Source organism: Clarias gariepinus, chromosome 2 (genome assembly GCF_024256425.1).
Source record: "Clarias gariepinus isolate MV-2021 ecotype Netherlands chromosome 2, CGAR_prim_01v2, whole genome shotgun sequence".
NCBI lineage: Eukaryota > Metazoa > Chordata > Actinopteri > Siluriformes > Clariidae > Clarias > Clarias gariepinus.
The window spans coordinates 51,949,939-52,022,027 of record NC_071101.1 but is presented as its reverse complement, the minus strand read 5'-3'; the positions used below and the strand labels follow the sequence as shown (position 1 = coordinate 52,022,027).

General features: G+C 40.6%; 1 protein-coding gene across 1 annotated transcript; it reads right to left on the bottom strand.

The window, feature by feature from the left end:
* Positions 1-48,036: 48,036 nt before the first annotated feature.
* On the bottom strand, positions 48,037-71,277 carry LOC128513053 (putative C-type lectin domain family 20 member A). Its single transcript, XM_053486669.1, has 6 exons — positions 71,220-71,277; positions 67,266-67,322; positions 60,132-60,506; positions 51,603-51,935; positions 51,427-51,518; positions 48,037-48,735 (listed from the first exon to the last, which is right to left on the bottom strand). The coding sequence occupies exons 2-6, from the start codon at positions 67,300-67,302 to the stop codon at positions 48,634-48,636; spliced, it is 939 nt and encodes a 312-aa protein (XP_053342644.1). The 5' UTR covers positions 67,303-67,322; positions 71,220-71,277; the 3' UTR covers positions 48,037-48,633.
* Between the last annotated feature and the right edge of the window lie 812 nt (positions 71,278-72,089).

Here is a 72,089-nt window from a genome sequence, read left to right as displayed (position 1 = left end):
CATGTGAGTGTGTGTGACCTGGAATGGATTGGCATCCTGGATAATTTGCATGCAGGGTGTACCCTGCCTCGGTTTACAGACATCAGCTGGATCACACTCACTGAATATCCCAGAGGAGGCAGAAGTAGTACACAGCACAATCAGTTTGCTGGCAGTCATGTGACCAATGACAAACAAGACCTCGAATTTGCCTGAATCATGTGTCTAAACAATTTTTTGCATTTCACCATGAACCTTACATTTAATTCTTATGTAATATATGCAAAAGGAAAACGCACACAAAACAGCTGTGTGAGTTGAGCTGCAGGACTGATTGTGTCTGATGTTTAGGGAAAATTTATCAGTCTATGGAAGCACAACACTAAACCAAGGTAAAGAAGATGATGATCAAGAGGATGAGGACAGATGACAGTTAACAGATCTAGCAGATCTAGCAGCATGGAGGTTCTCAGTGACTGACAGAAAGGCAGTCTCTGTGGAATGTGCCACTTTGAATCCAGATTGGTTGGGATCCTTAATGTTGTTCTGTGAGAGATAAAGAGAGATTTGGTTGTAAACAGTCCTTTCAAGAAATTTGAAAATAAAAGAGAAAAGTGATACCGGGCCATAGTTGCTAACTTCTGTTGGGTCCAGGCAGGATTTCTTGAGGATGGGAATAACCCTTGCCTTCTTAAAAGCAGCAGGAACATGACCACATTATATGGAATGGTTGATGATGGTTGTGGTAAAGGGAAGGAGGTCTTGTGACATGGCCTGGAGCATTGTGAAAGGGATTCTCTGTAGAAGGCAGTTTTGGCAGGTCAGGTCACATTTTGGAGAGAAGAGTCCAGTAAGAGACAAGATCTGCATCAAGCTGCAATTTCTTCCATCTTCTTTCTGTAGTTTTTAATTCTTTCCTGTTGTTGAACAATACATCAGATAGCCAAGGAGCAGGACAAGAAGTCTTCCTTGGTTTGGAGGACAGAGGCCATAGAAGATTTGTGGTGAGGAAAGAGTGGAGCGAAAGGTTTCAGTCTCTAGTGGTAGAGAGGAGAAGGAGTCTGGATCTGGGAGGGATTATAGGGTGCGTGAAGACAATGAGGAAGGAAAGAGTGAAGGTTTCTGCGGGTGAAAGAGAAATTTTGGTGGTTAGCTTTAGACACAATAGGAAGGGTGATGGTGAAGGATACCAGGTAATGATTAGATTCATGAAGAGGAATAGTAGTGATATCTGTGACTGGGGAAGGGCAGCAAAAAACGAGGTCAAGAGAATTCCCTCCCTTGTGTGTGGGAGGGCAACTGTTTAGGGTTAAAGAGAAGGAGTTAAGGAGAGGAAGAAGGAAGGAGGATTGGAGTTTGTCAGAGGGGAGGTTGAAATCTCCTAGAACAGTAAGAGAGGTGTTATCAGAAGGAAAAAGACTAAGAAACATGTCCATTTTATCCAGAAAGTTTCCTAGAGAGCCAGGAGGATGGTACAAAAAGCCTTAGTAGTGGAAAAGAAGAACAAGAAATAGAAAACGTTAAAGCACACTAAAGTTTGAGCTAGATCCGCCTATCTCTCTAGATCTCATTCGGAATTAGGCAAAGCTGGAGGCATCGCCGCAAATGATCCTGGACTTCTCCAGGGTCTGTTGGGTTGGGAGACTGGACTTTGCTAAGCGTTGTAAGTGTGATGCATGCTACAACGCAGAAGAGCTGCATGCAGGTGGGGCAATGGAACGCGCCCCAGGGACTTTAAAGAGGCGAGTATGCCTTTGATTGCTACGACAAGGACAGGCGTGATGGAGCCGGATTATGGTGACTCTGCCACGGAAGAGAAAAAGGCCGCAAGGAGGTTCACGTCATGGCCCCTGTTCCCAGCCGGGGAAAGCCGCTGGACGTCAGAAAGGACTCCCATCTGAGGCCGCGTCCACAGAGAGAGCTGGGAGGGACGGATCTGGCCATCTGCCGAGAGCAGAGTCAGCGCAAGGGGACGGAGCTGCTGTCCACATGGGCCCATGCTGCCACTCTGCCTGCTGTCCACCGCTTAACAGCCCTTTCCTTCCCAATTCTACCTAAATAAATTACCCTTTTACCTGTAAGACCTTGCCTTGTGTCCGTGCTTTATGGTGCCACCCGTGCAAAAAAGGGTCGAACCCGTGACAAAATATAGCTAAGCCCTGCCCACAATTCACACCTTAAGGAAGCCTGAAACTACTCATGATTAATTACCCGAGAACAAATTACTTTAGACCTACTTCAATCACACTGCAATCAACACTATGAAACAGCAAAAACTAGTTATACAGTAAGAACCAATCACATTTCAAAAACAATACAAAAGTTAAAAACCTACCTTACTATTGAAGAAGAATCCAATATGAAAACTTTAAAGCACATTGAAAACTTTAAAGCACAAAGAAATACGCAGTAAACAAAGTCCAAAATGTAGGAAAAAACTAACTTTTTTTTTTACTTTGATGTCTATAGTGCAGAGAGAGAAGAGGAAAGGCAAGAGTTTAGGAGTGATAGTGGGGACTTTGAATGTTGGGACCATGACAGGGAAGGGAAGAGAGTTAGTTGATATGATGCAGAGAAGAAAGGTGGATATACTGTGTGTACAGGAGACCAGGTGGAAAGGTAGCAAGGCTAGAAGCTTAGGATCAGGGTTCAAACTGTTTTACCATGGTGTGGATAGGAAAAGAAATGGAGTAGGAGTTATACTAAAAGAGGAGTTTGTAAGGAATGTCCTAGAGGTGAAGAGAGTATCAGATAGGGTGATGAGTCTGAAGCTGGAAATTGAAGGGATAATGTTCAATGTTGTTAGTGGTTATGCCCCACAGGTAGGATGTGAGTTAAAAGAGAAGGAGAAATTCTGGAGTGAGTTTGATGAAGTGATGCAGAGCATCCCCAGAGGGGAGAGAGTGGTGATTGGTGCAGACTTCAATGGACATGTTGGGGAAGGGAACAGAGATGATGAAAATGTGATGGGCAGGTTTGGTTTTCAGGACAGGAATGTAGAAGGACAGATGGTGGTGGACTTTGCAAAGAGGATGGAAATGGCAGTGGTAAATACTTTCTTCCAGAAGAGGCAGGAACATAGGGTGACATAGAAGAGTGGAGGCAGAAGCACTCAGGTCGACTACATCTTGTGTCGACGTTGTAACCTGAAAGAGATCAGTGACTGCAAAGTGTTGGTAGGGGAGAGTGTAGCCAGACAACACAGAATGGTGGTGTGCAAAATAACCCTGGTGGTGAGGAAGGCGAAGAGGACAAAGGCAGAGCAGAGGACAACGTGGTGGAAGCTGAGAAAGGAAGAATTTTGTGAAGTCTTTAGGGAGGAGTTGAGACAGGCTATGGGTGGTCAGAAGGTGCTTTCAGTTGACTGGACAACTACAGCCAATGTGATCAGGGAGACAGGTAGGAGGGTACTTGGTGTATCATCAGGTAAGGGGAAAGTGGACAAGGAGACTTGGTGGTGGAATGAGGAAGTCCAGGAGTGTATACAGGGAAAGAGGCTAGCTAAGAAGAAGTGGGACACTGAGAGGACTGAAGAGAGTAGACAGGAGTACAGGGAGATGCAGAGTAAGGTGAAGGTAGAGGTGGCAAAGGCCAAACAAAGAGCATATGAGGACTTGTATGCTAGGCTAGACAGTAAGGAGGGAGAGGGGGATCTGTACAGGTTGGCAACCCAGAGAGATAGAGATGGGAAGGATGTGCAGCAGGTTAGAGTGATTAAAGATAGAGATGGAAATGTACAGATGGAGCCACGCCAAATAGCCGCGGGCGTGTGAATTGCGTACGAGTGGCGTACGGCTGCCCTATGCACGCCGTAATCCCCCCACCTTTTTCTTCGAGAAAGGCGTGTCAAGATTTCACAGTAAACACGCCCATTCAAGCCCTATTTATGCATTTACCTGGTTCCACCACTACATGGCGCTTCGTTCTCAAGGACACGTTAACACAAGCCAGCAATTTAGCTGCGCTGAGTTGCAATCACGTGATTTTAACAACCCGCTCCCACCCCCGCCGAACTGACGCTACCAAACTGCACTAGAGATGAAGATGGCGGCTTAATGGACTATTCGCGGTAAGTGGTGTTTTAATTTATAAAAATTTGTTTGGGATTAGTTTACAGTTTATTTCCCAGTTTAGTTTTTTATCGGCCATTTTGAAAATCACTGGCAGCACCAGCAGCGGTCAGATGTAACTTTAGATAAATTAATGATCTGTTTACCAAGTCTGGAGTTAATATTACAGCTTACTGTCAGTGTCACAAACTCACAATGTCACTCCTCTTCAACTAAAAAGACACTAAAGCTTCGAAAATACTATTAATGTCCCTATTACAAAAGCTGCACTACCGGATGAAGAGTGTTTGTGCTCTATAAAAATGCCTTTAGAATCTGACTGCGTGCTGTCTGGATAAATTCAGCATTTATTTATTCTTTGGGTAAGAGTTAATCTGCAGGTTATATCTGTGAATATAATGTGATGCAGTTCATGAAGGACACAAGCTGAGGATAGATGTACAGGAGCTCGCGAGCTAAACGCCCATAACCGGGTTTATATTTTTCTCAGTTTGGCCGTGACTTTGGGCGGTAGCGCGAGCGCTTAGTTACCGAGATGGATAAAAACTCTGAAGTGTTTATCAGTTAAGGAGTGTGAGGAGGGGGAGGTGTGTGTGTGGGGAGGTGTGTGAGGAGGTGTGGGGGGCTTCAGTACTGGGTAAGTTATAGTTTGGCTTCAGAGATGAACTAATATATACGAGTGTTATATCGCCTAACTTATTTGTATGAAAAGCGCATTTTATTCCCCAAAACAGTATTTCACCCACTCTGTGGTGTAGGTTTACTAATATCTTTTATATTTATTACAACTAGATATTCTGTAACGTTTATTTATCTTTGTCTTTACTAAATTCTCCTGTTGTCTTTAAGCAGAGCTCCGCCGTGGAGGACTGGGGGGTCAGACGGATGACGGTTGGCCTTTTGGAGCTACTGGAGGAGCCTGAACAAGCTGTTGAGGGAGCTGTAGGAGGGATGACGTCACAGTGCAACAGCTTTAGAATGATGTTTGGTCAGGTCTACTGTATGTTCTGAACATAGAATTGCAAAGAGTCTGATACTTTAGGGGGAAAAAAAAGAATTAAACAGTTCCATCTTTAATATATATATATATATATATATATATATATATATATATATATATTTTTTTTTTTTTTTTTTTTTTTAATGATATTTTAATATAAAAGAACCAGATAGAGACTGATAAGCAGCTGGTGTTATCCGGGTATTTTAATGACCTTTAAGCAAAAATTTAACATGTTTTTACCTGTTTTATACAAATTATTGTTTTACCTTTGACTAGTTTTGGAAGAATAAATTTTATTTTTAAAGTCATGTGTGCGTGTTTTAATTGTTGGGGGATTGTTTGTGTATTTAAAAATACATTTACTTAAACCAACAACTTCAATGTGCAAAAATGGGACCCGACGTTGTTTTAAATAGTCAAAGAGTTAGGCTAATAATAATAATAATAATAATAATTATTATTATTATTATTACTGGTTATAGAAACAAATTAAAACAACAGTTAAACACTTGATCATATGTATCTGTGCTAGTTTGTGACTATGTGACCCATAATAATTTTTTCTCAGTATAAAAGTTTTTTTTTTTTTTAAGAACTCCATTAAAAGAGCAAAGACAAACTTAGAAGGAGTGGAAGGTAAGAAACCTCAGTGGAGAATACTGACTGTGACATGGTGCTAATTGCTCTCTCTGTGTGTGTGTGTGTGTTTGGCGGGGGGAGGGGTACTTCAGACTTACTTGTCTCTGCCCAAATGTTTGTGTTAAAGGAATGGAGAAATGCCGGAGCGCGCGCACACACACACACACACCTCTCATCCACAAACACTTTAACTGTTGTCTTGTAAATCGTTGATTAAACCTATGAACACAGCTGTTCAGCATCAGTCCTAAACACAAGCGCAGGGTATGTTTTTGTCCTTAATTAAAAGACACCAATATGTTAATAATTTACACAATGATAACATGTTGTTTATGTTTAATGTTTATTTTGCGGGAAAAGGTAATAAGCAATATTTAAAATAAAACAAACCAGGAAGTAAGTGTTTCATACATTAAGGTGCTGTGTATAACCAAGTGCCCCAACAGACACAGCAACAGTGTAGAGAGTGTGTGCGCTGTGGGGGATTGGAAGGTGAACGAAGATAATCATTTACAAGACAAAAGACGTTCAGAGGTGTGTTATGCCCTAAAACGCCCCCCCGTCACGGATTGCCCCCCATTACGCAATCGCTATCTTCAAAGAAAAGCCGCCGCCCCTGTTCATTCAAACGCGTTAGCGAGTGTTTTTTCCTTCCCTCCGCTCGGTTTTGTGAACACAGTTGCGTTCAGTAACACGATGGAACCAATTACCTAAACAGCAGCAACAACAACCATTATGATCACACTTTGTTGAAATTATATTGCTTAAATATTTCGCAGCTCTGTCCTCTTTGCATTGCTACGTGTTTATTTACTTCCTTTTCGCATCGCACGTATAATGCACTCTAAAATCGACACTATCAAACTTGGAAATGATATAATATCAAATCAAACATCACGTTATTAAAAGTAACGAATTTGTCACTACTCTTCTCTTATGCAGCACGGCTAAAAAGATAATAAAAATCACACCAAAGTGCTGCAGGTTTGGTGTCCGTGAGCTTTTCCTAATCAGAGTTACACGGGGGGCATTTTGTGGCTGCTCCAGTTACACTCTACTTAGATATTGCACAGAGGGGAGTTCATTTTTGTTAATTTCATCTCATGAAATAATAGTAAGTTTTGGAGTTTTGGTATGAGTTCATCTCCCCAGCCAGTGTTGGGACAGGGTAGCATTGTGGCAGGATTGGTGTAACTTTTCTTATCTTTTTAGCGGTGCTGCGTAAGAGAAGAGTAGTGACAAATTCATTACTTTCGTTACTAGACATGGTCTATTTTGTCTGCAAGTGAAATACATCGATACGTTAATAATTTACACCACGATAACATTACTGCAGAAGGATCTAGAGACGTGACTTTGAGACGTTCACAGTATATTCGAACCGTAGACAGTGTTTATTTTGCAGAACATTACAAAACAGCCATGTCCAATAAAACAGTGCATCTTTAATAAGCCGCATTGGTTTCCAGTCAGTAGTAAAATTAACGAAAGACTGAGAAGCCCCGTAAACTTGACCCTGACAATAATAGTCGATCTTATATTTATGTTTATATATATATATATATATATATATATATATATATTTTTTTTTTTTTTTTTTTAAATGTTCGAATTAACGTTTCAGGGTAGCCTATATAATTTGTCTTGTCATCTGTTTACAGCGTTGGCTGATTTTGTGATTGAGACCCATGGGTTACATTGAAATATTTTTTATTAGTAGTAGTAAGCCAGGCTTTAGTAACCCTGGATAAATCACAATATAAGCCCTCTCTCACGCACGCTCTCTCTCTCACACACACACACGTACACACACGAACAAGTAAAACATGAAATCGCGTAAAACCAAATGAAACTATGGCAAAAATATATAAGCAGTAAAAATTACAGTGGTATCCTGTATGTGATCCCTGTCCTGATAACAGGCGCTGACCCTCTGGACCTGTTTAGTTCTGTTAGTATTGTGTTCAAGTGTGAATGTTTATGGGGATTTAATCTGTCACTGCTGCCGCATCTATTCACCGTAGTGATAAGTGATTAATGTCCCATCAGATCTTTGATGGGGGACGTTATGCTGGTTAAATGACTAAAGACAGACTGATCCGTATGGACAGATATTTGTTCCAGATATTATGCGCCATTAATCGATTTGTTATGCCAATTTTTGACTATCAGCGAAAAAAACATCAGCGAAAACATCAAAAATATAACGAAAACAAACTCAAGCAGAAGTTAAATTTCAAGCTTTACTTTGCAGTAAAATATGATCTACCAGTCTATTAAACGGAAATAGATAAAAACACCGTAATGTAAAATACTGTACATAGCCCGCATTTGTATTTCGTACCTATAACGACTGGTATAGATAAATTACAGATGTTACCGTCTTTAAGTATTATTAAGGATGTCGTGAAAAATATTGCAATAAGTAGTTTTATTAATTGATTTAATCATTAATTAAATAGCATAAGCATCATGGATTGTGTATTGAGTGATTTAAATCTGTTTTATGAATCGTTTTTTATCCCCCTTTTTTACCACATCATCTATTTATGAAACTATGTTGACGTAAGTTATGATATATATATATTAAATATAGTAACCGGCTGCTTGGACACTGCAGAAGCAGTCAATGCTCCATCTGGCGGAATTATACAGCATTGCAACCATCTTTTTAGAAAGCGCATGGGGGCGTTTATGGGGTGGGGCATCGTTAACTACGTCATCGCGGGGATCACATTCCGTGCACGGATCGATCATGGTCCTGTCACGGTCCTGTCATGGACCTATCATGCTCCAAGCGGCTGTTTGACGTGGCTCCCACTGTACTGACAGATGCCAGGAGGGTGATGGGAAGATGGAAGGAGTACTTTAAGGAGTTAATGAATGAGGAAAACGAAAGAGAACAAAGAGTAGAAGAGGTGACTATTGTGGAACAGGAAGTAGCAAATATTGGTAGAAGTGAGGTGAGAAGGGCGTTGAAGAGGATGAAGAGTGGAAAGGCTGTTGGTCCTGATGACATACCTGTGGAGGTATGGAAGTGCTTAGGAGAGATGGCAGTAGAGTTTTTGACAAGTTTGTTTAACAAGATCTTGGAGAGTGAGAGGATTCCAGAGGAATGGCGGAGAAGTGTATTGGTGCCAATTTTTAAGAACAAGGGAGATGTGCAAAACTGTGGCAATTATAGAGGTATAAAGCTAATGAGCCAGACAATGAAGATGTGGGAAAGAGTAGTGGAAGCTAGGTTAAGGGCAGAGGTGAGCATTTGTGAGCAGCAATATGGTTTTATGCCTAGAAAGAGTACATCAGATGCAGTATTTGCTTTGAGGATGCTGGCGGAGAAGTACAGAGAAGGTAACAGGGAGTTGCATTGTGTCTTTTTAGATTTAGAGAAAGCGTATGACAGGGTGCCAAGAGAGGAGCTGTGGTATTGTATGAGGAAGTCTGGAGTGGCAGAGAAGTATGTTAGAGTGGTGCAGGACATGTATGAGAGCTGTAAGACAGTGGTAAGATGTGCTGTAGGTGTGACAGAAGAGTTTAAGGTGGAGGTGGGTCTGCATCAAGGATCAGCTCTAAGCCCCTTTTTGTTTGCTCTGGTGATGGACAGGATGACAGATGAGGTAAGACAGGAGTCCCCATGGACTATGATGTTTGCAGATGACATTGTGCTCTGTAGCGAGAGCAGGGAACAGGTGGAGGAAAATTTGGAGAGGTGGAGGTATGCTCTGGAAAGCAGAGGAATGAAGGTTAGCCGCAGCAAGACGGAATACATGTGTGTAAATGAGAGTGACCCAGGAGGATCGGTGAGGCTACAGGGAGCAGAGGTAAAGAAGGTGCAGGATTTTAAGTACTTGGGGTCAACGGTCCAGAGCAACGGGGAGTGTGGAAAGGAGGTGAAGAGGCGAGTACAGGCAGGTTGGAATGGGTGGAGAAAAGTGTCAGGTGTGTTGTGCGATAAAAGAGTATCAGCGAGAATGAAAGGAAAGGTGTACAGGACAGTGGTGAGACCAGCGATGCTCTACGGCTTAGAGACAGTGGCGCTAAAGAAAAGACAGGAGGCAGAGTTGGAGGTAGCAGAGCTAAAGATGTTGAGGTTCTCTTTGGGAGTGACAAGGATGGATAGGATTAAGAATGAGTTTATCAGAGGGACAACCCACGTTAGATGTTTTGGAGATAAAGTCAGAGAGGCCAGATTGAGGTGGTTTGGGCATGTTCAGAGGAGAGATTGTGAATATATCGGTAGAAGGATGCTGAGGTTGGAACTGCCAGGCAGGAGGTCTAGAGGAAGACCAAAGAGGAGATTTATGGATGCAGTGAGAGAGGACATGAAATTAGTTGGTGTGAGAGAAGAGGATGCAGAGGATAGGGTTAGATGGAGGCAGATGATTCGCTGTGGCGACCCCTGAAAGGGAACAGCCGAAAGACAAAAAAGAAGAAGTGCGGTTTACATTCCCACACACATACAATTGAAAGAAAAACACGAAGTGCTGGAAAAAACTACAAAAATAAACTTAAAGGTTCAAACTTAACAGGAGTTGCTGCAAAAGGCTGGCACTCGGTTGGTGCCAAACTGCCAAAACCCGGTTATATATGACAATGTATGGTATGCTGGGACAAATTTAATTTGTATTCTCTGGCAGTACTGATGTTATAAGTTGACTTTTATTAGTCGCACATTAAATGGGATAACAACATTAAACTATTATAACATATTGTGGCGTGGGCGGGGCGGCGGCTGACGACCAGCATGCCTTGCGGGAATGTCGGTGTGTTCACCATATTGGGGAAAGGTGTTTGGGTTGGTGGCTTCGGCCCTGTTGTGTGTGAGGGGGGTGTGACGTGTGAAATGTGCTCCAGTTCAAGCTAGTGCTGAATTGGATGTAGGCTCCTGAGTGAAGGTGCTGCTCATGCCTTACATGCTGTGTGCTTAATAAAGTACTCCCAGCCATTGCATTGGGTAGCAAATAAGCTCACTCGTCTCTCCAGCATTCATCCCGGCGTAAAAACGCTACATTGGTGTCAGAAGTGGGATGGAGAATAACGGGTTCGAGCGCACAAAGGAGGACCTTCTAAAAATCCAAGCGGGCCGCCGAGTAGCGGAGCGACTACTCGCGCAGAAGAAGTGCTTTCCTGGTGGAGCTAGCGCGAGCACACCACGTCAACCAACGCGGAGCGGGAAGCAGAAAATCCCGGTGCTTGATCTCGGGGCGGAGGCTGGCGCTGCGCAGGCGCCGGAGCAAGATACAGCTCAGTGCGCTGTTAGCCGGCAAAGCAACCTGCCGCTGTGCGAGGCCGAGCGCGCTGAGCCCATATCGGCGGCACATCGCGGCGGAAGAGCCGAGCGACCGCCCGCAGCTCAGTGGCGCTCGGTTCGTGAACCTAGCCGGGGACAGGGCTACCCGTCGCGGCTAGGCAACGAGCAGCTCTCCGACGTTTCGCGGCGAGGCGACGGTGCGGGTGACCGTAAGGAGGCGCTGCGCAAGGTCGAGCGCGCTGAGGCCATAATGGCGGCACATCACGGCGAAAGAGCCGAGTGACCGCCCGCAGCTCAGTGGCGCTTGGTAGGTGAACCTAGCCGGGGACAGGGCTACCCGTCGCGGCTAGGCCTCGACACCGCTTCCGAGATTCCGCAACGACGCCGAGGCCAGGGACCGCCGGACTACCACTGCAACGTTCTCAGGCCTGAGGGACAGCCGGACTACCGCTTCAACGTTCTCAGGCCTGAGGGACAGCGTACACCAGCAGCCGCTAATCTAGCGCCGGGTGGACAGTTGGGGAGCCCCGCGGGGCTTTACATCGACTGTAGGCTGGACGGCGTCTTACTGCGGGCGCTCGTGGACACCGGCTCCACTGTTTCCCACGGGTTGTGGAACTGTGAACCGCTCATCGCCAGGCAAGCAAGCAAGACTTTTGGGTGGGGGCACCTATGGGGCGAATGGGCGTGGACACTTACAGCCAGCTCGGCTCTCCGATGTCATCTACCGGGTGCGGTTGGCAGGGCGGGCACGAGTTTTGCTCCACCGGGACCGTCTTGCGCCTTACCAGCCGCACGCCGGGGAAACATCGAACTATGTGGAGGCCGGACCGCCTCAGGACTACATTCGCGTTCATCCCTCACCTGCCAAAGGACGCCGGCGTTCCCAGCGCCGACCGCCTCCACGCCTCTAAGGCAAAGTTCGTCATGGTGACCAGGGACGGTCACAGCTCAGGTGGGGGCAGTGTGGCGTGGGCGGGGCGGCGGCTGACGACCAGCATGCCTTGCGGGAATGTCGGTGTGTTCACCAAATTGGGGAAAGGTGTTTGGGTTAGTGGCTTCGGCCCTGTTGTGTGTGAGGGGGGTGTGACGTGTGAAATGTGCTCCAGTTCAAGCTAGTGCTGAATTGGATGTAGGCTCCTGAGTGAAGGTGCTGCTCATGCCTTACATGCTGTGTGCTTAATAAAGTACTCCCAGCCATTGCATTGGGTAGCAAATAAGCTCACTCGTCTCTCCAGCATTCTTCCCGGCGTAAAAACGCTACAATATATACACATACATAATTATTATCACAACAGACATAAAAATCATAAACTAATAATGAAGTATTTATATAAGGGACTTTAGCTTAACACTAAGTAGTCAGATGTTCACAGCTGGTAGAAAATGTTTTTTTTCTTATAGCAAGTCTAAACTCATCAATAATGTTCCAGTGAACAATGACAACATTAAATATTGAATTCAAAAGACTTTTCATATTTGCCTATATTCTTATCATAAGTACCTGCTAGACTTATTGTCATTGGTTTATTAGTTCATAAGTGTTTATTGGTTATTAATATGCTTTTTATAAGATGATTTGTTTTTTTAAATACTTTACTAAGTAATGTTTTTAAACTTAAACTAAAAAACACTTGAATCAGCCAAAAGATCAACACCATCACCCATTTGCACCCTCACATACGCCTAAGGTTCACCTATGCCTGCTGAGACCAAAAGCCAGCCCTTCCAGTCAAATCCCACAGAAAAAGTCAATGCAGCACAAATAAGTCAATGCTGTCCATGATAAAAAGGAACCAGAACACCAGGGTCCACCAGGAAAAGAGCCCAAGTCCCCCAACCTGGCCTTCAAACTTAACACATTATTTATCACATGTAAAGCTCTATAAAATATTTCCCGTTTTAGTGTTAGGAAATAATTGTATTTAAAAATTTCAGTAAATTATTTAAGCCTACCTGAACTTTGAAGTAGTTAAGCTATCAGTGATAAAGCTTTTAACTATCTCAGTGTCCTTTAGAGACGTTCTGTAGTATCTCACTAACTCAGTCAATAGCAATCTTGTCTTAGACCTAAATGCAAACCATCTCCTCCCTCCTGTACAAAAGAGACGAATGGAAATCTGAGATGATCATGGAATGACTGACCAAAAAAAGCCATTTGTTGAATTGGTCTTGTTGAATCTTTGTGATTTAAGAAAGAATTATTTAGTTCAGTTGTGATCATTAAACTTATAAAGCATAAAGATGACCTTTACTGAATCGTAACCATGGATACGGCCTTATCAGGACCGGTTTGGGAATCTGCATCACTGCTGACAGTTTTATTTACAACAAAAGTGTCAGGAACTGACACAAATCTAGAGCAATGCTGGTCTAAATGCTTTATAGCATAAATCTCCTCTAATTATCCTATCAAAAATAAATAAAGCGATGAGTAAATATAGTTATCAAACTGTGTGGTTTTGTGCTTCTGTTAAGCGTGGCTTTACCCGTGGATCCCTGATGAGACCATTACTCCTGGGGCTACACAGCCTATAGATATGACTGCAATGTTGAAAAAACACACAGGACTTGTGGAGGGGAGAACTGGCAGTCCTTATGAAACAATCATGGTATTATTACAACCATTATTGGAGCTGGTATGCTTTATGCGGAAGGACAGACACAACAAACAGATTGTTTTCCTGAAGGCAGATGTCTGGGGTTCTTAGTCATGGCACACTCGCAGCATCCCCTCACATACCATCTGACATGTTCAGCCATGTTAGGCCACCAGAAACGTTCTTCCAGCTGTGAGAGGGTCTAATTGGTCCCAGGGTGACCAGTGCCCAATGACGTGTGAATGTGGTGGATGAGTTGATCACGTTGAGTAGTGGGAATGTTGGTTCTGTTTGAAAGGCCATTCTGGTGGGTTTGGGTGATATCATCCAGATCCCATTGGATAGGAGAAATAAATACGGATGAGGGTAGAATATTCTCGGGGGGTTTCAGGTTCATAAAGACGAGAGAGAGCATCCACCATGTTTTTTCATCCTGGTCGATAGGAGATCGTGAAATTTAATTGTGTGAAGAATAGCGCCCCCCGTGCTTGTCGTGGTTTTAGACGTTTGGCTTCTCTGAGGTATTCTAGATTTCGATGGTCGGAAGGGACTGTAAATGGGGGTAATGCCTCCTCCAACCAGTGTGCGCGGAATTGGACACTGTACCCCTTCACACAAACACCCCTCCTTTCGCTATCACACACACACACACACACACACACACACACACACACACCCTCCTATCACCTTCACACACACACACACACTCACCCTCCTATCACCTTCACACACACACTCTCTGTCTCTCTCTCTCTCTCTGTCTCTCTTCTTTTCAAAGGTAAAGTGCAGGTTAATTTGTTTTATTTTTACAGCAATGATTCCTTTAGCGTGTGCTCACGCGTGTGTCATTAGCAATGTTCCTTGGTAGTTTTTTACATAAAACAGTCTTAATGTTGATTTGTGTGTATGTGAGACAAACCTAAATAAAAGAGGAGGAAGGGTTACTGTGTAAGATGAGACAAGGGAGAGGGTGGCTCTAATTACTCCTCTCCTTTTACTTTAGCTTCACACACATACTTAAACACACACACACACACACACACACACACACACACGGCACCTACTGTATTTATTTTTACTTTAATTTTTTAAGGTAAAGTAGGGTAATTTTTTTATTTTTACTTTACATTTTATATTAATTATTTTTATGTATTTATTTTTTTGGACTGTGGAATGTGTGAGTTTCCATTATTTCTTATGGGAAAATCCGCTTTGGTTCACGAGTGTTTTAAAATACGAGCCCACTTCCAGAATGATTTATGCTTGAATTATAATCCAAGGTTCCACTGTATGTAAATTCATAAAACAGCTTCTACTCTCTGATTTAAACCGAAGCTGTACAAACGTACATATCCAGCGCATACATTTCTATTACTGCAAATATGTGATGATAATTTTAAATCAATTAATTCTAACAGGGTTGTGTATAATAGTCCTATTCTTTACTGAGGTTCCAGTCCTCAGTGTGTAATACAATCATGATCATGTTGGTAGAACAAGACAATGATCCTTATGCAGACCTCACTCACTCACACACACACACACACACAATTTATGAAAGTTGTTAATTGAAAAACTCTTAAATTATTTTTAACATGTCAATATGTTTATTTTAAAATATATTCAAAATTCAAATTTTTTTATTTTATTGGTCACATAAACAGTACACAGTCATACACAGTACGATATGCAGTGAGATGCTTATACGACCGCCAGTGACCTTAAAATCTAAATTATTGATAAGAAATAAATTAAGAAATGGAATAAGAATAAGAATAAAACAGAAAAACTAAGCTGCAGAGAAAAATAGAACTACAAAATATAGGATATAAAAATATATTTTTTTAAACTAAGCTGCACAAAATATAGACAATAATGGATGCAGAAATATGAAAAATATGATAAAATGTGCAATATGAAATGAATAGAATTGTACAAAAAGTATGAAAAATTAAATGAAATACAAATGTCCAGAAACATGCAGGGTGAGTGCAAATGTGCATCAATGTTCAAATGTATGATGTCCATAAATGGACCATAAATGTTGGGTGTGAGCAAAAATATAAAAAATCTATACATATAATACTGTGCAAAAACCTATTTTTGTTATATTACATGAAACTAAACTAAGTAGATTAAATGAAAGGAAGATTGTCAGATGTTTTACTGTGACAGACTGCAAAGTGCATAAAGATACCTTTTAAAAACATGTTTATGTAACAACCTGAGCAGCAACCTCATTTCCCCTCTCGTCTGTTCCAACCAACTCAGCATTCATCATCAGCAGTTACTAATCACCGACCTGATCAACTGTCATCTTAAGGACAGGACTTAAGTTAGATGTTTTATATTTAGTGATTTATTTATATAACAAACAAAAACTATTCTGCGGATCAGGGACTGGACTGAACACGAGAGCCAAAAGCTTGAACATGACTGAACATGTTAGGCACAAAATCTTTTAGGAAGCCTGGAGAACTATTCCTCAAGACTACATTGTAAAGACAAGAAAGTCTGGCTCTGATCTGATCAGCCCAAGGTACAGCCTGTTTGGTATAATTCATATAAATATGTTTGGGTCAAAAACAAAACAGCTTATTTACCAAAGAACACCATGCCCACTGTGAAGCCTGCTTCTCTCCAGCTGGGACTAAAGCAGTTTTTACGTGATGGCTTGTGACTGCAGATTCTTAATCCTTATATTTTCTTATAGTTTATTTTCAGATTTTTTATTCCATAACACTACTTTGTGAAAATGCTATGCAAATAAAATTCAATTGAACTGAATTTGAACTTTTAATCCAAGTCCAATTGCCACTGGATAGCACCTTTCGGATAACTATGACATAGATGAATGTTATTCTCTACAGACATTTACACCATGTGGTTACGCTGCTAGGGAACCCGTATGATTTCAACATAATTGACTGCATACATCCACCAAATGTCTAAGAAGACATTTCCTGCTCATTTCCTGTTCTTTCTTGCTCTGTCTCTTGTGGAAGCACTTTTACTGGATCGTTTAGTAAATTTGATTAAAGCTCAGTTTGCATAGGCACAGCTTTTAAGTGCTTTGTCTATGAGTTTGTGTCCCCAGCCGAGTGGTATGTAGGGTTTTAATCACTCCAAGTGCTTCAGAGAATGATGAGACTCGGAGAGTAAACACTGATCTGCATGTCGGGGTGATGGTGTACGTCAGGCGTCTTGGCTTCTGTCTCTGTAGATGGTCATGTAGTAGACTGGATAAGATAACTGAGTAAATCAACAACAACAAGTCATAAACAGCACCATGGAATAACCCAGTCATTAATAGGAATTTTCACAGCTAAAGCACAAAGTATCCAACAGATGTGTAAAAAAAGAGAGTGAATACCAGCCTTTTACCATTTGTTGAACGTGACTATTTATTTGCCTGCTTCAGGCAAATCAGCTTAAACAATTCTCTTTGTACTTTTGTGCTTTACCTATAACCTTGAATAAACTAAAGAAGGTGTTTGAGAAAGAGTGGGGGTGGGGAATAGTTTGACGGTTTGAGGTGAACCATTTTAGACTCGGTTCTTCAAATTTCCAATGTTCCATTTTTCATAATCAGCCCTCAACACGTCTACATGCACACATTTTTGTCTATAGTTCCAGTAATTAAAATATTACAATGTAGCTAAGGACATATTATAATAAACAGAATGAGCAGTTCATCCAATGAGAAGACTTAAGAGTTAATTATTCAGTTCAATTCAGTTTTATTTTTATAGCGCTTTTAAAATTGTCATTGTCACAAAGCAGCTTTGCGAATGCATGCCCAGTAGATAATGAACGCAGCACTCTCTGAGAATATTCTGTTGTTCTGAGTCACTTTTAAAGACACATTCAAAAAGACCGAATCATTCATACCTAATCCAAGATGGCGCCCATGAGGTCGGCTGCCGTCACGACTGCTTCGACCTATTTTACTTTGTTTTTGTTTTTTTAAGATATCTTTGAGTAACTTTAAACCGGCTAATTCATCACCATGAAGTTACGTTAGTTATGATAGAGACACTCTTGTTTCTCTTGGTATACAATGTACTCACAATTCAACGTTTTAACTCCGGATCCGAGCTGGCCGAGTGAGATCCTGAGGGAAAACAAAGGACGCGACGTGAAGCGGCGGCCCCGAGGGAAACGAGCCGGCGTCAGGAACAGGCTGAGAGCCCGTGCACACCGCACACCTCTGCCTAGCATCCTGCTCGTCAACGTCCAGTCACTGGAGAACAAACTCGATGACCTCAGGACCAGGATAAAGTTCCAGAGAGACATACAGGACTGCAATCTCCTCTGCTTTACCGAGACATGGCTGAACCCAGCGGTGCCGGAGCACGCCATCCAGCCGGCCGAGTTCTTCTCGGTTCACCGCATGGACAGGACACGGGACTCGGGGAAGTCAAGGGGAGGCGGCGTGTGTTTAATAGTGAACAGCAGCTGGTGCAACAGCGCGAGCATTGTTCCTCTCACTTGCTCCTGCACGCCAAATCTGGAACTACTGTCCATCATGTGTTGTCCTTTTTATTTACCTCGGGAGTTTACATCGGTCATAATCAGCTCCGTTTATATTCCACCACAAGCGGACACGGACACTGCCTTATGCGAGCTGCATGAGGCACTCACACAGCACCAGACACAATACCGGGACGCTGCGCTTATTGTAGCGGGGGACTTTAACAGTGCCAACCTCAAACGCGCAGCGCCGAACTTTTATCAGCACATCACCTGCCCCACCAGGGGCGAAAGGACACTGGATCATTGTTATACAACGGTCAAGGACGGCTACAAGGCACAATCTCGCCCTCCGTTTGGTAAATCCGACCACGCCACCATCTTCCTCATGCCAAAATACAAACAAAGGCTGAATCAGGAAGTTCTGGTTCAGAGGGAGGTCGCACGCTGGACGGACCAATCGGTGGCCGCGTTACAGGACGCACTCGATGATGCAGACTGGGACATGTTCAGGAACAGCTCCGATGATGACGTCAGCGTGTTTACGGAAGCGGTTGTGGAAAAAGACTATTAAAACGTTTCCCAACCAGAAGCCGTGGGTGGATAAAACCATCCGCGACGCTCTGAGATCTCGCACCGCTGCCTACAACACGGGACTCGTGTCGGGGGACATGGAACCATACAAGGCTGCGTCATACAGCGTCCGGAAAGCAGTGAAAGAGGCGAAGCAGTGCTACGGGAGAAAACTAGAGTCACAACTCCAACAGACTGACTCTAGAAGCCTGTGGCAGGGATTAAGGACAATTACGGACTATAAAGCACCAACAACCGGTATGACGAACGCGGACATGACTCTGGCAGACGAGCTGAACACTTTCTATGCTCGCTTCGAGGCTGCCGCTAAAGATGCTAGCGATGCTAATGCTAGCGATGCTAATGCTAGCGGCGTTAACGGCTGCAGACAGGAAGACACTGCCAGCACTGGAAACGCGTTCATCATCACCGAGCATGACGTGAGGAGAGCCTTCAAGAGAGTGAACACCAGGAAAGCAGCAGGACCAGACGGCATCTCAGGCCGTATCCTCAGAGCCTGCGCAGACCAGCTAGCACCTGTGTTCACTGAGATATTCAACATCTCTTTATCTCAGTCGGTGATCCCTACATGCTTCAAAGAGTCCATCATTGTTCCTGTCCCAAAGAAACCTCAACCTGCTTCTCTTAATGACTATCGCCCTGTAGCTCTCACCTCAGTAATGATGAAGTGCTTTGAACGCCTGGTCAGAGACTTCATCATTTTTTCACTACCAGACACACTCGACCCACTACAGTTTGCATACCGCCCCAACCGTTCTACTGATGATGCCATCTCCTACCTCCTCCACACATCACTCACTCACCTGGACTCTAGGAAAGGGAATTATGTGAAAATGCTCTTCATCGACTACAGCTCTGCATTTAATACCATAATTTCCTCCACACTCACCACCAAGCTGGAGCACCTGGGACTCAGCTCATCTATGTGCCAGTGGATCTCCAACTTCCTACCTGGCAGACCACAGGCAGTAAGGATGGGCGGTCATGTCTCAGCCTCCCTCACTCTCAGCACTGGAGCACCCCAGGGTTGTGTTCTGAGCCCCCTGCTGTACTCTTTGTACACCCACGACTGCGTGGAGACTACCAACTCCACCGCCGTCATCAAGTTTGCTGACAACACTGTTGTGGTGGGCCTGATCGCCAACAATGATGAGTCGGCCTACCTAGAGGAGATAGGAAATCTGGAGAAATGGTGCCAGAGGAACAATCTCCTCCTGAACGTCAGCAAGACAAAGGAGCTGATTGTGGACTTTTGTACAAAGCAGGAGAGAAACTACCAGACCCCAGTCATCAAAAGCAGCCCAGTGGAGAGAGTGGACAGCTTTCGATACCAGGGTGTTCACATCACGCAGGACCTGTCATGGTCCTGTCACATCAACACCGTGGTGAAAAAGGCCCGGCAGCGTCTCTACCACCTCAGACGCTTGAGAGACTTTAGACTGCCCTCCAAGGTGCTAAGGAATTTCTACTCCTGCACCATAGAGAGCGTCCTGACGGGAAACATCACAACCTGGTTCGGGAACAGCACCATGCAGGACAGACGAGCTCTACAGAGGGTGGTGCGTTCAGCTGAACGAATCATCCGCACCAAACTCCCTGACCTGCAGTCGATCTACAGCAAACGGTGCTGGACTAAGGCCAGGAAGATGGTGAAGGACCTCAGCCATCCCAACAATGGACTGTTCTCTCTGTTGTGGTCTGGGAAGCGATTCCGCTCCCTGAAGGCCAACACAAAGAGACTGAGGAGGAGCTTCTTCCCGCAGGCCATAAGGTCTCTCAACCACCCAATACAGGACTAATATCATCTCTTTTACATCCAACAGTGGGCATTCAAGGACAGTATGGACACATTCATGCACAATTTTTGCACTATATACTTATACTTTCATTATGGACCACTGCACAAATCACTTTAATAATAAGACACTTTAAGAAGTCAGTCACTTTAAGTCAGTCACCATTTTTTACATTACTTATGGACAAATTTCTATTTTCTTCTTTCATATTATGGACAAATTTCTATTTTCCTCTTTCATATTTCTATATTATATATATTTTGTTCTTATTTGTACAGTATATTTTTATTCTAATTTTATCTTAGGTAGCACAGTATATTTCTACTTTTACTAGTTAATTTTATTTTTCTGCAATATTTCTTTTACTGCAATATGTCTTTATTTTTACTTGTACAGTATATTTTACCAGTTAACTTTATTTTCTACCGTATTACCTTTTATTTATATTTATTTATTATGTTTAAGTTTTTATTTTAAGGTCACTGGTAGTCGAAAAAGCATTTCACTGCATATTGTACTGTGTATGACTGTGTACGTGACAAATAAAATTTGAATTTGAATTTGATAAACAACCCATCACTAGTGGAGAAGAACATTCTCAGACGAGGATGCAAGAAGTCCAGGTGCAAAAGAAGGTGCTGCAGACATTCAGGATTCCTTAATCTGCAAATGCAGTGGCAATTGCTAATAATAAGTAGAATAAGGAAAACCTAAATATATAACAATATAAACCAAAAAATAAGAACTTTGTGTAGCTTTTGAGGTTGACCTTTGTGGGTTGTGTTGACTTGCCAGTCCACAGCTTGCCAGTATGGGCTACACATCTTTTACACATGACACTGGATGCCTGTTTAATCTTATTCATGATAATTCCTTATTTTGTTAGTAAATATTAGGCAAAGTAATGTCACACGACAGTGAAGCGCCATTACAGCAAGAACTTTGTTTATGCTAGGAGTGAATCACTGCTAAGCAAATTAAAATAATAATATTTTGCCCTAATTTTTTTTTTCTAATTATAAAAACTGTAATGTAAAATCAGTACCAACCACAAATAAATAAATGAACAGTATGAACAGTGGGATTAAAGATTTTAAGTTAAACATTTTTTATTATAGTGTCACGATTCGGGTGTATCGGGCTGTTGGGACGCCGTGGGCTTACAAAGGGCAGGCATAGATGCAGAGGGTTCTTTTCAAAAATAAAGGAGTTTTTATTGACAAAACAAACTAATAACATGAAACTAAACAAACAAAACACTGGCTCTGGACAACATCACACTGAGGTATTTATAAACCAAATCACATGGGGATACAAGAAAACCCTTAACACTTCACATCTACCTAGAGTGGGGACAGAGACTCTCACAGTCAGGCTCTAATACCTGAAACATACACACACACACTCGCTCTGTGTTGTGACACAGGCTCAGTTACAAACAGGCTCTAATACCTGGGACATACACACACACTCGCTCTGTGTTGTGACACAGGCTGGATTACCCACAGGCTCTAATACCTGGGACATACACACACTCACTCTAGGCTAGACATTTTTCCCTCATAGGGCTGTGATCAAGGCTTAAAAACACATCTTGTATACACGTAATCCAGGCTCTTGCTGGTGGAATAAAACCTTGTCTGCTACTACGAGAGCCACACAACACGACCCACGCTCCTATGAGCGGCACACACACGACCCACGCTCCTATGAGCGGCACACACACGACCCACGCTCCTATGAGCGGCACACACACACACACTACACACGCAGACCCACGCTCCTATGAGCGGCACACACACACACACTACACACGCAGACCCACGCTCCTATGAGCGGCACACACACACACACTACACACGCAGACCCACGCTCCTATGAGCGGCACACACACACACACTACACACGCAGACCCACGCTCCTATGAGCGGCACACACACACCCTACACACGCAGACCCACGCTCCTATGAGCGGCACACACACACACACTACACACGCAGACCCACGCTCCTATGAGCGGCACACACACACACACTACACACGCAGACCCACGCTCCTATGAGCGGCACACACACACTACACACGCAGACCCACGCTCCTATGAGCGGCACACACACACTACACACACGACCCCCGCTCCTATGAGCGGCACACACACACACACTACACACGCAGACCCACGCTCCTATGAGCGGCACACACACACACTACACACGCAGACCCACGCTCCTATGAGCGGCACACACACACACTACACACGCAGACCCACGCTCCTATGAGCGGCACACACACACTACACACACGACCCCCGCTCCTATGAGCGGCACACACACACACACTACACACGCAGACCCACGCTCCTATGAGCGGCACACACACACATATCATGCACATCCTACCTACCTCAAAGAGCTTTACACACACATCCTCACACACCCGCGGACTCGTAGAGCAGACCCAGGCTTTAGAGCTTATATTAAACACCGGGAAAAGACACTAAATACATACAAACGAAATAACAAGGAATGACTGCAAACCAAAGAACACTAGTCACATAATTAATAATCACAAAAGACTGCAAAACCAAAAATACACAATCACTTTTAACTTAAACATGCACTCAGAGCCAGTTCAACTCAAAAACTGAATTCAAACAAAATAAAACAAAAGCCCACTAGACATTATTAATGCTCGACCCAGTTTCCCAGAACTGACAGCTTTTTATAATGTCCCTAATGAGCCACCTCGGTTCAGGTGAACTTCGTCAACACCTGACCGAGGTGCCTTCTGGGAAACTGGGTCTTCTAACAAAACTACATACAAAAAAAACAAACAGCCACAGTGCCCTCTAGGGGCAGTCCCTTACATATAGATATATCTGATAACATGTAAGAAGAGCTTTCTCACATTTTGTTTTTGTATATCATATAGTCTTGAATTTAAGTTATTTATGGTTTTCAGTTGCTTGACTTTGTGACAACACATACCTTAACTAGAACTACCAGGTTTTTCTGACCCCTCCAGCCCTACCAGAGGTAGGCCAAATGGCCCCTTGGTTTTAAACTAACAACTTAATCACCGACAATTGACTCCCATTCATTTAAGTAAGTAATTAAGTAAGTAATTGCCACATTTACAGAACAAATGCAACTGTTCACTTGTGATTAAGGATATGGCCCCTCTCTGGTAGAGCTAGGGGGATAGGGCCAAATTTTTGGCCACCCTGTTTTTATTTAAATTTTATTGTTCACAAATTTCTACCACTTCTCATTTGATGTCACTTTTGTTCTACTTTTATTTTAATCTCCTAATAAACAATTCCTAATTCGCATTAACATTTACAATTACAGAAATTGGCAGGAGCTTATATCCAGAGCGACTTGTAGAGGTCTGTTCATCCTGATCTTTGTTCACATAGTAATAAGCTGAGAATGACATCAGCCTAAACACTTTGTTATGGAGAAATGGTGAGAGAGTAGTAGAGTAAGGGTGTGCCTTGCCCTATCATCCAAAGATCACTAGTTTAACTCTGTAGCCTCTCGCAGCAGGGGGTCTAGAGAGAGCTGATTGGCCAAGGTCTTTCAGCAGGGTGGGATGGGAGGCACTTAGCACTCTCACATCAATCACGGCACAGCAATCTACACGGCGTCGCACAAGTGAAATAGTGCTGTTCTCTGAGTGTGTTACCGAGTGTGTTCAACGGTGCGTGAGCGAGCAGGTCGAAAATTGTCACATGATTAGATGAGAGTAAATTAGAAAGAAAATCGAGGAAAATTTGGGGAAATCAACTCCAAAATTTAATACATTTTAATGAGCTTTAAGTGGGAAATGTTCACAAGCTTTAAAAAGGTTAATTAAATGTCTTATGCTTTTGATCACTCTTGTTGTAAAAAACAACCATGCTGTACTATTGTGCATTAAATATCACTGCTTGCCTTTTAAAAAAAATTATTTATTTATTTATTCATTTACTCATTCATTCATTCATTTATTTATTTATTTATTTATTTATTTATTTATTTATTTATTCATTCATTCATTCATTTATTATTTTATAGGTGGTGGGGGGCAGTCTCCACTGGAATCAATCAGTGTTTGATTAGTAGAAGTCAAATCACTAATATAAGTAATAAAATAATTCAAGAAATTCATATATAACAGACACTAAAGTTGATATGCTAATTAAAATAACACACAAAGATACAAGCAACAACGTAACTTATGTACACATGTTTTAAAGTTTAAAAATTACAGCTAAATGCTTAGTTGTAGCTCCCAAATAATGAACATACAGAACACACATAATAAACACACACACACACACACACACACACACATTACAGTAATACTAGCTCAACAGGGTGTTTGACATATGAATGTTCTAGGTAAGAAAACTATAACCAGTACATGTACAGATGTAACAAATACTTTGCAACACAAATAATCTCTATTATTAACTCCTAATAGCTTGAGTGTTGGGGAATGTATCAGTGGTGAGCTAAAATTTGGAGGTAAACCATCAATGATATGTTTTTATATGTGACCTTGAAACACTGCTTTCTTATTCATGGATAAACCCAGCTGCTTATTTGTTTTCCTTCAGGCAAATTGGCTTATGCAAACTCTTCTGTCTCGTTCATCCATTGTTAATTAGACAAACTGAGTAAACAAAAGTTTGCATACCCCAAAACACAAAAGTTTGTGTTTGTTTATATAAAAAAATTAAAATATATATTCACTGATGAGCCATAATATTCTGACTACTGACAGGCGAAGTAAACAACATTGATCACAAATTATACCACAGTAAACTGGTGACAGGATCAGGGGCATCCAGTTAGATCCCACAGAAACACCAGTGCAGCACAAATAAATCAATCTAGCTACAATAAAAAGGCACCAGAACACCCAGTGCACCACAGCCCACCATGCACGGGGTCCAGCAGGCAAAAGGCCCATAGACACCACAGCAGCCCTCAGAGGACACACCCCAAGGGACAGAGGTGGCACAAGAGGAGCCCAAAATATAGATGGTTTTAATGTTATTGTTTTTAATGTTGCAACTGATTTGTGCATTATTACACCTTTGTGCATTTTTGTACACACAATAAAACAAAACCAAAGAATGCCCTTATTGTTGTTCTTTCTGCAGGATTATCTTTATGACATCTGAAGCCGTATGTAGTATTTCTAATCAGTTCAATGGGAATAAATGATCTTTGTCACTACAAAAGTATCAGGAATGGGTTTGTCTTCACCCTGTACTTACACTTATCATACCAAACACCTATGTGTAATACATTTCTTTTTAAATAATGATTGGTCCTCTTGTACTGGTTGTTACACTTGATCATTAGTCAGTCCTATTATCATAGCAACATAGGTGAAGTCTTTTTAATCCTAATGTATGTTTTTTATTGTTTCTTTAAAAACAGGATTTAATTATGGTTTTGCTGTAAAGTAATAAAGTCTGACAGAGTGTCTTTATCCTGAAACAGCAAAGAGTTGGGCAAGCAGCAAACATCAATAACAAATTCAGAGCAAGACCTCAGGTACCTGCGAGAACCAGGTCTCCAGTACTTTGTGTTGACTTGTAATGCAAGTGGCCAGAGGAGGGGACATCAGAAGTGGTGCGCGAGGAAGCAGAAGCATGGCAAGTGGGCGGGGGTCTGTGCTCAGCTAAAAACAAACCCTAGTAACCCTAGCAAATCTCAAGTCCATGCTTCCTAACTTCCATCAGTATGCAGTTTGCAAAAAGAAGGGACAACACACTGGATCTTGTGGAAGATGTGATTTAAATGTGGGAGTTTCTTTTTTTTTTTTTTTTTTAAATAAGGATAAGTTCAAAATGATCCACCCTCCGGTTATATTAAATCTTCCGTTGGCCACACTTCTCTTATCGGCATTTTCCGTTTAAGTCACTGCTGTGCAGGTATAAACGTGTTACATCAGTTAATTTGTAAGCGAGGTGCATGAATTCTTTAAAAGAATCATTACTGGTGACAAGACACTGATTCATCACTACAAGTCTGAGAGTAAACAGCTGAGAAAAAGTTCAAAAGTCTTTACCATCAGCTGAAAAATCCATAAATGCTTACAGTTTTTTGGCCAGTATTGAAACATTATCAGAAAAAAAGGTTCAAAAGCTGAAGAGTTTAAGCCTAAATTTTGGATTAGACACAGAAAGCCGCTATCCGAGAGTGTCATGATCTCACACACTTCTGCACATACTCTCAACAATCTGAGGTGTTAAAGCATCCCCCCTATAGACCTGATCTCACTCCATCAGACTAAAACATTTTTAATGAGGGAATACAAAAGCTTGGTGACAGATGAAAAAAAAATTACTGAAAAAAATTAAATGAAGTTATTTAAATAAAATTTCACAGGCAGAGTGGGTATACTTTTTGACTCATCCTCTCATAAGGTCATTTCATTCTAGTTTGAGTTTCCTTAATCCCATTTATTACTTTCTATGGGTTTATTGCTGTTATTTGTTCTAATTCATTTTATTTTCAATATTTCTTATTTTCTTATATGACATACTTCTTGTCTCTTGCAAGGAGCAGCTTCTGGTTCTGAAAACTGAAAATGCCAAAATGTGCAGTTTCTCATTTGACCACTAGAAAAAAGTGAGTCAATGCCCAAAGTGCTCCATGTTAACATGCCTTAACATTTCAACAGGAATGAACATATTTACAGCCTGGAAAAAAAAATCTCTCCATAGATAGATTACCCTGTACGGTAGTAAAATCTTATGTCACTCATCAGGTCATACCATTAACCCATAACATGGTTCATACTTGGAGGCATGGCCAGTTTAAGTGACAGCTACACTGCTGTTAAACCACTCTCATTTTAGCTAGACAGCTAACGGGTTTACCACATGTATTAGCATATAAATTGATGTTAGCCACCATAGCATTTTAGTTAAGCTCTGTACAGCTCTGACCCTGCATTGTGGCTTCTTGACTGTGTAAAATACATAATTTTATTGGGCATCCTTTTAACCCACTCATGTTTAGGACATTATAAGTTTCAAGTTTTATTGTCATATGCACAGTAAAGAAACATGTTCCCCCATACAATGAAATTCTTCCTTTGCTGTCCCCAATGAACGATACCAAAAAAAAAAAAACAATAAGCATAAAATAGAATGAAATTAAAAAATAATAATTAATAACCCTGATGTAGGAATATTCTTTTTCCAGGTGAGAGAGAGAATGATGGATGCCAGCAGCAATCGCATCTAAGGTTGACCCGTTGGGCCAATAGGCATATTGTGGGGGTTCACAGTATCTGGTATTCTGTTCTGAATATGGGCCAGAACCTCAAAACACTTTATAATGATTGGAGTGAGTGCTAGTGGGGATGGGGTGTAGCCCTATACCATATGGGCCTGCACCACATACAGTATGTTGCTATAAACGTACGCTAGTGTATTTTTATTACACGTGGAAATGTCTACATTTGAAAAGTGCTGAAAGTATTTAGAAAAAAAAGTCTGTAAATTACAGTACACTGGTTAAAGTCGGCTGCGGTGATAAAAACAGCGCTGGGGTGAGCCCTCTCTACTGCTAAGTTTGCTTAGTGCTACCATGGAGCTCGCAGGGAAATATAAACAGTGGCTTAAAACACAGTGGTAAATTCCCTCAGCAGATAGTAAGGACAGCATTTTAGCATTTTAAACTCCACATCTGGCAAATAGTGCTTATAAACAGTCTGTATGTCTCCACACCACGAGTTATTTATAAGCACACACACACCTTGCCCTTTAGCCTTACCGGTGGCTTTGATCTGGTCTTCCCGGTGTAAAGAGTGAGTCTTCAACTGAACAGCGCTTTCTTGGGACTTTGTCTAAAAGCCAAGTCTCGTTAAGCACAGCACTCTCTTATTTCCTGCAGTGTGTTGTAATCCTGGCTCTTAGTTTATCCTTTTTGTGCTAATTCATTTTATTTTCAATATTTCTTATTTTCTTTTGTGACATACTTTATCTTAAGATGCTGTTTATTTACTTAGTTTATCCAGTTTGTTTTCCAGAGAATGCACATTGGCCAGGAATAGGCTGGGTTGAAATGGTCAGTTAGCCTAGTCTGGAGCCCCCCTCTCTTTCCATGCCTTCCCCAAAACGCTCTCCTACAGATCTGGCCATTAAGAACGCACGTTTCGAGAAAAGGGATCCTGCAACTTGCCGCAGCTGCGCGGGCAAGCTGTGAAAATGCCCTTCATTACCTGTAGGGGACAGTCATGTTTCAGTCTGAAGTATTGTGTGTCTACTAAAGCCGAAATTGTGGTCTCTTTCTTAGGCGCTCATTGACAGCATGCGAGGGAGGTCATAAACGTGTCAAGCTTAAACTGTAAATGCTGATATGTATTTATTCTTCATTTTATTCTCTCCTTAAACTCAATGCAAAAAAAATGGAAAAATAAATGTCTCCGTTTCGTCCACAGACCTTTTGGTCCGGTGTTTATGCAGTAAACACATGGGTGAACGTGATGATTTAAGAATTTAATCAAACACAAATATATATATACATAAAGTGGCATTTTAATTCAAATCCAACATTTTAGAAAGTAGGTAAGTAAATAAGCAAATAAAAGATAAATGAATAAATAGCTTTAAATAGTACTTTTAAGCTATTTATTCATTTATCTTTTATTTGCTTACTTACTTACTAACTAGCGAATATACAGTATATATATATAATGAAAATATTATGTATAAAGAAAATCTAATTTATTTATTCGTGTTTAATTAAATTCTTAACATTTTAATGGTTAGTGATTGTTGCAGATTGTTCACACTATTTCTGCTGATCAGCAGTCGGCGCCCCGCCGTAACCAGCAGATCAAAGGAGCAGTTATCGGCTATGACACGTAGACTTCTGAGTTTGGAGGCCAGGGTTGGTTGGTTGGAAGCACGTTGAAGGAGAAGATAACATCACAAACACACACACAACTCTTCGTGCATACACACCTACAGTATAAGATGCGCACGCAGACATACACAAATATGAGGCGCTGTATAGGGCTTAAATCAAACTTCACTCATGCACACACACACATGAAACACTTGCATACACATATATGAAACAGTCACACATACATATATACTACTAACTGCTCAAACAACTACGCAGCTAAAGCAGGGAATCTGTGGCTAATATGTTGGATCCTACAACAGAAAAAATTACTGTTTTGTGAAATGTGTTTCCTCACCTTCGCTAATATGAACAAAAACTAACTTATCGGGATCCCACTTGATTTTCTCCACTTGATCAAATCCAAATACAGAATCGGAAATTCAAACATTGTTTCGACCCTCCACACCACCCACTTTTGTGGTGGTAATAAATAAATCACTCACTGTTTTGAAACTCTACAATAACGGTCTATTTAAAAGACGCTACTTCTTATCAGGGAGAATGAATCGGCAAGTCCATATACATTGAAATCACTACACCCTAATCCATGTGCAGGGAATGTCTGTAAAGGGAACTTTGCTCTACAAAATTCCACTACGCTACAGACATTAAATATAGAATATTTATTGAAACAAAAACCATTATAAAATATATAACGAATTGAAACGTTTATAACTTACAGTATCGAAAATGATTCAATTAATTTACAAGATGTACGGAAATGTATTTATTTAATTTTTATTTTTTTACAGATTATAAGCCTATATAATAATAAGGGTTTCTAAATTAAATGTAAATTATTGTTTCCAATTCATATGATGTCGTCCTCGATAATGACTATAATAAATATATAAATAATTTTTCAAGGTAAATTTTTTTTACGCTCCAGCGATATGTAATGACTGATAATTTTTCATTGCCTTTTCCGCTAAAGTAAAGATCCGTTGTTCACTAGTTCCCTACAGCGCTACAGTTGGCTACTCTGTGCAGTTGTGTGTGCACGGAGAGTTTGTGTGTCTGTGCGCACACCTTATAGGTTTGTGTGTACAGAGAATGTGTTTGTTACACACAAGTCAGTGCTCAGTGAGATGTTCAAAGTTTATTGTGGGAGACAGGAGTATATATACGCACACACACAAAGAACCCAAGAAAAGGTGGATGCGGGAGTGTTTTAGTCTGGAATGCTTTTAAAAGAGAAGGTAAGGAAGAACATAAATTTAGGAGTAGCTCTGCATTTTACGTTTAACAGTTTAGAACTATAGAATGTGTTTATTGAAAGCGCAGCTCGTGTCGTAAGAAAAGGAAGAAAAACACTATGTTCTCATGCACACAGAATATAATGAAACACACTAAAAATCAAATATTCCCTACAAAGCCAGACTGACCAAATTTCTCATTCACTGCTGAGGTAGTTAAATATGCTTATAGTGTAGATATGTAGTTTACATTTTAAAAGTACAATCGCAAGTCAATTACAAACTGCATGTAATGTAATAAAATATGAATAAAACAGTATTAGACACAAATATATGATATGGTAGTATATATGCAATGAAAAAGCTATTTACACATGAGTGCTCAAATGTAAATTTCCCTCTGGGATTAATAAAGTTATTTGAATCTGAATCTGAATTGAATCTGAAAGCAAACACAATTATTAATTTATTGTGTATATTTAACTTAAAAAAGATGAAGTACAACAAAGAATACAAAAGTGTATAATCTTTAAAGTTAGCCTAATACAATATTGTTTCCAATGCTGAAGCAAACATGATTTTGTTTTAGTCTATTCTCTGAATACAACGCAACAGCGCGCTCCGAGGTGAATCCCCACAGAACCCCCAGTTACTGTAATCCATCTTCTCACCTTTCATTCATGATAGGTGTGAAGTTATCAAACTGGTTTTGCTGATGGGGGAATTCACAGATTTGAGGTGTTTAAAACAATTTAACAAGACCGAGCAGACCTACATGAAAGGTGAGAAGTGGGATTACAGTAACTGAGCGTTGTATATACTGTACCACACGCATTTATCAGCCTTTTGATAAAAACGCTGCCTTTAGTAAAGTGAAAGTACTTTACAAAAGACGAACAGCTTTATTTCAGTCATGAATTCACAATCACATCACATTCCAGCTATTATTTCCAGCTATGGTTAAATAATGGATAAAATAATTATTCAATGCTGGACACAAACAGCTAAAAACATTATGATTATTATTTAAAAAAACCCGAAGCACTCGAATAAAATAATATTTACTTAATCTATATATATATATATATATATATATATATATATATATATATATATATATAGGCTATATTATGATTATTATTATTGTTATTATTTATTTATTTACTTTAATAAGATATGTTGGCATATTCACGACATTAAGGACATTCGTATAGTTAACACTATCAGATAGTCTAATGTATTTAAAGACCATTTAAACTGAGGCATTGCCATGTCTTTCACTGTTTTGTCCCTGTTAAGACATTACAAAAAATATATAAGAAACTTTTAAAGCACGAATTTATCATAAAAGATATTTTGTAAAACAAAATAAAATTCATGTTTGCTTCAGCATTGGAAACAATATTGTTTTAGGCTAACTAATTATACACAATTCTTCGTTGTATGTGGTCTGGCTTTTAGATAAAGTCCCTCCATGCGCCATCTGGCGGATATTCAGTGAAGCACAACACATTTATTTAAATTCCTGAATGTTGTTTGTGGCAATTCGCCAAATTGCAGCATCTCGCAGGAAAACATGAGCATTCTTAATGGTCACATCTGTAGGTTCAGCTTGAAAAAACTATATTCAGAATATGAGCAAGCAAACACGTCTGCCTTAGAGGGCATCATGGTTACAGGCTAAGGCATTTCCCATCTGTTTTCCAACCCATTTTATGATGAACCAGGGGTAGCTCAGTGGTTAAGGCATTGGACTACGGTTCGGAAGATCCCAGGTTCAAACCCCACAACCACCAAGTTGCCACTGTTGGGCCCTTGAGCATGGCCCTTTACCCTCAACTGCTCAAATGTGTAATTGAAAAAAAAAAAAAATGTAAGTCGCTCTGGATAAGAGCATCTGCCAAAATGCCTAAACAAATGTAAATGAACAACTCACAGAATTTTCTATTCTATTAGCAACTGATTATAGTGTGTATATTTAGAAGATTTTATTAATGATTATATTGTCAGTATTTATATATATATATATAAATATATATATATATATATATATATATATATATATATATATATATATTTATTTTATATATTTATTATATTGTCAGATAATATTTTCAGGCAAGATGTAAATAAACTTTCTCCTTCACTATAATGTAATGATACCTGAGCCTCAAGTCAGAGAAGAGGTTGTACCACTTTTTTTTTATAAAAAGTGGGTGTAACAGAGGAAAAAAGATGAAAAATAAAGAAATAGGTTTTTCTGATACAGACCCATGTGGTTGGTGGTGTTTCTTCTGTTCCCAAGGGGTTACAACAGTGGACCATCTGATCTGCACACAACTTGGCACAGGTTTTACACCAGATCTACTTTCTGACCCAACCCTCCCATTTTATCTGGACTTGGGTTCCCTTTCAAAGGCTACACTCGATGCTGCATGAATATCTTTTTATGTTGCTGGTTGTGAAGCATATGTGTACCAAACACACCAAATTTTGGCTTATATAACCTCGGTCAGGTGACGTCATCTGATTAGATGCACCTGCAGGTTATAAATAGGAGCTTTTTTCCACAAGCCATCCGTCTCCTCAACAAAAAGGGACTGGACTGATAAACACACACACACACACACACACACACACACAAACATTATCACACAGCTTAACTCAACTACCTCAAAATATTGGGACTGGACTGACTAATCAACACAAGTGCAGACACACTGACCTACACCACCAAATTATCGTACACACCAACCTGTAAATGCTTCACTGTTTATCTTTTGCACAATGATCATTACTGGACTAATTTTTGCACTAATTCCTCAATTCTTGCTGCTGTTTTTAAAGAATGTTTACGTTTACCCACTACCTCAACACCATATTTTATGTTCTGTAACTGTTACGTTTACGTTTACCCACTACCTCAACACCATATTTTATGTTCTGTAACTGTTACGTTTACGTTTACCCACTACCTCAACACCATATTTTATGTTCTGTTATGTCGTGGTTGCGCACTTTCACTTTGTTGTTGCTCTTGTTTGCACATTTGCACGTGCACTTTATGTTGTCTGTTAAAATAGTTATACTTAGCTAGTTAGTTTTTGTTAATTTATGTTGTAATTTATGTTAGGTCTCTCTGTCCTGTCTCTGCTAGCCAGTTAACTAGGCCTCTTGGTTAGCTAGTTTAGTGTCTCTGTTAATTTATGTTGTAAGTTTATGTTGCATGTAGCACCTTGGTCCTGGAGGAACGTTGTTTCGTTTCACTGTGTACTAACTGTATATGGTTGTAATGACAATAAAGCCTACTTGAACTTGACCTAAAACTCAAACAGCGGAATTTAAAGCTTATAAAACTCACCAGACAATAATGGCGGAGTTTAGAGCTAAATGTCCCCCTCCGTGCGATAATTTTCTTTCGGAGGGCGATATGCACACTTTCTGCTTTGCATGTTTGGGTGAGAAGCACGCCCTTGAAGGGCTTAATGGAGAGTGCGAGCACTCTTATGAAGCTGCTACGCGCACGCCTCGCGTTCTTTAGGGAGCCACGAGCCACGCTTCACTCATGGGGATCACAGGCTGACTTGGCCGAGGCACGAGAGACGAAGCCCCTCCTTTCTCTCGACCTCTTCCCCAATCCCGAAGTCTCTCCTTCCACTTCACGAGCGCACTCCAGTGCCTCTCGTGGGTGTGTTGAAGAGATTCACTCCCCTGTTTCTGTGAAAATAGAAGTAGCTTCCTTAGAACGCTGCTTTAAAGATGAAAGAGAATATGAGGAGCTGCTTGAGGTTATTGATTGGCCACAGGAGCAAGCTTACCCAAAACACCTAGAATTACACGACTGTCGGGTGGCCAGAAGATGGAGCCAAAACGCTGCTCTCTCCCATTCTTTAATGACCACCACAACGAAATATCTCGTTCTTGGAGGAATCCTTTTTTTTCCCGTATTTTTGTTTTCGAATATCGTGGATGCAAAAGCACGAGCCTACACCATGATGCCCCAGATAGAAGAGACGCTTGCGGGCTATCTCTCTCCTGCGGCATCATCTTCATTAAAGAAACCAACACTTCCCTCCAAGCCATGTAGAACTTCTTCTACCCTTGTAGGGAAAGCGTTTCAAGCAGCAGGTCAGGCCGGCACTTCCTTGCACACCATGGCGGTTTTGCAGGCGTACCAGGCTGAATTGCTGAAAGATCTGAGCACGAGCAGCACGGTGAATCAAGAAGCATTCACTGAATTACGCCGGGCTACTGATTTATCCCTGCATGCGACTAAACAGACAGCCCGTGCTATCGGCCGTTCTATGGCCTCTTTGGTTACTGCTAAAAGACACCTAAATCTAACAGGAATCAAGGATAAGGACAGAACTTTCCTCCTTGATGCTCCTGTTTCACCTTCCGGTCTATTCGGCGACGCTGTTAATACCGTCGCCACTAGGTTCCGAGACGCTAGATTGTATGAACAGGCCTTTGGGAAATTTCTCCCACGCCGTGCTCAGGAGTCGAGGCCATCGGCCACCCAGCCTCGACCAGATCTGATTCTCGCCAGCCGAGAGGCGCAGAAGGAGAGCGTCAGCAGCCAGGCATCCCCCCCGTAAGGACTGGAGTACGGCTCGTCGCCCCTCACAAACAGCCTTCAGAAGATCAGATCGCCACACTGTCTTCTTCACTAAAAATAAGTCCTGATAGCCTACGCGCTCAGGACCCGGTGGGGGGGGCATGCTATGAAGGGAAAAAGCGCTGAGTGCCGCTCCCCGGGTCCTGAGCGCGTAGGCTATCAGGACTTATTTTTAGTAAAGGGGACCCCCATGGGGTCGGTGTTCAGTTTCCGTCGCCTCTGATGTTTCGGTTTTATCCTGCTACATCCTAGGATGCCGAACCACTAACACCCCCCTCCCCCGTGCAGTCAAAGTACTAAAACTTTTACCCCTTTCGGAGAAGCTGGAAGCGTGCAAGCTACTGCCAGGCTTATGTCCCTGGGTACTAAAGACTGTAGACAAGGGCTACGGGATTCAGTTTGCACATCGACCTCCGCGTTTCAACGGTGTGGTCCACATTTCCGTGATACCGGAAAGTGTGCATCTGCTGACAGAAGTTGCTGGGGAATGGGGACATGGAATATGTTCCCCTACCAGACAGTGAGTCAGGCTAATACAGTCAGTATTTCTTGGTTCCAAGAGGAACGGGGGGCTGCGTGCAATTTTTAGATTTTGCGGGCTGTCCCGCTATCTAAAATGAATAATACAGCTGCAAAATGTTGACTGTCAAAGTGATAGCTCTCAAATTCTACCAAGCAATTGATTTGTGACAATCGATAGAAGGACGCTTACTTTCATATAGTCATTTGGGGCGAAGCTTACCAGTATCGGGTCCTTCCATTTGGTCTAGCTCTCACCCGCACATATACAAAATGCATGGATGTAGTTCTGGCTCTTATGACTCATGGGCATCCATATTGAATTATATATACGACTGGCTGGCCCAGTCTCAGTAGCTAGTGCTTCAACATCAGCATGTCGTCCTAGCTCATCTTTGTTTCTTAGGATTGAGACCCAACACCACGAAAAGCGTGCTCTTTCCTGTTCAAAGGACAACATATTGGGTGCCACATGAGATTCGATCGTAAGCAGGCACAGCTGTCTCCCGCTCATGTCAAATCCATTCTCAACACCCTTAAGGAATTCAAGCTAGACCAGAAAGTGACCATCACTTTCAGAGATCTTAGCTCTCATGGCAGGTGTATCCACGGTTACACCTTTGGGCCTTTTGCACATGAGAGCATTTCAGTTGTGGCTAAGAACCAGGGGATTTCACTCTAGAGCCAATCCCTAGTAAAGGTTACGCGCCAGGTGTTTTGTACCCTTCCTATTTGGTCAGACGCCAGTTTTTACTCTGGGTCCCACTCCAACTTCATCTTGTCATCACAGATGCTAACGACAGATGCTTCTCTCACAGGCTGGGATGCGGTCTTAGATGACCAGCCCAAGGGAGCTGGAGAGGCCATCTTCTCGCGCGGCGCTTTAATTGCCTCGAAATGGTGGCTCTATTTCTGGCCGTAAAGCACTTCCTCCAGCAGTTAAGAGGCTGCCATGTCCTAGTGCGGGTGGACAACACTATGGAAGTCTCATATATTAATCCCCAGGGCAGACTGTGCTCGCGCCGCTAATAGCTAGCGCACCAGGTTCCTGTCCCTCAGGGCAATTTACATTCCAGGGCATATGAATGTGGGAGCAGTTGTACTGTCCAGTCAATCTCTGACACATGGAGAATGGAAACCCCACCCCGAAGTAGTCAGTCAATCTGGGAGAAATTTCATGTAGCAGAGGTGGACCTCTTTGCCTCGCAAGATCAGCAAATGTCCCCTTTACTACTCTCTGACTCTTCCAGCTCCCCTGGGTCTGGACGCCTTGGCCCATACGTGGCCCAGGTTACGCCTTTATGCATTTTGCCTGATAGCTCTGCTCCTGGGAGTCTTGGCAAGGGTCTATCAACAGCGTTTGCGCCTCTTATAGATAGTGCCCTGTTGGCCGACCAGAGTGTGGTTCTCGGATCTAGTCTGCCTCCTAAACCGCTCACCATGGGTGATTCTAATGAGGTGGGATCTTCTGTCTCAGGCGCAGGGGACGATATTTCACCCCCGGCCCGAGTTTTGGAACCTTCACGTTCAGTCCCTGAACGGGACCAACTAAGTCAAGCTGGTTTTTTTCAGCCAGCGTAATTAAGACTATTCTAAGTGCTAGGGATCCCTCCTCTAGAAGAGCTTATGCCCTCAAATGGAATGTATTTGAAAGTTGGTGCATGACAAAGCAGGTAGACCCAGTCCACTGCCGAATTGTTTCAGTGCTGGAGTTTCTGCAGGAAAAGTTGTCCTCGGGCTTGTGCCCTAGTACTTTCAGGACGTACGTAACCGCTATTTCAGCATGTCACGTCCTGATTGATGGGGTTATTGTGGGAAACACCCCCCTTCTTTTTGTTGAACCACTATAGTCGGCGCCTCAGGTTTCTGACCCTTAAGATGTTTTTTTCTAATGGCCTTTACCTCTCTAAGAGGATTGGAGATCTGTCAGCCTCCCCATCCTGCCTAGACTTGCCCCTAGGCTAGTCAGGGCCATTTTGCAACCTCACTTAACTACAGTGGAACCTCGGATTACGAGCTTAATTCGTTCCGGAAGTGGACTCGTATTCCAAAACACTCGTAAACCAAATTTAATTTTCCCATAGGAAATAATGGAAACTTAAATTATTCGTTCTACAGCCCCCAAAAATAAATACATAAATATAATTAATACAAAATATAAAGTAAAAATAAAACAAATTAACCTGTACTTTACCTTAAAAAAAATGTAAAATTAAACCCCGACAGATAAGGGTTTTCGTTTGTGCATGCAGAGTGTATGTGTGTAAAATGTGCGCGCGCGCGCACACACACACACACACACACACATTAACGGATAGACCGTTTTTAAAACCATTTAAAAATTAGCAAGGAACATTCCTAGTCACACTCACGTGAGCGCATACTAACAGGATCACTGCTGTAAGTAAAACAACAACAACAACAAAAAAACAAATTAAACAGCTCCTCACCTTTGAAAACAATCGCGACAGAGAAAAGTTTGTGTGTTTATTTGGCAACCTGAGAGGAGGGGGGATGAAGGGGGGCTCGCTCGCGTTTACGGCCCCCTTCTTTCAGGTTGCCAAATAAACACACAAACTCTTCTCTGTCGCGACTGTTTTCAAAGGTGAGGAGCTGTTTAATTTTTGTTGTTGTTGTTGTTTTACTTTACAGTGGTAATCCCGTTAGTATGCACTCACGCGAGTGTGACTAGCGATGTTCCTTGCTAATTTTTAAACGGTTTTAAAAACGGTCTCTCCGTTAATGTGTGTGTGTGTGCGCGCGCACATGCACATCTCTCTCACACACACACACACACACACAGCGCGTGTGTGTATTCACCCAGCAAGAGAGACGATTACCTACAATTCTGCTGCAAGAGAGAGAAAAACCGTTGGCTCACTTGTGATGACGTAACGCTCGTTGTTAAAACAAGAAGCGCATGCGTGAAACATGATACTCGGTGCTCGTTAACTAAGACAATGCTCGTTTTTCAAGTAAAAATTTATTAAAAATTGTTGCTCGTCTTGCAAAACACTCGTAAACCACATTACTCGTAATCCGAGGTTCCACTGTATCAACATGCACCCTATTATTTTTTAAGCCTTCTGTCCTCCGCCTTTACAGCTTCGGAGCAGGAGAGACTTCACTTACTGTCCAGTACGTGCTCTTCAGATTTACATCCACCACATCAGCCAGTGGTAAGTCAAAGCAGCTTTTACATGTTTTGGGGCCACAACCTGGGGGTGGCCGCCACTACACTGGGTGAGAGATGCTATTGCTTTCTCCTCCTCACTTCGCCCCTAGGAATCAGGGCTCATTCAACCAAGGGGAACGCCTCATCCATTGCACTAGCAAGAGGACTCGTGGCAAGCACGAGTGTGCACACCCTGCAGCAAGTGTGTGACGCAGAAGGTTTCCTCCCGCACACATTTGTTAGATTTTATAGTCTGGATGTTTATGCCACTCCGGGCTCACGAGTCCTTGAGTCAGCTTTCCAGACATAGCTCTGAGACCTTTCGGCCTTGTGCGCACACGCTACACAACACATGGGTCCAGATGCGTTTTCACGCAGCACTGAGTGTTACCTTTGAAAGGGAACGTCTCGGGTTACTTTGCTGTAACCCTGTTCCCTGAAAAGGCGGGAACAAGATGCTGCTTTCCAATGCCGCACTGCCTACGTGACCGGACGTCCGTTCAGACAAATCAATCTGAGGAATGTTGCTGGCTCACTGCTATTTATAACCTGCAGGTGCATCTATTCAGATGATGTCACCTGACCAAGGTTATATAAGCCAAAATTTGGCGTTTGGTACACACATGCTTCACAACCGGCAACATGAAAAGATATTCCCATAGTGTTTTTTACGCAGCATCTCATTCCCGCCTTTTCAGGGAACAGGGTTACAGCAAAGTAACACGAGACGTTCGCTGGCAATTAAACCTGGGGCTTTCACATAAGAAACCAACCACATGACTGTCAATTCAATTTAAATTTTTATTTGTATAGCGCTTTTAACAATAGACATTTTCGCAATGACAGACAAAATGCTGTCCAACATGACAAAAAATCATTTTTTGTCAGTTTTGTCAGTGAATTTTGCATAATTGGTCCATTTTAACCCAAATTTAGTTAATTGGACAGCAGACTCACCTATGATTTTGAGCCATGGCTCCATTGTGAATGTAAAGGTGAATTTTAACATATTCATAATAATAACAATAATAATAATAATAATAATAATAATGAACAATGGCCTGAACAACATTTCCAGCAACATGATCATTTTGATATTTTCTTGACCATTTCATGCTCACTTCTATAATTTTCTTTTGATTGTGTAAAGCTGCTTTGCAATAATGACAATCGTTAAAACCACATCGTTAAAATTAAACATGCTTAAAGGATGTGCAGATCAGCTGGGATGCTCTTATTGACATATTCAACATCTGCCTACGCAGCACTTTCATACCCACTTCTTTAGAGGCCACTACCATTGTATCTGTACCAAAGATGTGTCTGTCTTCAGTGTCCTGTTGAACCTAAATCAAGAGTTTTGAAAGGCTCATCAAGAGAAACATCAATAACCCACAGCCCCTACGCTGGACCTCCTTCAGTTTGACTATCACCCCAACAACTGCGAAGATGGCACCATTGCCATCACATTCCATCTGGCACTCTGAAACTCTGACAACTAAAAAATAAGGACACTTGACTTCCGGTTATGGCGGCAAGGTGAGCAGACGCGTTTTCCTCGTGCTTAATTGCTTTTCAATAAATCCTGCATAATATTCCAGAGAGAGGTCATATAAAGAGACAAAATTGTAAGCACGAGAGTAAACTACTTCAAACATGCCAAAAAAAGTGGCTAAGGAGAAGAAAACGATGGAGAGCCTGGAGGATGTAGGTCAGGAGCTAGCAGAAGGGGAGCCATGTTCAGCGGAGCAGGCACACGCTGGCGTGTCCACGGACGCTGAACAAGTCATAAACATGGAAAATCCATCAACAAAGGACCTCATGCTTGCCATAACCTCATTCAAACAAGACTTTAACACAAAAATTGACGGTGTACTGACGGAAATAAAGATTGTCCAAAAGGACGTGAAAGACTGTAGCGGGCGTATCATGGAGGCCGAAAGGCGAATATCTATGGCAGAAGACGAGATTCAAAACCTGAAACTAACTATCGAAAAACTCAAAAACAATACAGAAAACCTCAATAACAAAGTCGAAGACTTAGAAGGGAGGAGTAGACGCAATAACCTGCGTGTACTGGGCATACCCGAGAAAGTAGAAGGCAATGATACCTGCTCCTTTATGGAAAAATGGATAGCGGATACTCTGAAGATAACGCCACCGGTTTTGGAGAGAGCGCACCGGATAACAGCGAGCCAAAGTTCCACTATGTACCCGAGAACTATCATCATTAAGTGCTTCAACTACAAGGACAGAGAAAATATCTTGAAAGCTGCGCGGATACAGAAAGAGGTGATGTACCAAAACAACAAAATAAGATTTCTTCCTGACCTGCCAACGGAGGTGTATAAGCGACAAAGGAGTTATGACGGAGTGAGGAAGCGGTTACGGGAACTCGGTCTGGATAAGCACCGGGTAATATACCCCGCACGGCTCCTGTTGACCAACGATGACCGTACTGTCGTCTTCAATACACTAACGGACGTGAATAAGTACATCAAGAAACTGGAGCCAGTGACTGAGGAGGACTAAATTAAGGGTGACTTGATGAGAAATTTTATTGAAATTAAAGTCTTGTCAGATGATGCTGCTGGAAACTAAGAGGTATGTAGGGCCTAAATTTGGTGGAAATGTGACATCGTACTACTTACAGACTTGAGTCTCTTAGAACAATAATATAAAGTGTTAAATAAGTACTGTTTAAAGATATATTTTATTTAGTTTTCTCCTTTGTTTTCTTCTTAAAGTGCAATTAGGTGCTTCATATGTGAGGGCTGAAAAGTACGTGCGTGTAGGATAACATATTTTTTATTTTTAGTTGATAAATAAAATATCTTATCTGGATTTTTGTTTTCTTTACATAAACAAGTAATTGAGCTGAGGTTGGGTTTACAGGAGAATAGTTCCTCAGTATAGTGTGGACCTATTCCTGATAATGGAGGGAAGTTATTTAGGGGTTTGGAAAGGCCTGTATGTTCTAGGGAATCAGGCCTGGGTTCTGGGTGGGTTGCTCTCTTCCTTTTCATTTTGGGTTTTATTTCAAATGGTACCCTTTATAGGTTCTTATTGTTATTCTTGCACTAAGGTAATTTACCTTTATTTACCTTTATTTATGTTAAATATGACATTATAAAAATGACCGACGTTTTGGTTGAATGTGTATCTTGGAATTGTAGAGGCCTACGTAAACTAACTAAAATTAAACAAGTAATGGGTAGAATAAAACAGATAAGAGCCAAAATTGTGTTCCTGCAGGAAACACACATGTTAGATCATGAGATAATCAAAATTAAGCGTAGATGGCCGGGTCAGGTATTGTCTTCAGCTTACTGTTCGAATTCCAGAGGAGTTATAACTATGATACATAAGTCTATCCCTTTGCGCATTGATAAAATAACTAAAGACCCCAAAGGTAGATTTTTGATTGTACAGGGAAACATTCTATCAACTCGGATTAATCTGATTAATGTATATGGACCTAATGATGATAACGCAGATTTTTATAATGATTTATTTTTGAGAATCTCCACAATGCCTGGAAAACACATTATGGCAGGTGATTTCAATTGTGTTTTGCAACCTAATAAGGACCGGTCATCTGGTAAGGATCATTCCCATGTACGGTCTAGAAAAGCTTTACATTATTTTATAAAGGAACTTAACTTGGTGGATATTTGGAGGGCTCAAAACCCAATAAAAAGGGAATATTCATGTTGGTCGAGTACTTCTAAGGGATATTCAAGAATAGATTACTTTTTGATTTCAGCTGAACTAATTTCATGTATCAGAAATTGTCAATATAGTAGTATTCTTATTTCAGACCATGCTCTTGTATCTTTGACATACGTTGAACCAAAGTTTTCTTATAATCGTACTAAATGGAGATTTCAAATACACTGGATGCAAGATAAAAGATTTCTTGAATTCTTAGGGGATCAAATTGATTACTATTTTGAACATAACACTACCCAAACATCAGCTATAATCAGATGGGAAGCCTTTAAGGCTTTTATACGAGGACAAATTATAAGCTATACGAGTAGGAAGACAAAAGAGAAACAGGAGAAATATAAAACACTTGAAACAAAAATTCGCTTACTCGAGGAAAAAAGTTTACAAGCAGGCCAAAATACTGATGATGTTTTAAAAGAATTGCTATTTTTAAGAACCCAATATAATGAAAAAACACATGAAAAAGCAGCAGCTAATTTATTAAGATTAAAGCAGCAATTTTATGATCAGGGAGAAAAACCAGGTAGACTTCTTGCTTGGCGTATAAAACAACAGGAATTAGAGAGAGCAATTACCAGTATTGAAGATGAAAATGGGAATATGACTGTAGACCCGTTGGAAATTAATAAAGCATTTAGAAACTTCTACGAAAAACTATATTGCTCTGAATGTAAGGCCACAACCGATGCTCACTCCGCGTTTCTTGATAATCTCAACATTCCTAAAATATCTGAGGAACTTAAAATTAAATTAGATGGTGAGATTACGACAGTTGAAATTTTGGAGGCTATAAAGACATTAAAAGGTGGTAAAACAGCAGGGCCTGATGGCCTGCCCATCGACCTATATAAATATTTTAGTGTAAAATGGTTAAGCCACTCTATGATATGTATATAGAATGTTATAATAATGTTTGTCTTCCTAAGTCTATGAGAGAGGCTTTGATCATTCTTTTACCAAAACCAGGAAAACCGAATACAAAATGTGGAAATATGCGACCTATTAGTCTGATAAACACAGATACCAAAATAATATGTAAAATCTTGGCAAAAAGGCTAGAGACTGTACTCCCGGGCATTGTGGATGATGATCAGAACGGGTTTATTAAGAATAGACAGGGATTTCACAACGTAAGACGTGTTTTAAATATTTTGCATAGCCAAAAAGAGGCAAAGGATACTGCTCTTCTATTGCTCGACGCGGAGAAGGCTTTTGATAGGATCGAATGGGCTTATCTCTTTGACGTTCTCGTAAAATTCAGATTTGGGAAATCATTTTTACATTGGATCAAATTATTACATTCCAACCCAGCAGCGGAAGTTTTAACCAATGAGATGATTTCTGAGCCTTTTAATATTACAAGAGGTTGCACTCAAGGCTCACCATTGTCCCCACTTTTATTCATTTTGGCTATAGAACCGCTAGCAATAGCCGTAAGAGCGAACAACCACATACAAGGGATTAAAATAGGTGGCAAGGAACATAAAATAGCTTTATTAGCTGATGATGTAGTGTTATTCCTAAAACAATTAAACACCTCTATTCCAGCAATTTTAGACCTGATCGATCAATTCAGAAATATATCGGGCTATAAAGTGAACACATCAAAGTCATCGTTAATGTTGCTGAATAAAGATAGCTGTCCAAATACATCACATTTATTTACCTTGAAAATATCATCCAGCTTTACATATCTGGGTATCAAAATTGTTCCCCAATTAGAAAATATAATATCTACAAATTATAATGTTATAATGGAATCAACATTTAAAGATCTGGAGAGATGGTTATCTTTACCAATTTCATTAATAGGAAGGATAAATATACTGAAGATGAATATTTTGCCTAAATTCATGTATTTATTTCAAAATATCCCCTTGGCGCCACCAGATGGAATGTTCTCAAAGATTAATTCATTATTCAGGAAATTTATTTGGAACAAGAAATGCCCTCGAGTTCGTCTCTCTCTTCTATATCTTCCATTTGACACTGGAGGGTTAAGATGTCCCAATCTGTACTGGTACTATTTAGCTGCACAATTAAGAACAATAATGTTTTATTTTTCCTCTGGAAATAAACCATCCTGGGTGGATATGGAGTCATGTGGTTTTGCGTTACCTTTAAACTTGTATATATATTCAGATAAAATTAAACAACTGAAAACAGTCACCAAGCATCCCATAGTGTGTAATATGATTGGAGTATGGTTTGAAGTTAGAAAGTACATGAAAATAGCTGACTCTTTATCCCGGTATAGTCCCATTTGGGGCAACACATTATTCAAACCAGGCACGAAGGACTCAGGATTCCGGTTGTGGGCTGAAAAGGGATTAAGCAAAATTTGTGACCTTTTTGAGGAGGGAACGTTGATGTCGTTTGAGCAGATATCTACCAAATATAATATTCCAAGAAAACATTTCTTTAAATATTTACAGATAAGGAGCTTTGTTCTTTCTAGGCAGAACCAAGCACTAAACTTGCCAGTACTTTCTTCTTTGGAGGAATTAATTACTAAGAAATGCAATAATAAAGGATTAATATCAGTTTTTTACAACTGGCTTGTATCAGGGTCTACTGAATCATCAATATCAAAACTTGAATTATGGAAGACGGGGTTGAACAAGGATATATCTGAGGATGAATGGAGACAAGTTTGTAAAAATTCTCAGAAACAGTTAGGGAGCGTTAGTTTAAAATTACTTCAATATAACTGGTTGATGCAGACTTATATAACTCCTGTCAAACTAAATAGGTTTAATAAAAATATTCCTGATACATGTTTCAAATGCAGAGAGGCTCAGGGCTCATTTGTGCATTGTGTTTGGGAATGTAACATTATTAGAGACTTCTGGGTGGAAGTGATTAATATTACAAAGATAATTGTACCCTTGAATATTCCCTTAGAGGCAAAAATGATTTTGTTACACTTATATCCAAAGAACCTTAAACTAAATCTTCAACAGCGCAAATTCATAGACTATGCTATATTACAAGCTAAAAGAACGATAGCTCTTAGTTGGAAAAGCCCTGATCCGCCATCTATTAGAACTTGGATTAATGCCATGGCACAGTGTATGGTCATGGAAAAAGTAACATATTTTATTAAAAACAAAATGGATGTATATGAAGAAATATGGAAGCCGTTTAAGTACTACATTAACAACAATAATTTTGGTCATTTATTACAAGAGGTGTACCTATGTATAATTTTTTATTTATTTTTTCTTTTTTGGAAAATGTAACTTTTATGTGTAAAGTACAGTAATAGATATTTAGTTTTTGGATACCTTGCAATATTTGTTTTGCATTTAAATTGTCTTATGTAAAAGAATTCTGTATATATCTAGTGTGAGAAGAGAGTGATGTTCTTTTGTTGGGGTGGGAAATAATTGTGACGAAATGGAAATGTGTTTCTATGTTACCTGTTTTGTATAATTAAAAACAATAAACACATTGTTAAAAAAAAAAATTAAAAAAAATAAGGACACTTATGTTTGAATGCTGTTCATAGACTTCAGTTCAGTTTTTAGCACTAATATTCCTCATCACCTGATCAGACAGGTGAGCCTCTTTGACCTGGACACCTCATGACTGTGCAGCAATGCACTACTCTAATTATATTAGGCTAGTCTATGACAAAACTGTGGTTAAGAGCAGGAAAAAAGGAGTTGGGTAAACATCAATGGTTTCTCTGTGTAGATTGTCAAGAGCATTAGATTCCTTGGTCTTTACCTAGTGGAGAAACTTAACTAGTCTCTGTATTCCAGATCTATTGCCAAAAAGAAAATGGATGGAAGAAGAGCCAGGGGCTCTTTCTGATTGATCCATCACCATCTCAGTTGAGTTCATTTTTATTTCCTGCATATACAAATGCTGGACAGGAGTAACCTTTTTTGTTCCAGAGTCAGTAAAATCATCCACCTCTTGGCACCTGAGAAAACTTTGATTGATTTTCCAGCTGTTATATTTAAATGTTGATCTGACCTCTCTTTGTTTTATGTCATATGTCTATAAAACAGCTACATTTCACCTTCCTCATTCCTTATATGGCATCTGACCAAAGGCTTAAATATGCTTTTCTTACTAATAATAAACAGAGATTATTAGACACCATCATAATGTGTGCAGTGCTTGGTATCTTTTACCCAACCAGTATTAAGTATCAAGGCACAGCTGACTTTTTGTTCTCTTTTTAATTTAGTAATTAATCCAAATAGTATAAAACTGAGCACACACTGTTTTATCTTCACCCTTCACTCACTGTGATCTTTAAAAATGATACATAAATCCACAACGTAAGGTAACTATTATTGTATGTAACTTCTGTAAGTAGTGCAAATAGTCTCCTTCATGAACATGGATCCAAACCCAGTGTAAGTGGAATGGAAGTCAAGATGGCTGAGATACAGAGATATATTCAGGGTGCTTCCACAAAAAAATCTAAGGTTTAATCACAGCACTACCACCAGGCCAGAGAGAACTACCGCTCTATTTCTCATTGGTAAAATATCTATTTTTTCTCTCTTTTTTATATTTCTTCTTTTTGCTTTCTTTTCATGATCTTGTAATTCTTTACTATTTCTTGTACATATAGATATTGTATCAAACTTTTCCTTAACTTCTTTTTCTACTCACACAGTAGAGACTATGTCTAAAAGAATTTTGTATAATTGTATAATTTTGTATATATTTTTTTATTAAAATTGAATTGAATCCCTTTACATAAAATGTAGAGATAGGTGTTTATCTTTCCTTTCCACCTTCTTTCTTTTTGTTTAAAAAAAATAATTTAAAAATAACTTCATCGTTTAGATCAGTTAACCATGATCTTCATACACTGCAGGACATATTCTTCTGTTTCTTTGTCTACTTTTATTTATTTAATTGGCCTTAAAGTAATAACATTTTAAAATTGAAAGATTAAAGATGGTAAAACTGAAATTTTATACATCAATCCATTTTCCGAAACAATGAAATTAAGAAGTAGAGGGCTTTAGAGTTTATTACTGTAATTAATATACAGGAAAACACATCATGATGAATATTCAGCCCTAAATGGAATTGTACTGGAATAGAGCTTTTTATATTAGAGATCATTTAAGTGCTTGTTTACACACAAAAAAATCAGACTTTAATTACATGTGAGCTACATTAGCATCTCATCAACAAAACAGCATGTAAACACCTGTAACAGTTCAAATGATTGATTAGGACATTAGGATACATCAGATACATTTAGGACAGTGAGACAAAAGTAATGAATGAAATAAATTAGCTTTTTTTCTTCACTATCACTTGATTTATATCTCAGTGTGTTTGTCAGAATCAGAGGAAGAATACCTAGTATTAAATACCTAGGATAAATTTACGTATTACTACACTATTACTTCGGTGTATTTCAACTATTATTTTAAATGTATTTTAAATTAGATTCTACAAAAAATATCTATTTACACCTCTGTTATATTTAAAAATCACAAGACTTTTATTTTAATTCAGCTTAGCATAAAATCAAGTCCATTTTTGTTATTTACAGATAATAATGATCTGTGACCATGGCAATATTTTCTGCACAGCTCTGCAAGACATTAATTTAATTGCATCAGTTAAAAGCATTTACTTATTTTTAAATACCTATTTACTTATTATTAAATTGACTATTGTAAATTTAAAAGTAGAAAATGTCAGAGATAACCTTGTGTTTTATGTTTTGTCTGCGGTGAGGAGATTGTAGTTTCTGGTTCCACAGTCAAATTTTGTGTCACAAGCATGCAAGATTGGTTTTTTAATTAGTATTATCATTTAAACCCAAGTATCGTGTCCTTGTCTCGCATCTGCTGTCGTCATCGCTGTTTTGTTCATAGTCTGTATTTTTCTTGTTTAGGTAATTGATCCTGTTCCAATTATGTTATGTTTGCTATTATTTAAATAATTGTCTTCAGTTATAATTGAATATGATACCGACACATTATCTACACTTTCACCAGACTGAACAAAGTACTCACACTAAAATAGCTACTTTAATTTTGAGCCCCAGATAAAGACTTCTTTTATTCTGCAGTGTTAATTTCCTTTCTCCTTGTTAAACACATATCCATCTGGTTGCACTCTCCAGTTGAATGTGATGTTCTGTGCTATCCCATGATCCTTCAGCTCCTGCTTAATCTGAAAAAACAGGACTTTCATTATTTAACATGATAAATGATAGAAACTTTATGTGAAACAGTTCATTGTGCAAGCATCGACCTGGATGGCCGTTTCCCACAGTTGCTCTTGCTAACGTTTTACTTTTCTGGAAATAATAGTGTTCAAAAATCTTTCTTAGCTTAGACAAGTAACTATGGATTCTGTAAGTTGTTCCCTCTAAGAGGATGCAGCTTAGAGGAGTTTTAATTATTATACTGATTACTGGATCACTAATTCTGGAAAACTATACTTCAATTCAATTCAATTTTATTTGTATAGCGCTTTTAGCGATTTTCATTGCCGCAAAGCAGCTTTACACAGTCAAAAGAATTATTTATCACCTGGAGACAACAACAGTACAGTTTATTGTTACTCACATAATAAACCATGGGTAAGGAGAGGCACTTTAACCTTCAAGAAGAGATCTTTTGGAGCTTGTAAGAGGGAGGTGTTAAAAAGATAAACATGAAGGTAAAAATAAGGAAGGCCAAGGAGAAATACAGAAGGAAACTGGAGTGGAAACTCCCACAAAACAATGTGAGGAAGGTCTGGAGTGTCGTGAGAACCCTCACAGGTTTCAGGACAGCTGGCAGTGGGATTAAAGGTAAATGAAATAGTGAATTAACTTAAGATGTCTTTCGATATGTTTAACCCAGCAGCCCAGGCACTGTCTTCCTCAGATTCAACAGCTGTAAGTGAGTAAACGTGACACAGTCACTTCCCTCCCCTCCCTCTCCTAATTGCTCCCTACCCTACCTCCCTACATCAGTTGGGGTCCTGCTCCTTGTCCTATAGACAAACTTACCAGCTGCCCTCTTCATTTCACTCCCTCACAAATAACCAGGTGAGAAAACACCTGAAGAGTCTCCATGCAGGGAAAGCTGTCTGCGCTGATGGTGTCAGCTCCAGGGTGCTCAGGGGCTGTGAGCACCTCGTATAACTCATACAGTAAGTAGTCAATGGGAATGACTATTACCACCGTGCTCACCACCTCGGCAAAACAACAGCGGCCGAAATAAATCAGTCACAAAGTAATTCTGATGAAAAAATGAAACAAAATATGTGTCATGTGTAAATGGTTCATATGCATCTGCGTTCCATTTGCAATAAACCCGGTGTCCTCAAATATTTTAAAGGATTGGAGTATGTTTAATGACAGTCTTAATATGTCTTCTGTTTCTGTCTTATACAGGATCATTTGGGGGGGGGGGATATCACCTGGTTGTGTTATTTTGACCCAGCAGTTGGTTTATTCTTTGTCGAACTTTCTGGATTCTTAACTTCTGACTGGATCATGCTCAGAGCACACTCAGTAGCACTCACTACCAGTGTTTAATTAAATATAAAATTAAAACATTCTATTCAAATACCAAAGAAATGATTCCATTTGTAAAATAGCAGAAAAAATCAAGGATTGTGTATAAAGTGATTAAAAACAATACAACATGTTATAATAAGGACATTAAAAAAACGATAACAATGTCAATTTTAGAATCCACATAAGCTCAGGGGTCTGAGCAAAACCTCCCTGCCCTTCTCTAAATATGCTGTGTTCATGGGGGTCAGGCTCAGAAACAGGCATCTCGGGTCATTAATCCACACGTTTAGTTTAGGTTTAGTATTCAGTGCACCCCGTTTGTTCAGTTTGTATATCTGTTATGTCACAACTATATTATAAAACTCAGAAAGACCTTTTATTTGGGGTAAAGTGACGTATGTACCTAACTTTTTTCAGCTAAACCTCTGTTTCACGGAATAATCCACGACTTTTCATGAATATGTAAGACTTATTAGGCATAAAATTGAGGCTTTGAAACCAAACAATGTAAGGTTTGCAGATGTTAAACTAGCCATGTCAGATCAGAACCTAGAATACTTTACTCCCCTTCTGCATGTTCTCTAGTGGAGTTTGGCGTTCCGCAGGGTTCAGTTTTAGGCCCACGGCTCAGAGAGAGAGAGAGAGAGCGACACGCCTCAGTTCTGTGTGCGCTGCTAGTTTAAGTTCTTAGTGCAAAGTACAAATTAAAAAAACTCTCTCTCCTATAAATCCTCGGTAAGGGCATAGGCTATGAGAGGATCATAGGTTTTATTTTTAGTTTTCAGAGCCCCGTTCGTTCTCGGGTGGCTCTGCTGATGCAGTAGCTAGTCCTGACAATGTTTGAATTTTTTGGTCATTTAGTTTCATTTATTTCATTTAATAAATCTACTACAAATTTGAAGACCATAAAATATAAAATGACACAAAACCCTACATGCGTAGCTTTTTTTAATTGCACATGCTAAAATCTAAAGGCTCACTGTGTTAATGTTTACTTTGCTTAAATTCAATGCTAATAAGACTTAATCTAATTCAAATTCTACATTTGTACTGTAATCGTCGGTCTATAGTTATATAGCGCCACTCAGTGGTAATAGCCAGCAAACACGCAAACCCAAATGCTGTCGCCGTGAGACACAGAAATAAATACATTATTCCAGTTGTATATACCATCCGTATATTTTACTATGTAAAAACTATGTAGGTTTTGACCTGGGAGCAACTGCAATTTAATAACTTCCCTGTGAGAAACAATAAGGTATTCTGATACATAAATACTGGTACATAAACTGAACGCAGACCAATTGTAATTGCAGCACAGTGTATAAGTGTCAGAGCTTGGTGAGACCCACCTGCTCCAAGATGGTCACCTTTGTTGAAGGATTATTCACATCTTGAATGGACTGGACCTTCACCTTGATGATTTGTTGTTTTTCTGTGATTACTAAATGTAGAAATGTGAAGACATGACCACACAAATTTACACCATAAAACCAATCTTGATAAACATGAGAAAACTTTAACTTACGTGAATAACAGAAGAAAGGCATTATGTCTGAGCACTGTGCATCAACAGCCATACCGTTATATAAATAGCCACAATTTTCATTCCACATGGCATTATCAGGTTTTCCAGGCGTCCAGCTGATGGTGGAGAAGTTGTTTTTGTTTACCCACTTCCATCCATCTCTGATTAGACCAAACCAAGTCTGGTCAGAGACTAGTGCCAGTACATTTGAGTTTTCTGTTGCAGTTTTAATACTCGCCAGATCTGTATAATATGTTCTGCAGTAAGCCTGAGCATCAAGCCATGAGTTTGTAGTAGAAATGTAAACGAACTGCTGACTGCCAGTTTTAGTGGCTGTGGAAAAATAAAAACATGATTACCACTTTTGATAATAACATAGGTTATCATGGGCTTGCAAGACATCCTGTAATCCAACAAACCCAGTAGCAACGTTTGATCCATCATAATAAGTGAAGTTAACCTGGTTGTCAGGATTGCAGTAACAAATGCTATAACACACTGATCCACCAGGCAGCATCAAAATATTGTGTAGCAGGAAAACCAGAAAGGCCTGAGAGAATAAAGTGAGAAATGGAGTGTCTCAGGAATCAAATCCCTGGCAGAGGTGAGCTTCAATAAGTAAGAGTAGTAGGTATTACAGAGACAGGGACAAAAATGAAGAAAAAACACAGAGAGCAAAACAACATTAAAAAAGAGAAACAAAGAGTATGTGAGTGCCAACTTTAAATAAATAAATATGTTAATTTTTCTCAAACCTAGTCGTTTCTGTAGACAAGGCGTTAATTGCTGGAGATTTTAATATTCATTTTGAGAATCCAGAAGACCCTCTGCGTAGAGCATTTATGTCCATACTGGACTCAGTAGGAGTAAATCAGTGTGTAGTAGGAGCCACTTATAAAGCAGGTCACACTTTAGATTTAATAATATTATTCGGATTAAGTAGTACATTAAGTAAGAAATTTATTCACAATTCCACTATCTGAAGTTATCTCAGATCACTATCTTGTCTCAATTCAAGTGTGTCATAGTAATAATGTACGCACAGTGCCGCGCTACCATATGAAACGTACATTCACATCAACTACCACACAGAGTTTTATCAGTAATCTCCCAGAGTTCCCAACTTCGATTAGATCACCGTCTGACCCCACAGAACTCGATCAGGCGACTGAATATTTAGACTCGACATTTCGCTGTACCTTAGATAATGTAGCCCCAGTTAAAAGAAAAATTATTAGAGATAAGAAACTCGCTCCCTGGTATAGAACGTAAATGGCATCAAACTAAATTGTTAGTATTTCAAATAGCATGGAAGGAGAGCATCCTGAACTATAGAAAAGCTCTTAGTGTAGCTAGATCAACATATCTCTCCACTCTTATAGAAAATAACAAAAATAATCCTAGATTTTTATTTAATGCTGTAGCCAAATTAACCAGAAATAAGACCACTGCAGAAATCTCCACAACAACATCATGCAATAGTGAGGACTTCATGAACTTTTTTAATAATAAAATTGTAAATATTAGGCATAAAATTGAGGTTTTGAAACCGAACAATGTAATTGATGCAGATGTTAATCTAGCCATGTCAGATCAGAACCTAGAATACTTTACTCCCCTTGAAGAGAATGAACTAATTTCACTCATCTCTTCTGCAAATTCATCAACCTGTATATTAGATCCTGGACCGACACATTTTCTTAAACAGATAGTACCAGCAATAACAGAACCCCTGTTGAGAATAATTAATTCTTCACTCAGCATTGGTTATGTTCCAAAATCTTTAAAATTAGCAGTTATCAAACCAATAATTAAGAAACCTGACCTCGACCCCTGTCAGCTGTCCAATTACAGGTCAATATCAAACCTCCCCTTTATCTCTAAGATTTTGGAAAAGATAGTAGCGGAGCAGCTATGCTCATATCTACATAGAAATGTCATACATGAACTGTATCAGTCAGGATTTAGGCCTCATCACAGTACAGAGACAGCACTCGTTAAAGTAGTAAATGACCTCCCACTGGCCTCTGATCAGGGTTGTGTAACTATGCCTGTATTACTCGACCTCAGTGCAGCTTTTGACACCATTGATCACGCTATTCTTTTTCACAGATTAGAAAATGTAGTAGGAATTAAGGGTACAGACCGCTCCTGGCTCAGATCCTATCTGACTCATCGTTATCAGTATGTAGACTTAAATGGTGATTATTCTGCATGTTCTCTAGTGGAGTTTGGTGTTCCACAGAGTTCAGTTTTAAGCCCACTGCTTTTTTCCCTTTACATGCTTCCTCTGGGCAACATAATCCGTAAGCATGGTATTAGTTTTCATTGTTATGCTGATGACACACAAGTACACGTTTCAAGCAAAACCAGATAAGAAAAACCAGTTTACTAAAGTTGAGCAATGTGTGCAGGACATAAGAAATTGGATGCTAATTAACTTCCTTCTGCTTAATCCGGATAAGACAGAAGTTCTAGTCATAGGACCGCATACAGCTAGGAGTAAAATTTTAGATCACACCGTAACTTTAGATGGCCTTTGTGTTCCATCAAGTGCAACAGTGAAAGACCTTGGTGTGATTATAGATTCCAGCCTTTCATTTGAAGCTCATGTAGATAATATTACCAGGATAGCATTATTTCACCTCAGAAATATTGCCAGGATAAGAAATTTATTGTCGCTAAATGATGCAGAAAAACTAGTTCATGCTTTTATCACCTCTAGGTTGGACTATTGTAATGCCTTACTGTCTGGTTGTTCAGCTAGATGCATAAATAAGCTTCAGCTAGTCCAGAATGCAGCAGCGAGAGTCCTCACTAGAACCAGAAGATACGAGCACATCACCCCTATCTTATCTTCACTTCATTGGCTCCCTGTGAAATTTCGCATTGATTTTAAAATACTACTTTTTACATATAAAGCATTAAATGGTCTCGCGCCGCAGTACCTGACCGAACTGCTAGTGTCTTACGAACCGCCACGCCTACTTCGATCAAAGGATGCAGGCTGCTTGTCAGTACCGCGTATTATGAAAAATACAGCTGGGGGCAGAGCTTTTTCTTACAAAGCCCCAAAATTATGGAATAGTCTTCCAAATAGTGTTCGGGACTCAGACACATTCTCAGTGTTTAAGTCCAGGCTAAAAACCTATTTATTTAGCCAAGCATTTTTATAAATAGATTAGCCTTAGGTAAAGGAGCAGATCTGGGGGACTCATGGACGTAGAGTATTAGATGAACTGATATGTTTAGATGCTGTCTTCCTCACTCTCATTGATCACTCAGGTTTGTTGACGGTGAGGTGATTGTTTGCTTTCATCTCAGGAAGCCCTCATGTTTGTGTTTCCTTTTGGCCCTCCCTTTAAGTTATGATGTCATAGTTAGTCCTGCCGGAGTCTCTGCTTGCACTCTACAATTAATATACATTCACATTATACATTGTGTGACTGTGACCATACCTAACTGCTATCTCTCCTCTTCTTCTCTTTCTCCCCCTCTTTCTCTTTTCTCTCTCCTCCTGTCTCTCTCTTTCACTCTTTCTCTCTCTCTGTTGAGCTACACATGTCGTTCCTGAGCTGCCAGTGATCCAGACTCCCTCTGCCCTCGGGACCTGTCTGACCCATCCTGATGCCCCACTTCTGGCTGAAGATCTCGTCACATGGATGCCCCGTGTGTCTCTCTGGGATGCGTCTGGTGTCTGGGAATGATTCTCTCTACCTAGAAAATGGTTCTGGCCTTGACTGGTGTTGGCAACTGTTTCTCTGGGGACTTGACAGTTCGATAGTTCAGGACTGGAACTTCCTACAAGTCTACCCGGGTCTTCAATAACTACCTGGACTCCATATTAACATAAATTAACATCAGCTATTATAGCTGAACTGCCTGCCACCTAACAAACTGTATAAATGCAAATCATTTACTGCTATCCGTTATCACCCAGATGAGGATGGGTTCTCTGTTGAGTCTGGTTCCTCTCAAGGTTTCTTCCTATTACCATCTCAGGGAGTTTTTCCTTGCCACTGTCGCCCTTGGCTTGCTCACCAGGGACAAACTGAGCATTTTGATTCATACAAATTCACATTTTATACAAACTTAAATAATTCTTTTGATTGTGTAAAGCTGCTTTGCAGCAATGACAATTGCTAAAAGCGCTATACAAATAAAATTGAATTGAATTGAATTAATTAATTAACTATGTTACGTATCTGCATACACTAATAGCCATGTACAGCGTGCATGATGCATCTGAATGATCTTTCTGATTTATTCACAGAAGTAGAGATATATAGGTGCTAATAAATTCTACTACATCAAAGCCATTTGCGCGTTTATTGAAACAGAGGAGTTTAGAGGAGAAGTAAAATCTAACAAAAAATCAATGAGATTGAGTCAAAAATTCTCTGCATGCACGGTGATATTAAACCCTCTGTTAGCCACACTGTTTTATCAGTGCTTTCCATCCAAGTCTCCTGTCTCCTCTGTCACTGCTAAGCAGGTGTGAATGTGTTACCTCAGTTCATTTGTAACTGTGGTGCGAGCAAATATGGATGCCCCACTTGTGATTTGAATAAAAGAAGAGCAACGTGCAGTGATTCATGTTTTGTTATCTGAGGGTGTGGAGAAAGGATATCTGCAAATAAAATCCTGAGCGATACTCTGAGGAAGGTGAAAGCTTCTTAAAGAGAATCATTACTGGTGCAGAGACAATGATTCATCTCTACAAGACTGAGAGTAAATGGCAGCGTATGGAATGGAAACATCCTCAATCGCCAACTAAGAAAAAGTTTAAAATTCAACCATCAGCTGGAAAATTCATCATCACAGTTTTCTAGGATTCTCAAGGGCCAGAAGTATTGAAACATTAACAGGAAAAAGATCCAACAATTAACAGTACTCGTTACATTAAGATATTTATTGAAGAGCAGAAGACTAAACTTCGGATTAAACACAGAGGATTGATATCCGAGGGTGATCTCATGTGATGATGCACATCCGCACACTTTTGCCCATACTGTTGACTAACTGATGTGACAACCTCCCTATAATCCTGATCTCACTTAAGATCACATCTTACATTTTTACCTGTTTGGTCTCCTGAAAGCAGCCCTACAAGGACGAAGAATCATTTCTGATGAAGAACTAAGGACAGCCATGCATTCGTGGTTTTCAGCTTAGCCTAAAAACATTGTTAATAAGGGAATATAAAAGCTTGTTGACAGATGTTTTATTGTTTAATGTTTAATTTTTTTGCTGGTCCTCGCGGAAGCTTGCGAACCTTACAGAACTTCGCGGAACGTCGGCGGGCAATCGCGCTGACTCACGGTGCCTGACGCCTCATCTCACCGTGAGTCAAACCACATAGGTGAGATAGGAGTATTAGTGTTTTACAATGTTACAAAGATATGAAAAAGGTTTACTGTACAAGTTCTCTCAGGTTTTAGAACAGAATGTGACTATTTCCACAAGAAAAGATGTTAGCATATAATGCTAAACAGTTGATTTCAATGGCATAGAAATTGTCAATTACAAACTGTTATACAAATTGTTTTACAGATCTTAAAACTGCTGTAAATGTTATATACAGTATTTTACACAGTGTTTAATATTTTGATACCAGTGAAACATGAAATAAAAGCATGTTTCACACCAAAATGCATTATGTATTCATTTCATTATAAAATGTTTTTTATATTATTAAGTAATTTTCCTTAATACATATGAGTACCTTTAGTTTTATCTGCTTAAACTAAAAAAATGATCATTCCACTAATAACGTTATAATCATTATGTATCTGGCTAAATAATTTAGAATGTTTTACATGATTTATTCAAGTAAATTCTACAAAAAAAATCAAGCCTTAAAAACTGCTTAAAAATAATACTTGCAAGTTTGTTACCATATTTTTTTTAAGTAGATAGCACATAAGATTTTTTACAGTGTACTTTGATATACTTTGTATAAGTGCTTTGAAATACAAGCACGCTTAACTGTGTAACGGTTAACCCCTAGAGGGCGCCAAAGCGCCTGGGTTTGTTTTATGTTATAGTTTTGTTTTAGTTGGACTTCATGTCCCAGACTGCACCTCGGTCAGGTGACATAAGGATTCACCTGAACCGAGGTAAGCTAATTAAGTTGATTATAAAGAGCCTGACTGAAGTTCAGTCAGGCGTCTAGCTTTTGTTGTAATTCATATGATTTATGTCGGTGTTTATTTTATGTGTTGCTTTAATAAAAACCATTCTTGAAACGCCAGCTCGCCTCCTGCGATTAGGCCACCCAAACACAGACACCGAGGTAAGAAACGTGACAGAAAGCTAGACCTTAAAAATGGCATAGCGGAGGTCTTTCCCCTAGATTGTTTTTGGGGGGGAGCAATCACCATCTCGCCCGAGCTGGCCGAATGGATACAGGACAGCGAGGAGCAAGGAGAGAGGGAGCTGTTGCAGAGCTGGGAGGGCTGCAAGCTCGCCGAACCGGCGGACTGGCTGGGAAACAGCGAGGAGCAGCGAGAGACAGAGGCGCGGCAAAGCTGGGAAGGCTGCAGGCTCGCCATCCGGCGGACGCCGTTTAGAGGTGAGGCAGCTGAGGGAAGCAGGTTCCCACGCTCCGACGAGGAAGTACGGGCCAGGGAGGTCGGGTACATCGGAGGCGAACGGGAACAAGAGCCCGAGGAGGAGCGAGGTAAAAAGGAGGATGGGACCCGGGAACTGCTCAAGTTCTGGGCAGAGGTGAATGGGGAGCGCATTCGGGGCCTGCAAGAGCAGGTGGAACAGCTCCAGCACCTGCTCATCCGACTCCACAAGAGCCAAGCAACAGGCTCTGAGCTTCCTCCTTCTCAGCCTCTCATGGACAGCGAGGACTTCGCGCTTCTTCCTCCTCCGCCGCCTCTCCTCGACAGTGAGGACGTCGCGCATCCTCCGCTGGACAGCGAGGATTTCGCGCTTCTTCCTCCTCCGCCGCCTCTCCTCGACGGTGAGGACGTCGCGCATCCTCCGCTGGACAGCGAGGATTTCGCGCTTCTTCCTCCTCCGCCGCCTCTCCTCGACGGTGAGGACGTCGCGCATCCTCCGCTGGACAGCGAGGACTTCGCGCTTCTTCCTCCTCCGCCGCCTCTCCTCGACGGTGAGGACGTCGCGCATCCTCCGCTGGACAGCGAGGACTTCGCGCTTCTTCTTCCTCTGCCTCCCAGCTTCGAGGACATCATGCCAGCTCCTCAGCCTGGCCTCGGGGACGTCACGCTTCTTCCCCCGCCTCCCGGCTTCGAGGACATCATGCCAGCTTCTCAGCCTGGCCTCGGGGACGTCACGCTTCTTCCCCCGCCTCCCGGCTTCGAGGACATCATGCCAGCTCCGCCGCCGCCGCCCAGCTCAGCGAGCGTCGCTCCAGCTCCGCCTCCGCCGCCCAGCTCAGCGAGCGTCGCTCCAGCTCCGCCTCCGCCGCCCAGCTCAGCGAGCGTCGCTCCAGCTCCGCCGCCGCCGCCCAGCTCAGCGAGCGTCGCTCCAGCTCCGCCTCCGCCGCCCAGCTCAGCGAGCGTCGCTCCGCCGCCGCCGCCCAGCTCAGCGAGCGTCGCTCCAGCTCCGCCGCCGCCGCCCAGCTCAGCGAACGTCGCTCCAGCCCCGCCGCCGCCGCCGAACGTCGCTCCAGCTCCTCAGCCGCCGCCGAGCGTCGCTCCAGCTCCTCAGCCGCCGCCGAGCGTCGCTCCAGCTCCTCAGCCGCCGCCGAGCGTCGCTTCAGCTCCTCAGCCGCCGCCGAGCGTCGCTCTAGCTCTTAAGCCTTGCATGCGGGCGTGGATGACGCAGGCTTGCCAGCCCTGCTCGCAAGAGGGGATCGACCGCCTCGGTGTTGGGGGTCCGGACTGGGACCGCTGGGGGGGGAGTCCGGGTCCTCCGGTAACGCTCCGGAGGAGCGTTTTTTAGGGGGGGGTACTGTAACGGTTAACCCCTAGAGGGCGCCAAAGCGCCTGGGATTGTTTTATGTTATAGTTTTGTTTTAGTTGGACTTCATGACCCAGACTGCACCTAAGCTAATTAAGTTGATTATAAAGAGCCTGACTGAAGTTCAGTCAGGCGTCTAGCTTTTGTTGTAATTCATATGATTTATGTCGGTGTTTATTTTATGTGTTGCTTTAATAAAAACCATTCTTGAAACGCCAGCTCGCCTCCTGCGATTATGCCACCCAAACACAGACACCGAGGTAAGAAACGTGACAAACTGTATGTTTCTTTTCTTAAAGTTTCTTAAAATTCTATAGCCAGAGTGCAGATGAGTTTTAACTCACAATCAGAATTTCTCTTAAATAGTAATCAGGTTCCAAGACAACTATTAAAGCATAAACATAAGTAAAATAATTGCATCAAATATCAATGTTTGTAAAGATTGGTTGTTTGTTATTATGGGCTTGATTAAGTTTGATTGAGTAAGTAAGCATATTTAATGAGAATATTGAAAATGCACTTACAATGAGTGCATTGTAAGTGTTTCAATTAGGACATCTTTAGGACATCAAAAATAAAAAAGTAGTTTCTTACCATCAAAGCAAACAAAGGGTCTTAGGTGGTAACATCCTAAATCAGTCCACTGCAGCTGATTATCTATCGAACCACACTGTTCTTCTCCATGCCAGTTGTTAGGTTCTGGTGATATCCATGCTGTATAACTTCCAAGTGGAACATTTCCCATTGACCAGTGCCAGCTGTTGACATCATTGTACATTCCAATCCAAGCACTGGAAGTGAATTTTTGTCTCTGTATTTCATATTGAATGTGGACCATGTTGTCAGCGCTTTCAATGATTGCCAGGTCAGCGTGATTGGCTTTGCAGTAAGCCTGAGCATTGTTCCAGTTCATGCTCTGCTGGACCAGATAGTACTTACGAGGGACAGACAGGATGAGGGGGAGGACTCCTGTGGAGAAGAGTTTTATATATTTCAGTATGGTTACTTTTTTTTCATGTGTGTAAAACACAGAACTACATTTAAAAAATTAAAAGTTTACATAAACTGAATACAGTATATCGCTAAATACCCACATTTACATTTAGGCATTTGGCAGACATTCTTATCCAGAGCGACTTACAATAATTGCTTTGAAGTTTCTGTCACTGGATAGATACTTTCACTAGGTTACTAGACTGTGTTACAGTCAAACACAGTTAGAAAGGTTTTTTTTTTCCTGCCATACAGGATGAGATGTCTGGCACACATGCTGAGATCCGGCTGGTAACCTGAGTGTCTGAGGGAGGAAATGAGAGAATACTTTGCGTGTCATCCATGCGATGATATGACCTTATAAAAGAGTAATAGAGAGGGAACAGGAGAGGACCAAGTACTGAGCTCTGTGGGACACCCGTAGAGAGTTTGCATGGGGCAGATGTGGATCCCCTCAATGTCACCTCATATGACCTTCTTATGTCACCTCATATGATCTTCTAGGTCAGAAGCAAACTATTGCCAAGCTGTTCCACAGATTCCAAGACTTACGAGAAGTACGAGTACAGTGGTTAATCAATCGGACTGTAGGTCCTACCGTCGCCGCGCTCGGCGGTACCGTTTGGCTTTGTGCGTTTGCTGGCTTTTACCGTTGAGTGGCGCTATATAACTACAGACTGACGCCTCATGCCTTAGTTCATTCTCTGCTGGATTAATGAGACACGGAGTTTTAGAACTGCACGTAGTAGCGGATAAAATCAAGTAAAACATTGTAGTTAAACAAATTTATAATCACAGAACTAAAATGACGATACAAATGTAGAATTTAAATTAAATTAAATCTTATTAGGATCAAATTTAAACAAAATAAATGTTAACACAGTGAGCCTTTAAATTTTATCACGTGTAATTAGAAAAGACGCGTGTAGGGTTTTGTGTCGTCTTATATCTTGTGTTCTTTAAATTTATAGTAGATTTATTAACTAAAATAAATGACCATAAAAATTATAACATTGTCAGGACGTTCTACTGCGTCAGCTGATGTTGGTCATTCAGCCCCGCTTGTGTTTGTGCGTTATTATAAGAATGAAATGCAGTAGACTGTTATGATCTGTAACGGATTCGACCCATGTTGCACGGGCGGCACCATAAAGCACGGACACGAGGAGAGGTCTTACAGGAAAAGGGTAATTTATTTAGGTAAAATGGGGAAGGAAAGTGTTGAAGGAGGGAGAATGGAAAGAATGGGATAAAGGTTGTGCATGTGCAGTTCCGGGGGCTGTGCCACACTGGCATGCGGGCACACAGCTGACGATAAGTGTTGGTGCGCGGAGTGGCAGAACTGAGCACGCGGAGGCAGCGCTCCTGCACGCTCCCTCGTGACGGCGCTTCTCCCGCTGTCGATGGCCGGCGCGAGTTCTCGCTGACGCAAAAACCTAACCACACTTTTCCTCTTCGGCAGCGGGGCTGCTAGGGCGGGCACGGTGCGGGAGTGAAGATGCCGCGGGAGCTCGCGCAGCTCTTTCTCGCGCTGTCCTCAGCGCGGAGATCAAAGGGCGGAATTCTAGTGCCCTTGTTTAAAGTCCCCGGGGCGCGTCACATCTTCCCACTGACATGCTTCTTTCATATTCTCCATTACATCACGTACTTCCCAGACCTCAGACAAACCTCCGCGCCTTGCTTTTATAATGCGGAGCAAGCCCGAGATCATATTAACGTTAATTATCGCCAGCCGGCACAAATAGGCGGCTGCCGTCCCTTTGCTGCCTATTCAGGGAGCCTACGGAGTGAGGGAGTAGTTATAGTAGATTTGGGCGTACACCCATCACACGCGCACGCCGTGGCAGATCATCATAATTGTCCTAAACTTGTATTTCATAAGGTTTTCCGAGCGGTGGTACAGCGCAACGGGGGTCATTATTTACTATTAAACATTAAACGAATTTACAAAACTTAATGCGTGCGATTAAGCGCTGATTCTACGTAGGAAAGTAAAGAAGAGGATCCTGATGCTCAACATTCCGGAGACCAAACCCCATTTAAATTAAATTAACAAATATTGCATGTAAATAACACTAGCCCACGTTTAAAACAGCATTTTATTTAGATTATAAAAAAATAATCCTGCATCTGTTTTAGGTGTTCCAGCTGCCACTGTTCTAGAATTTAAATCAAATCTTATTAGGATCAAATTTAAGCACAATAAATGTTAACACAGTGAGCCTTTTGATTCTATCACTTGTAATTAGAAAAAAAGCGTGTATGGATTTGTGTCGTCTTATTACTTGTGTTCTTTAAATTTATAGTAGATTTATTAACTGAAATAAATTACCATAAAATTAAAACAGTGTTAGGACGTTCTACTGCGTCAGCTGATGTCGGTCATTCCGCCCCGCTTGTGTTTTTGCGTTATTATAAAAATGAAATGCAGTAGACTGTTATGATTTGTAACGGGTTCGACCCATGTTACTCAAACAACTCAGTTCAGGTGTAAGTAAATGTCTGTGCTGTTTGGGGGAGGGACGTGCTAATGATTTGGTCGGCTCTGTGTGTGTGTGTGTGTGTGAGAGAGAGGGGGGTGTCGCGGTGGTTGATTATTCAGTGAAACAAAGGCTCAGCTGAAAAATGTTAGGCACATCAGTCACTTAACCCCCAATAAAAGGTATTTGAGTGTTTTGATAGTTGTAATATAACAGATGCGCACTGAATACTAAACCAGGCACGGAGATTAATGAACCAAGATAGCCCCCATACCCGTTTAAAAAATAAATAAATAAATAAATACCAAATAATATTATTGTGTATAGACTGATTAAAAACAATGCAATTTATGCTATCATAAGGAAAATAACAAGTTCTTCCATTCCAATGATTAAAAAAGGTAACAATGTCAATTTTAGAATCTAGAATCCAGGAGATTAAAATTACACAAATTGAAATCACTGAAAGTCTCCAGAAGAGCCTCAGATTCAAGAGGTTTTTAAAGTGGGGAGAAGTGCATTTCAGTTCCTCTGAATGTATAGGTGAGAACAGCCGATTCACACCTGGGGAGGGTGAATAATTTGTATTTGAATGTTGTCTGGCATTGTAAAGCACTATAGTGACACTAAAAGAACAACCCAGGATTAATAGGAATTCTTATACCGCATAAACATTATTTAGCACAAAAAAATTCCTCACGCTCGGGAAAACTATGCGTGCGGTTGAGCGCTTTTTAGACTATAGAAAATTAAATCGGAGGGTTTTTATTTAGACTATTAAAAAAATAACCTGCGTCTATTTTTAGGCGTGCCAGCTGCCACTTTTTAGTTAGAAGTTTTCAATACAAAGCTTATAATGCCCACATGACATGACGGAATAAGGCACGGCTGGTGATGATTGGGGTTTGTTGGGTTACAGTGGATTTTACTACGCGGTGTGAGTGCAATGGCCATCCGTCTGCTCGCGCTGACTCTGCTCTCCGCGGATGGCCCCCTCCCACCTCTCGCTCCCTTGAAGTCCCCGGGGCGCGTTCCATTTGCCCTGCTTGCATGCCGCACTTCCGCGTTGTTGCACGCGCGCTGCATACACAGCGCGTAGTAAAATCCACTGTAGCCCAACAAACCCCGAGTATTTTATAGCGCGGGGTGCAAGCCCGGGCAACGATAGCAACGATAGCTCACCAGTCATGTGTAATTCTGCGGTCCCGCTGCTTCGCATGTCTGAAGGGGAGGCCGCCTAACTAGTGAGCGAGGAGCGATATTGATTTGGGCGCACGCCGTGACAGGCTGAAAAAACTGCTGTCAGATTAATGTGCAAAAACTATATAATAAAACTATATAAGACTACATGCCTTTATAAGACTTAACTTTTATTTAAGCGCACTCACAATAACGAAAAAACGTTGTGATTTTGTAAGTGTTGTGATTTTGTAAGTGTTGTAAGCTGTGCTGCTCTGTATTGTTTTTGGTGAACTTAAGCGCGTCAGAAAATGAACGCAAACGTTTTTTTTAAAGTCTGCTTGCTGTTTTCCCGACGCGTTCATAATCATTAGTCTACTTCTGCCGGTGCGCTCTGGAAAACTTAATGCATGCGGCTGAGCGCTGATTAAAACTATGGAGTAAATTAAAGAGGAGAATCACGATTCTGAAGTCCTAAGCCCAAACCTCATTTAAATTAAATCAACAAATACTATAAGTAAAAAAAAAAAACAATAGCCCACGTTTAGAAACCGTTTATAAATTATTTCCGACATGAGTTGGCCCGGTGTTATGCGCAGAGCGCCGGGAGATTTCCTGAAGCTCAGAAATCACTGGGCATTTTTTCTAAATAGCCGCTATCTTTAACAACTGATGGAGGTTTTGAGCTGTATACACACGCATTCCTGCCTAAACAACTCTTAAAACTACACCTGTGACACAATAACAGTAATATTTCAAACATTCTGCAGGCTGATATTTGGAGAAAGGAAAGAATAATGAATAAACCAGTTGTTGGGTCAAAATAACCCAACCAGGTGTTCATTTGTAAACTACATCTCATATGAGCCAACATGAGCAACCCAACAATGTGTTTAAAGTACCTGAAATAATCCAGAACTTAAATAACAATAAACAGATACAGAGATACGCTGTATAACGGTCACTGTTGTATTTACGGCAACGAGCGAAAATGTCACTTTGCGCCACCTGGCGGCCATTTTACGAATGACTTTGAAATGCAACTAATTTATTTTGGCCGCTGACGTTTTCACGCGGCGGTGAGCGCGACGGTAATAACCATTCCAATTGATCAACTACTGTATATAATAGAATCTTGTCGTTCACTGTGTCAAATGCAGCTGACAGGTCCAGAAGAATGAGGGCAGAGAGTTCTTCTCAGTGACTGACAGAAGGGCAGTCTCTGTAGAATGTGCCACTTTGAATCCAGATTGGTTCCGAAAATTAAGATTGTTCTGTGAGCGATAAAGAGGCATTTGGTTGAAAACAGTCCTTTCAAGAAAATTGGAAATAAAAGTAAGAAGTGTTACCAGGTGATAGTTGCTGACATCAGCTCGATCCAGGCAGGGTTTCTTAAAAATGAGAATAACCCTTGCCTTCCTAAAAGCAGCAGGAACATGACCAGATAGTATGGAATGGTTGATGAAGGGAAGGATTGGGATTGGGTCTAGTAAATAGGTGGTAGGATTGGAGGATGATATGATGTGCTGAATATCATCAGTTGACAGTTTGAAGAATTCTGCTAAGGGAGGGGAGAGAAGGTCCTAAAGTTCTGGTGTAGAGGTTGGGTTGGGACCAAAGGACTGATGGATTGCTGTAATTTTCCCATTGTAGAATGTAGTGAAGTCATCAGTAGTCAGAGAAGATGGGGCAGGAGGAGCCAGTGGGTTAAGTAGTAGAGGAAAAGATATTGTGCAGTTCCAGCAGAAGTCACGTCACATTAGAATTTGAAGAGAAAAGTACAGTAAGAGACAAGCTGGGATTTCTTCCATCTACTCTCTGCAGTTTTTTAAATCATTTTTGTAGTTGCACAATACATTGGATAGCCATGGAACAGGACAAGAAGTCATTCTTAGTTTAGAGGACAGAGGGCATAGGAGATTCTTGAACGAAGGGAGAGAGGAGAGTGTCTCCTGATAGTGTCCCAAACACTTCTGTAACTTCTGTTTATATTATTTAAATGGTTTAGCTCCCACATACCTAACCAGTCTTTTGATACGCTATAATCCACCACGTCCCTTAAGATCACAAAACTCCGGACTTCTGGTAATTCCCAGAATTTTAAAATCTACAAAAGGGGGCAGGGCATTTTCATATTTGGCTCCAAAGCTTTGGAATAGCCTTCCAGACACTGTTCGGGGAGCAGACACGGTTTCCCAATTCAAAAGTAGACTCAAGACAATGGATATCAAACCTGACATTTACACATGCACCAAGGGTGGCGGCAAAGAGCACAGGCAGAGCTCAAGCCTTTTATCTGCTCTGGGATATCCGTATGCCAGATTAAATATCCTCTTTAATCTGGCATACGCGTAACTCATCCCATAACCTCATACTCCAGTACACCTATCCTGAATGGCAACTACGCTAATTCTCTCCATCTTTTCTGTATTTTTCTACCCATCCTGAGACATCTGGAGATTGTGCCAGCTTCAGTAGACAAAGGCCAACCCTGCAAGGTTTCTAAGGCATCTTGAGAAGGACCTGCTCCAGCTAGATTCTGCTTTATGATGGCTGGAGCTACACATCCTGCTCCTGTGCTTCCAGTGATCTGACCCCATCTGCCCTCTGCACCTACTGCTGAACTGAATCTACACAACTTCTGATATATTGAACTTTCACCTGCACAACACACTTGATGTTATTTCTATCTGTTATCACCCAGATGAGGATGGGTTCCCTGTTGAGTCTGGTTCCTCTCAAGGTTTCTTCCTATTGCCATCTCAGGGAGTTTTTCCTTGCCACTGTCGTCGTCACCCTTGGCTTGCTCATCAGAGACATTTCATTCATCATTCATTCATTTAATTATTATCTAGACACATTTTTCTCACACATACACACTTCCAAATATTTTCTTTTCTTAAAAAAAAAAAAAATCTTTTTTTTTTTTTTTTTTTGTGAAGCTGCTTTGGGACAATGACCATTGTTAAAAGCGCTATATAAATAAAATTGAATTTAATTGAATTATTATAACTTTCGTAAATCAGATAAAGTCATCACACACACACACACACACACGCACACACACTTCTCTTACCTGTGAAAAATAGGAGTGTGAACAGATGCTGCTCCATCACTAAAGTGTTGAATCCAACTAGGAGATAAATGAAAGATTAAAACAGTAAAACAGTGACTTTAGCAAAATAGAAAACAACCAGGCCCATCCCAGAGCAGATAAAAGGCTTGAGCTCTGCCTGTGCTCTTTGCCGCCACCCTTGGTGCATGTGTAAATGTCAGGTTTGATATCCATTGACTTACAGTAGATTATGAATTTTTTTACGATCAATCAGGAGCGAAGTGAGAAATGTTTGTTGGTTTGAAAAAAGGATGAAAAAACAAAGTGTAATGGTCAGATTAGTTATAAAATGAGAGTAACACTATATAGAGGTCTTTATCTTTAATGATGGCGATGTTTTGAAACGTCAGTGAAAAATTGGCATTAAAAACTGCTGTATCTCCATAACAATGAGCCGGCTTACAGAAACAAAAAACAAAACACTGGAGACAGTACCCAACAATTTGTAGTAAAGGAGCATCAAGACACATGTCACATTCATCACTTAATTGACACACATGTCCAGGACCTCCAAGTATTAGGACTGGATGTGTGCACATGACCTGAGAGTATACCACTAATCTTCTATCCATTTCACTGTGTTCACAGACTTTTTTTTTTCTCTGAAGAAGAATTGTATTAAGAATTCCAGTAGGTCAACTCTGGCTTGTTAAGGTGACATCAACGCATGGACGGCATTACATTTTAATTTATATTAAAGTAATCGTTATTTTAAACAAAAGTAAAACTGAGAAATTGTGATGACCAACCTAATGACACCTCTCTATCCTAAAATATCTTCACTAGATTTTGGTTAACTACAGAATAGATTTTAAGATATTATTGCTTGTTTACGTTTTATTAATTAATAGCTTACTGCCTTTGTAAATATTTGAGCTTCTACATCCTCACGCACTCCCTAGATATACTAAGCAGATGCTCTTGGTTGCTCCTAGGTCCAGACTAAAGTTCGAAAAAGATTGTGCTCTTACAGTTATATCACTTAAATATACAGAGGTGAGTGTAACAGAGTACTGAGTGTAACAAAAACAAAAACAAAATTACAATTTAAAAACAAAATAACAAATTTATAAACAGAATAACCAAAACAAAAACAAAACAACCAAATCAAAGAAATAAATAACAAAACAAAACAAAAAATTCAAAAACAAAATAACCTGATTTTACCAGTGTGTAGCTGTGCAGTGGTGTGAAACTGCTGGCTATTATGCATAAATGTGTGTTTTGTTTATACTTTCAGACACACCTTAATAGCAGGTGTTCAAAGCAGAACTAATGAGCTGAATTGTGAACTAATACAAGCTCTGCACTTTTTATACATACACTGGGGGAAATAAGTATCTGATCCCCTACTGATTTTCTAAGTTTGCCCACTAACAAAAAAATAAAGGGGCTATAATTTTTATCATTCGTTTATGGTAAAGGATTGAGACAGAATATCAACCAAAAATCCAGAAAAAGCACAAGATAGAAATGTTATAAATTAAGTACCATTTCAATGAGGGAAATAAGTATCTGATCCCCTACCAATCAACAATAATTCTGCCTCTCACAGACTAGTTATGTGCTCTTGTGGTGCACATATTAAAGAAGTCCTATTATGCTTTTTCAAATATGAACTTTTATGCAGTGTGTCATGTAGCTGTATGTGAACATAAACTATTTGACAGTGCACGATAAATGAAGTTTTTGTCTATTAAAAAAAAGGCTCACATTTACCTAAACGAGTCGTTAGCAAATCTATTTTTTCGTTGTTACGGATCCACGTCACTCCGTAACATATTTGCATAATGTCCGCCCACGTTCTACGTCGCGAACAACTTGCCCGCCATCTTACAATTAACGTCACCACATTCTTGTTAATGTGACCGAGCATTTATGCCGGGTTCGCTTAAACACTTTGTAATATAAAAAAGCAATAAAAACGAAAGCAAACAAATCCTTTTGAACTTGGCAAGCCCTGAGGGTAAAAATTTTAACGCAACATCGACACAAAGATAAAAGACTCGATTTTTATAGTCATATATGTCATTTAGTTATGGTAATGGGTGTTTCGTTTTCCGACACACGCTGTAGCGGTAGACCAATCATAAAGGGCCGTGCCATCTGACCAATCACAGCAGTGAGGGCTCACGGAAAGGAGGGGTTTCGAAAGACTGAATCTTCGAACTGCTTCACACAAGTCGTTTACGAATCATTTAGAAATGGGGTAAAATTAAATCTATTTTTGGAGAAAACTAAAGTGTTTTTTGACTTTTCATACATGTAAACCTGTTTTAAGAGACTCAGTAAGCAATATTAGCAACCTTTAAAATGGCATAATAGGACCATTTTAATTTAAGAAGGTGCTCTTAACAACAATGTGGTATGTTGGCAAGACCAAAGAGCTGTCAAAGCAAGTCAGGAACAAGATTTTAGACCTGCACGAGGCTGGAATGGGCTACAAGACTATCAGCTAGAAGCTTAGTGAGATGGAGACAACTGCTGGAGCGATTATTTACAAATGGAAGAAATACAAAGTAACCATTAATGGCCCTATATGCAAGATTTCACCTTATGGAGTAAGAATAATCATAAGAAAATGAGGGACCAGCCCAGGACTACACGAGAGGAGCTTGGGAATGATCTCATGGCAGTTGGGAGCTCAGTCACCAAACAAACCATTGGTAACACAATACACCTGCATGGATGTTTCAGCACAGCAAGGCTTCCCCTCCTCAAGAAGACACATGTACAGACCCGTCTGAGGTTTGCCAATGAACAGAGAAAGATTGGGATAAACTGCTGTTGTCAGATGAGACCAAAATAAAGCTCTTTGTCATCAACTTGACTTGCTGTTTTCGGAAGAAGGAAATTACTGACTATGACACTAAGAACACTACAGTCCCTACAGTCAAGCACAGAGGGGGAAACATTATGCTTTGGGGCTGTTTCTCTGCTAAAGGTACAGATTGACTTAAACTTATGATAAAAATAAGTGGGCAAACTTAGAAAATCTGTAGGGGATCAAATACTTATTTCCCCCACTGTATGAGAGAATATATACAGTATAAAACCCTTCCATTTTACCTGGGTATAATAGCATAAATTATAATACGTTTAAAGGTAAGTACTGTTGTACGTAAGTAATATCTGCCTTAATAAATCTCGATTTTCACTCAATTGCAGGTTTTGTGTACTTTGCCCACCTCTGCTAAACAGTGGAACAATTGATCCCTCATTGTACATTAAGGCGGCACCCATAGTTAAAACTATTCTCTTATTGACATTTACATCTAGCTGATATATTTTAGTATTTTTATTATTCATATTCTGTTTAATTTTTATCAGATTTAAATTTTTATTACCATACATTTCCAGTCAAAAGTTTGGACAACCCTTCTGATTCCATCACCATTGCTCATGTTTATTTCTCTCTACACTGTAAAACAATACTGAAGGTGTTTTGAAATGTACAGTATCGCTGTAAAATGTAAAAAAATAAATAAAGAAAGAAAAGAATAAAGAATTATATATTATATATATATATAAGCAAACTTCCTAGTGCCAAACACCACCACACTCCCTAAACGCCCTGCAGAGACATGCCCTTAGAAGCCAGAGCTGCCCAAGTGGAACTCAAACTCCAGTTGGTTATGATGTTATGGCTGATGGGCGTAAATAGAAATATCACACAGCATTAGAATGTCTAATGTAATTTAATCAGTGAGTCTGATTTTATGCTGTAGCCTGTGGTTCTAAAACCTCAATCCATAAGTCTGTTTTAAACTGGAATCACCTGCTGGTGTAAAGATCTCTGGACTGCCCTGCTCTAAACAGCACAAATACACTAGACACGATAATTATCCCACATGTAAAGCTCTATAAAACACCTCCCTTAATAACTAGTAAATAAAGAAAAGTACTGAAACACACCTGAAATGTGAAAGCAGTTGCACTGACAGTGATGTAGCTTTGTGGATCTCAGGGTCCTTTAGAGATGGTCTGCTGGTTCTCACTAATTGAGGTAATATTTATATTCTTTTGAACTTAATGAATAAATGCAAATCACTTCCTCCCTCTTCTTTTTTAACTTTACAAACCAGATTGTATGCAAATCTAAAAAAGACGGGGCATAACTGAAAAAAACAGAGGACTTAAAAATGTTGATCACTCATATTATTCATGTATGATCATTAAACACATACAGCACAAAACAAGGTCATGACAGTAAAGAGTTACCATGAAAACAGCCTCATCAGGACAGGTTTGGGAATCTGCAACACTATTTATTTATTTATTTATTTATTTATTTAACAACCACAGGGTCATCTACTAACACAAATCTAACACAGTGATGAAAGGCTATATATCATAAATATCCTGTAAGTATTCCAACATAAATAAATATAGAGAAATTAAAATATATAAATAACAGCAGAATTTTGTTTAGACAAAGTGACTAAAACATACTTTTTTTAAATTCATGTTTCTAGAAATTTATCATTTATAATTTAAAACACGTCACATTTTTTAAAAATACTTAAAATTGTAATTAAGTTTTAAATGAAATACTATAATAAAAATAAATACACTTTAACAATAAATACACTTCTTCTTATTACACAAAAAAAGGTTACAATAACTTAGATGCACAAGCGTAGGCTTTTGTAAAGTGTGTGACTGTGCTCAGAATCAATTTATCGCATTCAAGCTCATATTCATAAATAATCATACACTTCTCTTAAATCATTCTGATTAACCCCTAAATAAAGATCAGCTGTTTCTGTGAGATTTTATTGATCT

Excerpts from the sequence above, each read along its gene's own strand:
- LOC128513053 (XM_053486669.1), bottom strand. The coding sequence starts at position 67,302 with ATGGAGCAGCATCTGTTCACACTCCTATTTTTCACAG. Across the intron at positions 51,519-51,602 it reads GCCTTTCTTCTGTTATTCAC|TAATCACAGAAAAACAACAA; the intron begins GTAAGTTAAAGT and ends TTCTACATTTAG. Across the intron at positions 48,736-51,426 it reads AGGTGACCATCTTGGAGCAG|ATTAAGCAGGAGCTGAAGGA; the intron begins GTGGGTCTCACC and ends CTGTTTTTTCAG.